We start from the raw sequence: 72089 nt of genomic DNA, 5'->3' as shown, positions 1-72089 counted from the left end.
ACCACAGGCCCGAGCTAAACCCCTCAACAACAAAGATGTCCCCTTGAAGCCAAATCAGCTCCGATACAAAATGTAGGTTTTAACCCTGTACAGAAATTACCTGCATACAAATTCTAAAACACAGAAAACAAAGAATGCGAGATCATAACACATAAAACACATATACACAGATATTTTCCCCTGGATCCCAAAACCGGGACTACCAGCTCGATTTTTCATTATGTTCCTTTCAATGTTACAATATATATTTATACATGCCGAAGCATCCAATACCATGGACCGAAAACCATCGCGTCCAATACCATGGATCAAAAACTATCGCGTCCAAAAAAACATGTGTGAAAATCATGCACAAAACCATAGGTGGATCCGCTCAACCTAACATAGGTTCCAAAACCAAAATTTTCTGGGGCGCTACCCCGGACCCCATAAAGTGGGGTTACGGGTGCCCCTCAAACCCCCTGTGACCTACATGGAAAGAATATAACACAACCCAACACTCTTTGGTTTTATAGCTCTTGCTTTGGCTGTGGCTCTGACTCTGGCTCTGGCTATGTGGCTCAGGCTCTGGTTCTGGCTCTCAGCTCTCGCTTCTGGCACTTGCTTTAGCTCTTGGTTCTGGTTTCTCTAAGCTCTTGCTCTTGGCCTTTGCATGCCTCTGTGAATCGCTTGACCTCCAAGTGACTCCAACAACAATATGCTATAGTCGATTGAGCTCTCTGGCTCTACAAATCTGCCTCCAACCTCTGGTGGCTCTGCCTATTACAGTGAGCATGGCTCTAGCTTCTCTACTTCCAGGTCTTCTTACTGCTTACTCCCTCTCTTTTTTTTCTGTTCTCTATGTTCTTGGCTTAAAGCCAATCTGTCTTCGACTGTTCGCTTCCTCTTCCACCCTTTAGTTCACCTGCTATTGTTTGCTTGGAGTTCCCTATCTCTACGTCATCATCAATGGCTCACAGGGAGTGGCCACTGGTCCTCCTATGAACTGCGCCAACTCTTACTCATCGGTTCAGTTTTCTGGTTACACTGTGAAATGACTCATCCGCCACCTCAGTGGTCAAATCGGACGTCAAACTTTTCTCTGTCGCGGCTTAATCCCTTGTCAAATCTGGTTTATTCATCAGGCGCGATCTCAACCATTAGATCTGGAGCCCCCAAATCCTATGAAATTCACTCATTTCACATGGTTGACTTGCTCGACCGTTAGCAAACGATGAGTGGCGCTTTTCTCTCTCCTTTTCCTGCCATGTGTCGGGCGCTGAATGGAATCGCTCACTTTTCTTCAAATTTGCTTACCGCCCAAGGGTACCCCCGATATATACTGCCGGTTTTGGAGTGCGAGACCTGCCTATCACTTTAGCACTTTTCCCATGGTTCTATGGCTTTGCTTGTAACTGAGTGCTCGGGGCTTTTTCATTTTGAGGGGTTTTTCCCAACGATGCACGATTTGCGCTAATTGTGCATAAGAAACAACCTCCGTTTTCTGATCTGAGCCTCCTATCTGCCATTTTTGCACCATGCCCAGTCCCCATGGGCGAACGGTCAATGAACTTTGACTGAAGGTCCTCGTTGCTCTATGCTAGCTGCAAATTATCGCTTTTTAGAAGTTATTTCTGATAGGCTTTGACATCTGTAGGACTTTAAACTTCGGTATGAGTTTTTACAGAGTTCGGGTAGCTTTAAGAGAGTTTGAGGATCCAATTTCGGATCACGCCTTCCCACTAAAAGAACTTTTGGTCCACCAAAAGACTGATATACTGATTTGAGTAGTAAATGAGAGTAACAACACCCTCTTCTTTCAGCCTCCCTACACTTGCCTTTGCATAGTGCCTCTAAACCAAAATCTGTGACCACTTCCCTTCTTGGATGGGTTAGTTATATTGGGAAGAACTATTTTACTCCTTGACTTCATGTAGAACTTCTGCTGGGAAGTTTACAGAAGGTAGTTTGAACTTCTTTGCCTTGATCCTTGATCCAACATGGCTCAAACAAATGTGAAGTACATCTACTCCACAAAACTTTCATTTGTACCTGTTTGAAAAGTTGCCAACAACAATTGTTAACAACAGCAGGCATACAGACAACAACTGCATGGGCTAACTCCTGCTTCAAAAAAGAAACAAATTTCACATCTTGTGAACCCTTCCATGTCTTATATCTGCATACAAATGATTAGCTAAATAATCAAGCGAATAAAACATGCCTTTACAACAAATGACCCTTCAAGTCAAGCATGTAGGAAAAAGACCTATAGGACTCTTTTCCAAAAGATGAAACACTTCATCCTCATCTCCATTTTAGAGACTAAGTTAATTTCTCCGAAGCCAACATGGTATCACATGCATGTCAAAGCAATCAACCCTGCAAGTTAATTACACATACATGTTCAAAAACAAGGAAATCATCAGTATCCCTGTGTACATGCACATCATTCTCATGCATGCATTTCGTCCTTCAACTTTCGCTTAAGCACACTGTAATTTCGAAGCTGAAATGTACATATTGTTGCAGTAATAGAGTGAGTTTCCACAACTCAACTTATTTCTATTTACCATTTTGGTAAGATCCTACAACTTGCATTTATTCTACAAAGAAATGCAAACAGATGCGTCACCAGACATGCAGCCTTAATTGGATAAGAATTCTAACCATTTCTTACCAATCCATTTCAAAGGTCCCTGCTTTGTCTGCACATCAGCATCAATATGTGAATCATCCTGAACCACATCAATCATGTGATATTTATTTCCATCCTTGCCATTTTCTTTTTCCACCTTCTCCTTCAGCTTTGGTGGAAGGATTGCTGGGTTCAAAGTCCAACACCTTTCAATAATATGCCCTTGCTTATGGTAGTAAGTGCAACACATGTGCATCCTGTTGACAGCATGATTGGCCTTGTCTTGTGGACCTTTGGTTGCTTGCTTCTTTTCCTTCAGAAGTTTCTTGTATGTGGCCATCCTTTTCCAACATCTAGAAACATAATGGTTATCCAACCCACAAAAGGAACATGCAATTCTTTTTCCATGCTTTACAAAATCAAAAGGAATGTTTTTAGAACCAGATTTATACCTGCCTCTTTCACCTTTATTGCCTTCATGAGGAGGTGAAACAAATGAAGAAGTAGCTCCCTTTGGAACACTATCACTTTCTTCAAGGCAGTCAGAGTTTCCACAACCCTCTGGTTCAAGTAAGTGCTTCTGAACACCTGCATCATGCAAATGATGTTCCAAGCTATTACATTCCTTCTGAATACAATCCTCACACTTTTGAGGTAGAGGACCTATAATGAAATCCTTTTTGGTACTGTTTCAATGCCTTCGTGGCAACTTTAGAATTCTCTCCATAAGACTGACCATAGCCAAGACCCAAATACTTAGGCCTTTCCTCAACCATTATTGGCTCAACAATACCTTGTGCATGTTTGCCCAATCCTTTTCCTTTATAGCCCATCTTGGACATTAGCTTGGAACCTATGCCTCTGGTATGTTTTTCAAAAGAAGCTGCTGAAAATGCAACAAGATGATGGAGCTTAGTGAAAAGGAGTCACCTTCAGTAAGTGGGCCTGTAGGCTATTTTTGGTGCAAAGTCTATTTTTAGACATATGGATCATGGTCTATGAGTTGTAGGATGCTATTTGTGGATGATTTGTCATGTTGGTAAAAATAGATGGACTTCTATTTTTAGACATATGGGTGGTTTCTATTTTTAGACTTCCAGGCTAAAAATAGAACAGTCGAATATTATTAGCTCATAATAATATTTGGACTATAAACATTATCTTATCCTCTTGGAGCACTTCAGTTTGAGCTACATATGGGGCACATGTAGCTGTCAAAAGGAAATACACTTTTCTTGTGGGTCAGTTGAGCTATTGCATGCAGGACTTCAGTTAGAACTCATGTGGTTGAGTTTGGTGGAGCTGATTGTGGAGTTGATGGAGTTGTGTTTAGTTTGACTTGGTTAAACTAGTTGTATTTAGTCTAACTGCAAATAGACTAGCAATGAGTGATGTGAATTAATTGTTAATTAATTCACTAATTATTAACTCATAAAGCAACTAAAGAATACATCAGTTAACTCAGTGCATGGACAGTTCAGTGGAGACAGGAGTTAGAGGTTGATATTGCTATCAGTTGTGACTATAGTTATGCATGAGATCTTGCACAATCAGTGGGATTGAGTAATTCCAATGAGGATTGCGTGGTTCAGCCAAGGAAATACGAGTTTTCTTAAGCCATTCATCATTATTCTATGCAGGATTGCGCAGTGGAGGCAGGAAAATAGTGGAGGAGATTTGAGGCATTAGATCTAAGCAAGTTTGTGTGCATCAGGTGGAGATGTACTGAGTACTTGTGAGGAGTATTGTACTATGCATTGTTACATGTTCTCTATCATTATAATATACAGATAGTGTGGGGTTTTCAGATGTATGCTTTCCCTGGGTTACATACTGTGTTAATGTGTGCATGCGATTGATGTTTCATTGCTTTTAATGCCGCAAGATTGATGATAAACGTAGAGGAGGTTATGTATTATGCATGCATTCCGCAATAGTGTATAATCGAGATAATCTCTGTGAATAAGTGTTTAATTATTCAAAATTTCTACATGGTATCAAAGCTTTTGATCATCATATCTACTATTCAGAAAGTGTTTACATCTTATTTCTTCAGGCAGAGTTTGTAATCGAGCCAGGTAGCCTTTGGATTCATCCTTCCTTTGGAAGGTGAGATATCTGGTAAAAGCCTATATATTTAATCTCTGTACGAGAAATAATTTGTTCTCACAAATTCTAGATCAGAGGCGGTTGAGTTTGGAGCTGGTGGAATTCGAATTTGCAGCAATGTTTTCTTGGTGTCAAAGTTGAAATGTCTTTCAACGGATTGCGATTGGAGTATGCTCTTGAAGGCAACTCGAATTATATTGCATGGAAAGACAGGATGGAGGCGGTGTTAGATGACAATGGGTTGAAGGATTTCATAGATGCTGAGGTCCCAAAACCTACTGATGTTGTTGAAACTGTGGCTTGGCAAAAGAAGACAACAAAGTGTCGAAGGATTCTGTTGGAGGGTGTGAAGGATCACATTGTATCCAGCTTGCATGGAAAGGCTTCTCCATACTTGATGTGGAAAGCGCTGACAAATCTATTTCAAAGAAAGAGTGATCAGAGGAAGTTGGCACTCAAGGATAAACTCAGAAACATTAAGTGTGAGAATGGAGACAGTATTCCCAAGTATCTCATGAAGTTCACCCAATGTCGGGATGAGCTGGGAAGTGTGGGGGTGACTGTCGATGATGAGGACTTGGTAAGCTTGGATCTCCATGGTCTTCCGAAGGGTTGGCATTCCTATCAGGACTCTGTCAATGGTCGGGAGAAATTGCTAGGATGGGAGAGACTTTGGTCGGATCTTGTGCAAGAGGAGATCAGGCGGAATACCAGGGATAGATCTTCATCAAAGGCATCTGATGAAGAAGATTGCGCTTTGGCTTCCAAAGCAAAGAAGGGGAAGGAGAAGGTTTCTCTTTCCGAATCCAGTTCTTCCAATGATGGGAAGAAGGTTGAAAAATCGAAAGTGCGATGCTTTCGTTGTCATGAGGTGGGCCATTATGCCACAAATTGTCCACGGAGGAAATCTAAGAAGGGATCTGGGGAAGGATCTGAAGGTGAGGCACTTGCTTCACAATTCAAGTTGGATTTCACACTATTCGTATGCATGGCTTCATCCATGCTGGGAAGTGGTTGGTTTCTTGACAATGGAGCTTCTCTCCACATGACCGGTGAAAAAAGTTTGTTTAGTACTTTGGAGGAGAAAGATCTCCAGATACTCATAGCGATGGGTAATGATGAGAAGTATAGTGTCTCAGGTGTAGGCACGGTTATTTTTCAAAGGGAGCATGGAGCACACCTTACCTTGACTGGTGTCAAGTATGTACCAGGACGGAAGAGAAACTTGGTGTCGATCGTGATGCTGGAAGACAGAGGCTATGATGTAGTCTTCAGTAAGGGAAAGGTTTTTGTTGAGCCTCGAACCTGCACCTTCCCATACACCCTCTCAGCCTTCTTTTTCCACTCATTTTATCCACCAAGTTGATTAAATCATTGTATTTTAGTTTAAAAACGAGCTTTTGACATGGTTTTCTAACTACGCTGATGACTGTTGTTTGGTTTAGAATTTTGTTCAGACAGCTGCGGAAGCTTCTCAGTTTCTGCAGCCAACACAGGTTTCCGCAGTTGACCCAGGTTTCTGCAGCCAGCACAGGATTCTGCAGCCGTTTTGTCAAACACCATGCTACAGGTGTCCTCTCAAGAAATGATCCACATGGGCAAGTTACAGGAGTCAAGGACATGGAACGTGTCCCTCCAGATCATCCAGCACGGCCATAAAAGCCCGCGGTCAAACAAGGGGCAAAGGATAGTCAACGGAAGTTTTCAGCGGTGGCACGGCTCTGCATAGCTCTGTTTTTGAGCACGTGAAGCTACGTGGCACATTCCTTAGCCACGAAGACATCCTGATAGCATGAATCCAACAGCCATACCTCTCAGATTTAATAAACATGATGACAGTTACCTAGATCCGGGCTGAAGAGGATTTACGTGTCTCTAGCAGCGTGGTTAATAGCGTAGATTTAGTTAATATGTTTAGCTTTCTTTCCTTATAAATAATGCGTCCATGAACGCTGTAAAAGTTAATCTTTTTGTAATGTAATCTGAAGCTGTTGTATTTCCCTACTGCACTTTTACGTTGTTGTTTAATATATGAGAAGACTGGTTTAAACTTAAGCTTGTAGTTGTTTGTTGAATCGGTTGAAGTGGCAGAGGGCCCCTACTTACTGAAGCGTTGTACAGTTGTCTTTTAACTCTTGCATTACTTTTTCCTGTTCATGTATATTAGTTGTACAGTTTCCATTTAAATGTTGCGTTTTATTTCATCATGTATATTAGTTGTACATATCAAAGCTTTTTGATTTCTGTTGATTTACATTTTCATTGCTGCTCTTTTATGGTTACAACTGATCAGTGTTTTTGCAGGTTTCCTTAGGCAACCCGGGGCATTTTTTAACCTTTTCTTTTTATCACTATTGGCATACGAGATCATCTTGTATTTGTCGCTGACTCTTGTTTTCTGAAGTTTGATTTCCAGTACTGTCATTTCCTTAAGTTGTACATTTATTTTCTGCTCTTAGATATCATGCTATTCATATGTTAACGGTTCCTTTCTATAATCAAATAACTTTATTAGGAACCAGAATATCACTCATTATAGCTTGATTTTGTTTGCTTTAGATCTCACATTGCTTGACTTGTTCATGACTGTTTCTCACAGGGTAAATTAAGCTGAAAGGCAAAAGGTCAAGAAAGTTAAAGTAGTGTGATTAGTTTCTTTTATGCAGTTTAACTTCTTTTAGATTTCACATTGCTTAACATTTCATGATATCTTTTCACAAGGAAGATTGAGTTGAAGAGTTGAAATAGTGTGGATTAGTTGTTCTTACTTTTAATTGAATTTAGTGTAGATTTCACTTTCATTTTCATTCAGCAACAAAGATACTGGGCCGATGTCATTAGTTCATTGTTTGATGTCTTTATTTCTTTTTAAGAATTGATTTCATTGTAGTTATTTTAAAGCTTTATTTATTTTAAGTTTTGAAAACCACTTAGAGATCACCATAATCATCCATTTTTCACTTGCTTTATCACCTTTTCATCATCTCACATTAGGGAAAGATAAATCCAAAAAAAAAAATTAAAAAAACTAAAAACGACAAAAGACTAAGGAAATGGTTATCTAGTACATATAGTACACTTCACTTCGTCAGTTTACGAACCCCGGGTTGACATTATAAATAGCAATTTAGATCACACTAAATTGACCAAACATTTTGGCGTCGTTGCCGGGGAAGTGAAATTAGGTAGCCAAATTCTTAAAAAAAAAAAAAAAAAAAAAATTCAAGGAAGGAAAATTGATAACCTCTCAAAGTGTGCTCTCCTCTTGCACTTAGTGTGATCTGGAGGATCAGAAAAGAGAAAGTTATTAGTTTAATAGTTTCTTGAGTATGCTCTCTTCTTGCACCTAGAGTGACCTGGAAGATCAGAAAGAGAATTATTAGCCCGACTTGAAGAAAAATAAAAAAAATGACATGCATAGAGCAAGAGATTCTAGGGGAAGGTTTTTAGCTAGAGCCAAGAGTTCGATTTTTACAAGTCCATCAACTTCAAGGAATAGACAAGAGACACATCCATCATCTCCAAATTACACTCCTAGCCCTAGGATTCCTGGAATTCAAGAGGCAGGAGTCGACTCTCCCACACCTTCCATCGAATCTGAATTAGAAAGAGATCCCTTCCTTCCTTCTATAGAAAGACAAATTGTAATTGAAGAAGTAGAATCATCTGAGGAAGAAGAGGGAGAAATTCCTTCTCGTTCACCCTTAGTAGAAGAACCAGAAGACTCTAAAGTCTCCAGGGAAACTACCATGACAGAGGAAGGAGAAACTGGATTTGGTAGAGGTAGAGGTAGAGGAGGAAACAATGGAGGAGGTAGAGGTAACATTGGGGGAAATAGGGATGGAGATAACTCATTCGGATTTCCTATAATCGATGAGGACTCCCGAGCCACAATGAAAAAAATCTCACCATCTGTCCTCCCAAACTTCCATGGGCTAAGGAATGAGGACCCTGAAACATTTCTATTTGAGTTTGAAGTCGTGTGTCGAACTTATGATTATCTGGAAGACTCTCAAAAACTCAAACTGTTTCCTTTAACATTGAAAGGAGCAGCCTTGAAATGGTTCATGGGATTACTCACTCAATCCATTAGGTCTTGGAATGATATGAAACAAACATTTTTGGATAGGTACCTGGACTATTGTATGCCCACCAATCAGAAGGATGAGGTATTCAAAATGGTGCAAAGAGAAGATGAAAACTTGGAGGATTTACTTGAAAGATTTTAATACAACTTGAAAAGAGCAAAAATGAGTAACTTAGATGAGGAGACCTTGAAATCCCTTCTATTAAAATCCATTAGAGATGAATGGATAGATATTTTGAACATGATGGGAAAAGGAGACATATCTCAACTTCCACTTCATGATATAGCAGAGCTATGTGTCCATCTCTCAAGGGGGAAATCTAAAACTCAAAAAGGGCCTAGAGATCCTTCTCTCATCAGAGAAAACAAATCTGCAACTGGATCAGTAAGTAGGGCTGAGATTGGCAACATGCTTGATGAATTCAAAACTGACATCTTAGGGAGTCCTAGTGAGCAACTAGACACCCTTAAGATTCACAATAAGCAGAAAGAAGAAGCTGAGGCTTTGGCCATCTTTTGCCCAAAGTGTAGGAAGAAACATGCTCTAAGGGAATGTCCCTTGGATGCAAAAGTTGTAAAAACATGTGTAATTTGTTCAGAGAATCATGAGACCAAGGATTGTCCTTCAATTCCTGGGCTCAAAGCTGTCTTTCAAGAAGATCCAAATACAATCGAATCTCTCTGTTTTGTTGCAAGGAGACCTTGGCAGGGGCAACAAAATCAAGGGTTTAGCAACTCTATGAACTTTCAACCCCCACCAAATTGGAATCCTTGGCAAAAACCTTGGTCCCAACCTCAAAATCCTTTTCAATCATGGGTACAAGGTATGCAAAATCCTTATGGGAGATTTGCTCAATTTTACCAATATCCCCCATCTTTTCAAAACCAACAAGCTCCACAACTTCCAAATCAAAATCCACAACTATCATTGCCATTTCCACAACAACAACAACCTTCTCAACAGAATCCAAATTCTCAACTCTTGCTTCCATTCCAACAGAAGTCAAATCAACTTCCTTCTCAGCCATTGCCAAACTCCAATAATAAAAACCCTCAAAATGCTTACATGATGGAAGGTCAACAATTTCCTACCTATATGATTGTTCCTCTCAATGAAGTACAACTCAGATCAGGTAAAGTCCTAGATAAGACTTCCATAAGTGCTCAAAATAAAACCATTTTTGAGGAAGATTCTCTTGAAGCCAATAAGGGTTCTGAAGCATCTCTTCAAAACCCAAACACTCAAAAAGAAAAAGAAAAAGAATTAACCCCCACAACTCCCATAGTTGAGCAACCTGCATCTTTATCCACACCTCCTTTTCCTGAAAGATTACAAATTGACAAAGGAGTGGAAAAACAAATTTGGTTGCCTGACTATAATTTTCTAGATGAATTGAAGAATGTCTGTATCAAGATTCCCTTGTTACAAGTCATTAAAGAGATTCCTATTCTAGCAAAAACAATAAAGGAGTTGAGTCTTAAAAGACCAAGAAGGAAACCAAGAGATACAAGAAGAATCCACCTGGTAGGGAAAATTGCAGATATCATGATGGGAAAAATTACTATGCAGAAATATGTAGATCCCGGTAGTCCAATTATCAAAACACATATCAATGGGGTATAAATACCAAATACTTTGATTGATTTAGGGGCTGCTATCAACATCATGAGTAGACAGACTATGGAACAGCTAAAACTTCCTAATCTTCTCTTTACACCTACTTTACTGCAACTTGCAGATCGATCAATTATCAAACCAGATGGTGTATTAGAAGACATTCCAGTCTCCTTAGACTCTTGGGAATATCCAGTCGATTTCATGATTTTAACTCCCAAGAGTAATCTAGGAGGACATCCTCCCATTTTAGGAAGACCTTGGCTAGCCACAGCTGATGCTTTAATAAGTTGTAGGTCTGGGGATATGTATATTTCTGATGGTAATTCGACAAAGAAGTTCAATCTGTATCCTCTAGAAAAAGCAATTACAGAAATAGGAGATAATGAGTGGGTTGATGATGAAGATACTATACAACCTATCTTTACCATTTCTGAGATCAGTGAAGATAGTCAAATTCTGAACACATTAGAAAACTTTGAACCATCTTCAGAATATGACCACACACAATTTCAGTTGGATTCTGACATTGAGTGTCTATCATTTAGACAAATGTCTCTTTTCTCTATGGAAGAATTGGTAGTTCTGCCATTGAGATTTTTCCAGGAAAAACATTGAATATCAACAGAAACTTGGAAAAATCACAACAGGAGGAGCTAACCAAAATCTTGCAAAAACATTCTACTGCATTTGCATGGGAGTATACCGACATGAAAGGTATTGACCCTAAGACTTGCATTCATCACATCTACATTGAGGAAAACAGTAGACCAATCAGACAACCTCAAAGAAGGATGAATCCAAACCTTAGGGAGATAGTGAAAGAAGAGCTCCAAAAGTTACTCAATGTAAACTTCATTTACCCCATTTCAGATAGCCGGTGGGTTTCTCCTTTGGTTATAGTACCTAAAAAGAATGGTAAATGGAGGGTTTGCATTGATTACAGGGAATTGAACAAAGCAACTTTGAAGGATCACTTTCCTTTACCCTTTATTGATCAGGTATTAGATACTTTAGCAGGAAAAAAGTATTTCTCATTTTTGGATGGTTTTAGTGGTTACAATCAGATTCAGGTAGCACCTGAAGATCAGGACCAGACCACATTTACCTATCCATGGGGAACTTTTGCTTACTGAGTACTTCCTTTTGGATTATGTAATGCACCCGCAACATTTCAAAGGGCAGTACTAGGAATCTTTTCTGATCTAATTCATGATTGTGTAGAGGTCTATATGGATGATTTTACAGTTTATGGTAATTCATTTGAAGAAGCATTAGAAAATTTGGAAAAAGTCCTTATAAGATGTAAAGAAACAAATCTTTCATTAAGTCATGAAAAATGTTTTATGATGTTTATTGAAGGGATTGTTTTAGGACATCATATTTCAGGAGATGGGATTAAAGTTGATAGATCAAAAGTTGAAGTCATCTCCAAGTTACCTATTCCAAATTGTCAAAAATATGCTAGAAGTTTTCTTGGATTTACTAGATATTATAGAAGATTTATTGAAAAATTCACCAAAATAGCATCTCCTCTCTTCAAATTACTTACAAAAGACTATGAATTCAATTGGGATCCTGACTGTCAATCTGCATTTGAAACTTTGAAAACAAGAATATCTGAAGCACCCATTTTGAGAGGGCCAAACTGGAAACTTCCTTTCCATATTTCTACAGATGCTTCAGATACAGCTCTAGGAGCTATGTTGGGTCAAAAGGATTTAGTTCCTTGTGCCATTTACTACATCAGTAAAAATTTGACTCCTACTGAGTTAAATTATACTGTGACTGAAAAAGAGTTCTTAGTTGTTGTTCATGCAATCAACAAGTTTAGACACTATATAACAGGCTATGAAACTTTTGTCCATACTGATCATTCTGCAATTAGATATCTCATGAACAAACTTGTTACTAATGGCAGAGTTACAAGATGGCTTTTAATCTTACAAGAATTCAATATTACTGTGTTAGATAGACCAGGGAAACAAAATACAGTAGCTGATTTCTTGTCTAGAATCCAAAATACTAAAGAAGATTCTCCTGTAGAGGATAAGTTTCCAGATGAATATTTGTTTGCAGTAACTACTAAAACTCCTTGGTATGCAGATATTGCTAACTATTTGGTTATGGGGAAGCTACCTCCACACTTATTTCCTAATGAGAAAAGGAAAATTATTCAGGAGAGTTCAAATTATTCATGGATTTCTAATGAATTGTTTAAAACAGGGCTAGATTGTGTGATCAGAAGATGTGTTCGGGAAGATGAAATGCCTGACATCCTTAAGGCATGTCATGATGAACCGTGCGGTGGACACTTTGTTGAAAAGAGGATGACCTATAAAATCCTTTCTTTAGGATATAATGGGCCTTCTCTCTTCAAAGATGCAAAACAATATGTTAGAAGGTGTGACAGCTGCCAAAGAGTTGGGAGACCAACTCTTTCAAATGAAATGCCATTACAGCCACAGGTACTCATCGAACCCTTTGAAAAATGAGCTTTAGATTTCATTGGACCTATTAATCCACCTTCTATACAAAAGAAATATATATTGGTTTGCACTGATTATGTCACTAAATGGGTAGAAGCCAAGGCATTGCCTTCTGCCACTGAAAATTCAATTGTTCAATTTCTTTTTGAGGATATTTTTACTCGTTTTGGTGTCCCAAGAGAAATTGTGACAGATCAGGGAAGTCAATTTACATCTAACTTGATGGAGAAGCTGATGGAAGAATACAAAATCAAGCACATAAAATCTACTCCGTACCATCCACAAGCAAATGGTCAAGTGGAATCTACAAACAAAGTTCTTGAGAGCATCATCACCAAAACTTTTCATCTCCACAGAAGAGATTGGGCAGAAAGGCTTCCTGAAGCCTTATGGGCCTATAGAACTACATGGAGGAACACAATAGGACATTCTCCCTATGAACTTGTTTATGGGAAAGAAGTCTTGCTCCCCATTGAGTTTCAAGTCAAGACTTTCAAGATGGCAGTTCAGTTGGGGATGAATCTATCAGAAGCCCAAAAGCACAGAATGGAGCAGCTGAATGAGCTAGATGAAATAAGACAAGATGCAATTTTAAGGACTGATCTAGTACAGCACCAAAGAACTAAGTGGCATGACAGATATATCAAAGAGAAAAAGTTTCAAAAGGGAGATTGGGCGTTACTGTTTGATTCCAAGTTTAAAGACTTCAAAGGGAAATTTCAGACTCATTGGCTTGGACCATATGAGATTGACAAAGTCTTTAGCAATGGATCAGTTCGAGTCAAGACCATTGATGAGTTTCAAACTCCTCTCATTGTGAATGGCCACCAATTGAATATTTATCATAAGCCACTCTCAAAAGAGGACTTTGTCAAAATGTTTCAAGAAAATTCTGCAATGAGGCTGGTGGAGAGGAATCCTTCTCCTCCATCAGCCTAGTCTTTAAAAAAAAAAAACTTTTGTATAAGCCTGAAAACCAATCATAGATTGGCAGTCTTATACAGAAAATGTAGAGTGAAAATCAGGGGTACCTGACACTCTATATTTTCCAAAAAAAAATCTCTCTTTCTTTCCATCTTCACTCCACCTCACTTGTCATTTCACTTCACCTCCATCTCATTTTCATCTCCATTCCACTTCACTCCACTTCATTTCCATCTCATTCCACTCATTTCATTTCATTCCATCAATAAAAGTCCCTCTCAGGACTATTTTATTTAGTTAGTTCTTCTCTAACTATCTTTGTGCAGTTAAAGGGGTGTTGTCTTAGTTTCCGCAGCTGGAAACCGTTTCCGCAGCTAGAACCAGTTTCCGCAGCCAGAAACGATTTCCGCAGCCAGCATCACTCTGTCTTTATAGCCGGCATCACTCTGTTTTCAAAAAAATCACAGTCAAAGGTTAGTGTCATCATCACCAAGTGCAGCAAAGACATGGGGCATCTTCAAGATCAAAGAACAATAATGGGTCAGAAGCCTTAATCAAGAAATGATAAACTTCCAAAGGTATGATCAAAAATCTCTACCAAATAACAATTCAATGTCATTATTATGCATAGTTATTTAAACCATGGCAAGTTCCACTAAATGCAATGATTTGATACGACAAGCCCCATACCACTCCTCTTCCACGATGTCATTCCATACACACCTTATTCATTTCTAACGGTCCCATGATCATTCTAAATTTATGGACTGCTCTCCCATTTATTGGTCGTACTTTGAGACGTGACCTACTGTACTACGGCTCTCCTTCACCATAATTTCCGCAGTCGTCTGTTGAGACGTGTGCGCAAGTCATCATATTCAAAAGGACTCAGCCGTTATTCTGCTCATTTATCACTTCACTCCCGCATGCATTCGATGTTAAACTCGTTACTGTTGCTTACCCTTTACTCCCTCGGTACTCATACCATTCTCTGTTATCCATTTTCGCTGCATCCATTATAGTTTGCTCCAAACCCTGGCTACAGTCACCACATACATCCTGAACTTCGATTACTGCCACTCCAGTTACCCTAAGAATCCCGTAATCAGCCCATTTTTTTCCTGAACCTTCATACGCAGTAGAATTTTCAGTCGGAATTTAAAGCCGAGAATGGGAAAACTACTAAGAGTTGAACCGGAGGGACCAAAATACCTGGAGGGTTATCCTCAAACGAAGGAGTCATTCAAGAAAGAAAGGTGCCTGAGATTCATTCAAAAGTTCAGGGGCTATAACAAAGAAGTGACTAAAGCCTTTGCACGGTCCTTTAATGGACACGCAGTGGAGATAGGAGACTTAAAATTTACAGTGACCGAGGCCACAATAGCAGCTGCAACAAGTCTCCCACAAGAAGGCGAAAGGTGGTTCAAAAACAGAAGTGTGGACGATCAAGGATGGAGAATCATGCTCCAAAACCCAGGTATGGATACCTTTGTATTTACCAAAGGAATCCCTGTGCATGCAATAAAAGAAGAATGGTCCACTTTGTTATTACTTATCCAGAAATTTATCACATGCGAGGGTCGTTTTGGTACCATGTACATGTATCATGCCAGGCTAATGATGAATTTTATGGAAGGTTATACCCTTAATTTGCCTTATTTTCTGTTATCAAGCTTGAAGAAAATGAGCTCTACTGTTCAAAAACACGTAGGCAGTATTGAACCCCATCTTTACCATCACGGGTTCATAAAAATCCTTATTGAAGATCAGTTGAAAAACACTAAGGATACTTGGGAAAAGTTTTTGACAAGAAACCACTTCCAAGAACTGACTGAAGCCTCTGGAAGCAGTTCCCCAAAAATTCCAAAGAGAAGTAGGAGGAAAGAAAAGAATATTACAGCCCAAGACTCTCCTACAATAGACATTCAGGAAACTATTCAGAAAGAAGAAGAGGAGGGAGCTAAAAACAAGAAACAAAAGAAGGACAAAGGCAAGATAACCATTCAAGAAACCTATCCATCCCCTGAACAATCCATAGAAGAAGATTATCAACCTCTGTCAGAGAGGTTAATAGATCTTCAAGCTGCTGCCATAACCAAGAAAAAGCAAAGAGGAAAACAGACTGCACAAGAGAAGAGTACTAGTTCATACCTAAGAAGGAGCACTAGGCTAAAAGGGAAGGGGAATAAAACCAAAGAAAAACAGTCTCACTTTATTGATTTAGATAAAGAGACACTTGAGAAATCTCCAACTCAGCCAAGCATTGAGCCAAGTCCTCCACGTGAGGAAATCCCTTTTCAGCCGGAAAGAGAAAGCAGTCCTCCTTCACCAGAATTTGAGTTCAGGCCGAGAAAGACACCTGAGGTAGATTCTAATCAGCAAGAAGCATATAACTACCTAGAGTCCTTGGAACAATCAGCTGCAGGACCAAGCACCACCTTGCCACTTGATGCACAAGTACAGTCTTTAAAACAGGAAGTGTTTGAATTGGAAGTCCTAAATAGGCACATCAAACAGGAAAACGAAGCACTCAAAGAGCATAGTAAGGTAGACAATATTGTCCATGATAACACTATGCTCCATTTAGGACTGTGGCAAAAGAAGAACAGGAAGCTGAAGAAAAAGTGTAAAAAGTTGAGCAGGGCATTGATTAATCTTAAGTTCAAATGTCTAGTCAGGAAACCAAGTACCATTTTAGCATCAAGGAGAAAGAGAAGAGGGCTAGATGTTCTTGCAGAAGCCTCAGAGCATATGGGTTGAGGGAAAATAACTAAGTTTTGGTTGCATGAGGACATTCAACACCTTCACAGTGGGGGTATGTTGAGCCTCGAACCTGCACCTTCCCATACACCCTCTCAGCCTTCTTTTTCCACTCATTTTATCCACCAAGTTGATTAAATCATTGTATTTTAGTTTAAAAACGAGCTTTTGACATGGTTTTCTAACTACGCTGATGACTGTTGTTTGGTTTAGAATTTTGTTCAGACAACTGCGGAAGCTTCTCAGTTTCCGCAGCCGACACAGGTTTCCGCAGTTGACCCAGGTTTCGGCAGCCAGCACAGGATTCTGCAGCCGTTTTGTCAAACACCATGCTACAGGTGTCCTCTCAAGAAATGAGCCACATGGGCAAGTTACAGGAGTCAAGGACATGGAACGTGTCCCTCCAGATCATCCAGCACGGCCATAAAAGCCCGCGGTCAAACAAGGGGCAAAGGATAGTCAACGGAAGTGTTCAGCGGTGGCACGGCTCTATGTAGCTCTGTTTTTGAGCACGTGAAGCTACGTGGCACAATCCTTAGCCACGAAGACATCCTGATAGCGTGAATCCAACAGCCATACCTCTCAGATTTAATAAACATGATGACATTTACCTAGATCCGAGCTGAAGAGGATTTACGTGTCTCTGGAAGCGTGGTTAATAGCGTAGATTTAGTTAATCTGTTTAGCTTTCTTTCCTTATAAATAATGCGTCCATGAACGCTGTAAAAGTTAATATTTTTGTAATGTAATCCGAAGCTGTTGTATTTCCCCACTGCACTTTTACGTTGTTGTTTAATATATGAGAAGACTGGTTTAAACTTAAGCTTGTAGTTGTTCGTTGAATCGGTTGAAGTGGCAGAGGGCCCCTGCTTACTGAAGCCTTGTACAGTTGTCTTTTAATTCTTGCATTACTTTTTCCTGTTCATGTATATTAGTTGTACAGTTGTCATTTAAATGCTGCATTTTATTTCATCATGTATATTAGTTGTACATAACAAAGCTTTTTGATTTCTGTTGATTTACATTTTCATTGCTGCTCTTTTATGGTTACAACTGATCAGTGTTTTTGCAGGTTTCCTTAGGCAACCCGGGGCAATTTTTCACCTTTTCTTTTTATCACTATTGGCATACGAGATCATCTTGTCTTTGTAGCTGACTCTTGTTTTCTGAAGTTTGATTTCCAGTACTGTCATTTCCTTAAGTTTTACATTTATTTTCTGCTCTTAGATATCATGCTATTCATCTGTTAACGGTTCCTTTCTATAATCAAATAACTTTATTAGGAACCAGAATATCACTCATTATAGCTTGATTTTGTTTGCTTTAGATCTCACATTGCTTGACTTGTTCATGACTGTTTCTCACAGGGTAAATTAAGTTGAAAGGCAAAAGGTCAAGAAAGTTAAAGTAGTGTGATTAGTTTCTTTTATGCAGTTTAACTTCTTTTAGATTTCACATTGCTTAACATTTCATGATATCTTTTCACAAGGAAGATTGAGTTGAAGAGTTGAAATAGTGTGGATTAGTTGTTCTTACTTTTAATTGAACTTAGTTTGGATTTCACTTTCATTTTCATTCAGCAAGAAAGATATTGGGCCGATGTCATTAGTTCATTGTTTGATGTCTTTATTTCTTTTTAAGAATTGATTTCATTGTAGTTATTTTAAAGCTTTCTTTCTTTTAAGTTTTGAAAACCACTTAGAGATCACCATAATCATCCATATTTCACTTGCTTTATCACCTTTTCATCATCTCACATTAGGGAAAGATAAATCCAAAAACAAATTTAAAAAAACTAAAAACGACAAAAGACTAAGGAAATGGTTATCTAGTACATATAGTACACTTCACTTCGTCAGTTTACGAACCCCGGGTTGACATTATAAATAGAAATTTAGATCACACTAAATTGACCAAACAGTTTTCCTTAAACAAATCATCACTAGAAAGGTGAAGAAGATTGGTTCACGGGTTAAGAACCTGTATACTCTTGAGGTTCAAGATGCATGCAAATCCTTGAGCAACGAGGCAACTGATGGAGACTTGGTGGTTTAGAGGGAGCGTATATTACCTATCAACATGCAGAGCCAAAAGAAGTCTCAGACAATTGTGGAGGAGCCACGATTGGTGCAGCAGCTTCAGGAGGTTGTGGAGTAGCCACAACAAGAGAAGCTGAGAGGAGATCGAGTAGAGACATCTACTCATGCAGATACCTCCAGTAGGGGGAAACTTCGAGCCAGGTGGGCTGAGGGATCACATGCATCCATACCTCCAGGTAGGAGGTGGGGCGATATAGAGTGATAGTCCCAAGGAGGAGGGGCAGGATCCTTGAGGTACCCAACCTCTTGGATGAGACCTTGCTACGGGAGCCCCGATGTGGAGTAGCAGAAACTGACTGATTGGGTAGAGACAGATGCGGATGGAGCGGTAGAGAGAGCGACAGTGTAGGGAATCCCAGGACAGCGCATAGCTAGCAGGCTACAGCAATGCGAGAGGCACAAGTGTTTTGCACAGTGCTAGGTGGCATAGAGAAGTGTGCAATGGTGCGAGATGCATGGAGATGTTGCAGTACTGCAGATGTCAGAGAGGGAGCACTTGTCAGCAGCAGGTAGAGCTTTAGCATCAGAGTATGTTCCTAGCCCAACAGAGTGGTTAGTTGGGAGTGTTTTTGCTCCAAGTGTTGTTGGAGCAAAGTGGACCGGGGCAAATGTGTTGCATGTAGAACATTCCAGAGTTGCAGGATAGGGGTTGCAGATAATCCATATCTTGTTGAGAGGGAGTGTTAAAAATGCAACAAGATGATGGAGCTTAGTGAAAAGGAGCTGCCATCACTAAGTGGGCCCGCAGGCTATTTTTGGCGGAAAGTCTATATTTAGACATATGGATCATGGTCGATGAGTTGCAGGATGCTATTTGTGGATGATTGGTCATGTTGGTAAAAATAGATGGACTTCTATTTTTAGACATATGGGCGGTTTCTATTTTTATACTGCCAAGCTAAAAATAGAACAGTGGAATATTATTAGCTCATAATAATATTTGGACTATAAACATTATCTTATCCTCCTGGAGCACTTCAGTTTGAGCTACAGATGTGGCACATGCAGCTGTCAGAAGGAAATACACTTTTCTTGTGGATCAGTTGAACTATTGCATGCAGGATTTCAGTTAGAACTCATGTGGTTGAGTTTGGTGGAGTTGATTGTGGAGTTGATGGAGTTGTGTTCAGTTTGACCTGGTTAAACTAGCTGTATTTAGTCTAACTGAAAATAGACTAGTGATGAGTGATGTGAATTAATTGTTAATTAATTCACTAATTATTAACTCATAAAGCAACTAAAGAATACATCAGTTAACTCAGTGCATGGACAGTTCAGTGGAGACAGGGGTTAGAGGTTGAGATTGCTATCAGTTGTGACTGTAGTTGTGCATGAGATCTTGCACAATCAGTGGGATTGAGTAATGCCAATGAGGATTGCGTGGTTCAGCCAAGGAAATACGAGTTTGCTTCAGCCATTCATCATTATTCTCGTGGAGGATTGCGCAGTGGAGGTAAGCAAATAGTGGAGGAGATTTGAGGCATCAGATCTGAGCTAGTTTGTGTGTAACAGGTGGACATAGTACTGAGTACTTGTGAGGAGTATTGTACTATGTATTGTTACATGTTCTCTATCATTATAATATACAGATAGTGTGGGGTTTTCAGCTGTATGCTTTCCCCGGGTTACATATTGTTTTAATGTTTGCATGCGATTGATGTTTCATTGTTTTTAATGCTGCAATATTGATGATCAACGTAGAGGAGGTTATGTATTATGCATGCATTCCGCAATAGTGTATAATCGGGATAATCTTTGTGAATAAGTGTTTAATTATTCAAAATTTCTATAGAACTAATATAAGCATTCTTAGAAGAATTTGAAGAAAAACAGGAATGGTTTACCTCTTCTTCAAGCTGATACTTGGCCAAGGCTTCTTTTGCAACAAAGAGTTGTGACTCCAACTCATGCATCCTTCTCAGGTTCATATTTGCAATATGAAGTTGCCTCTCCGTTTCCTACAATTTTCCAATATGCATCTGCTTCTCTTCCTCCACATAATTCAACTACTCTCTAAGTATGCTGCTCTTCCTTCCATCCTCATACATTTCTTTCACCATATCTATCATGGTGGACAATTCTTGCTTCATATCTTCATCAAGGACTCTTGTGAAGAAAGCAGAATTTGAGGACTCACTTGTAGAACTTGTCATTATGCCAATGAACAAAAGAACTTCGAACAAGATTAATAAAGATTTTATCAAAAAACCTTTGCAACAAACATTGTGTGCTTCAAGGATTGCCCTGAGGTCCTTTGGGATAGCAGAATGCCTTCAACCCTCCTTCCTTATACCCTTTCTAGACCAAGATTTCCCTTCGCCTCTGCAAACTCAAGCAATAGTCAGTCTGCAACCAAGCATACAATCGATGAGGCAATCCGTCCTTGACTGTCCAAACACCTTTTAGACAAGCAATCTTTGCCTTGTCAATCAAGCATTCTGATACACCCTTCTTTGAAGGTGGGGTTAATCAATCTGAAGCTCTGATACCACCTGATCTGAAAATTGGGTCCTTAGGTTTCTTTTCTAACTTACAAGAACCTCTCCCATTTCCAAAGCTTTAACTTTTCCCAAGTCTTAATGATTAACCAATGTGGAAATTAGAAATGATTGAAAATAAGGGTGTATGCCTGTATTTGTTTTCATCTGATTACTTACTTTAAAACCTGTTGTTTGTGCTGATATGGGAAAGTACTTAAGCTAATATATAAATGCACATGATAGTAGTTAAAGCAATAATCAAAACAAACACATAAGACAATAATATAATATGGAGTTCACCCTGGCATCTTGGGCTACATCTCCTTGAGCTCTAATTAACTTGATTGGGCTCTCTGGGATTATGGAAATAGTTCTTTTACAAGTGATACACTTAACTCCAATGTTTTATACAGGAACATTGGGCTCAGAACACCATCTTATCCCTTGGCTCTTAGAGCTCTTCGAATTTCTAGCTCTTGCTCTGGCTGTGGCTCTTACTCTGGCTCTGGCTCTGTGGCTCAGGCTCTGGTTTTGGCTCTCAGCTCTCACTTCTGGCACTCGCTCTGGATCTTGGCTCTAGCTTCTCTAAGCTCTCGCTCTCGGCTTTGCATGCCTTTGTGAATCGATCAACCTCCAGGCGACTCCAACAACAATATGTTGTTGTCGATTGAGCTCTCTGGCTCTGTGGTTCTGCCTCCAACCTCTGGTGGCTCTGCCTATTACAGTGAGCTTGGCTCTGGCTTCTCTACTTCCAGGTATACTTACTTCTTACTCCATCTTTTTTTTGTCTATTCTCTCTGTTCTTGGCTTAAATCCAATCTATCTTCGACTGTTCACTTCCTCTTCTGTCCTTCGGTTTGCCTGTTGTTGTTCGCTTGGAGTTCCCTGTCTCTACGTCATCATCAACGGCTCACCAGGAGTGGCCACTTGTCCTCCTACGAACTGCGCCAGCTCTTCCTTGTCGGTTCGGTTTTTCGGTTACACTGTGAATTGATTCATCCGCCACCTCAACGGTCAAATCAGATGTCAAACTTTTCTCTTTCGTGGCTTAATCCCCTGTCAAATCCGGTTTATTCATTGGGAATGATCTCAACCATTAGATCTGGATCCCCCAGATCCTACGACATTCGCTCATTTCACGTGGTTGACTTGCTCGACCGTTAGCGCGGGATGAGCGGCGGTTTTCTCTCTCCTTCGCTTGCCACGCGTTGGGCGCTGAATGGAATCGCTTACTTTTCTTCAAATCCGCTTACCACCCAAGGGTGCCCCCGATATATACCGTTGGTTTTGGAATGTGGGACCCGCTTGTCACTTTAGCGCTTTTCCCATGATTCTCTAGCTTCCCTTGTGACCAAACGCTCGAGGCTTTTCCATTTCGAGGGGTTTTTCCCAGCGATGCGCAATTAGCGCTAATCGCGCATTAGAAACAGCCTCTTTTTTCTGATCTGAGCCTCCTAACTACCATTTTTCTTCCATGCGTAGTCCCCATGGGCCAACAGTCAATGCACTTGGACCGAAGGTTATCGTTGCTCTATGTTGGATGCAAATCATCGTTGTTCAGAGGTTATTTCGGATAGGCTTCGACATCTGTAGGACTTTAAATTTCAGTATGAGTTTTTACAGAGTTCGGGGAGCTTTAAGAGAGTTTGAGGATCCAATTTCAGATCACTTACCTAGACCTTCCTATAAATGCTTTGAACATGTGTAGAAATAAGATATGAAACACTAGAAACACATACTAGGAAACACAAAATTCTGTCAAAATGGAGCCGGAAGGCTTTCATTATAAATCCTATAATAGAAGCTATTACAAAGTGAAGAGCCTTGACATCAAAATCCCACATCTATCATCTCAATTGATGAAGAATTTATACAGTTTATTACAAAATATATTGATTTAAAATATCAACATTTGCTACAAATATCTCAAACTGTTTTACACAAATAGAACTGAAATATAGGACATTCAAAAATAATGAATCTACTTGGCACTATATTTGTGGATTTCTAGTCACAAAGAAGAGCAATTTGAATTTGATAACAACTCTTATTTGATGAGGTGGCCTCCAAGTCATTAATTGTCTTTGAGCTTTTTCCTCCCGGAATTTTGAAAAATAGGGTTATGTAATCCCTTTGTATATCCAAAAAGATAATAGTAGTTAGAAAATTGAGAGAGGTTTTTGTACACGAGGATGTTGGAAACAAAAAAAAAAACATTTTTTGAACAGTCATTTCCACCTACTCAGAAACCGCATTTGAAAACTCTGACTAAAAACAGGGAAATTTGGGAAACTATGGCTGCAAAGCTTCATCCGGATATCCCAAACCATAACAAATGTTAGAAATCTGGGAGAGGTTTTTGTACATGAGGATGTTATCAACAAAAATATATATTTTTTTTTTGAAAATTCATTCTCATCTGTTTGTAAACCATTTTTGAATGTACTATGCTGTATAAAAGACAAAACATAATTTTAATTGATTATGAAACGAACATATGACATGGAGGCGGGAGGAGACATGGAGGTGGGAGATAATGTGGAAACACATGGTTGGTGTAAAGTGATGTGATCGGGGGTAAATAGGAGTTGGTGGGGAGGAGAGGGTTAGGTACTTTTCAGGGGGGGGGGGGGGGTTTGTATATGGTTTCGAGCAGGGGGAGGGGGGGTGCGAATTGATAAGAGGACGCCATGTTGCATGGGACCCATCAAAAGTGATACTGCTTTTCGGATCCCCCCGCTGTTAATGTGAAAATGGGGTGCGAAATGGTTTCCTCACTGTTGATTTGGCATGGAAGATCTTCACTGTGCAAAAGCGCCCTGAATTGTGTGAAAGCGACAAGATGTCTTGTGAATCTTCGATCATAGGTTAAAGAACTGATTTAAAGTTTATTACATCATTTAATCATGTTTAAATGCATGATTAACTAAATCAACTAGCTAATGAAACTTAAATTTACATTTTTGAGGGCGCATTTACTCTTTCAGACCCATTTATTATTTATAAACTACTAAAACCTATTATATAAGCAAATTTAAATTATCAAAACTAATAATGTTACAACATCGGCTCCAATGGGGACTTCCTCCCCCTGTGGGATGCAGAGAACTAGTAGACCAACTACCTTTAGTATTGGGCATGGATTCATACCATAAAACCATCAACCACTGATCTATCATCTTATGTAGAAATATAATCAATCCCCATGGATTAGTGCTGCCATTTGAATACTCTACTTCTGCACACTGCAACTATGAAATGCAACCATATGCCTGCACTAATTCAGATACTCTTTCATACTGAAATCTAAAAAGCTCAAAATTTTTAAAAATTGAAAATATAAGTTGATCTATCATATACTCTTCAAATCATACCACTCATAAACAATGAACACGCTGATCTACTGCATAATGGAAGTTAGAATATCTATTCAATCCCCACACCTCTATCTAACTGAACTGAAAAACTTTACACTGTTAGGTGTAATTTTCTACCCAATGTAACCATGTGCAGAGTGGATTTATTGACAAACCACGTTGCCAGTAGATAAAAATCTGAAGAATATATACAATATGAACATGAAATCCCATAGGAAACTTATACTCACAGGTGTACTTTAAAAGCTACATCCTCTGTAAACATTTTAGATTTCTGACCATGGTTGAGAGGGAGAGATATATACTGCTAATTGCAAGTATCAATGAACCTTGCATAGCAGTAAAGGCAACTAAAATTTTGTAACAATGGGATTGGTTACCTAGTGGAATCACCATATGACAAAGTGGAGTCTCCAGGTGAAAGAAATGCAACCAATAATAAATGCCTACTCCTTCTTCACCAACAAGGAATAGATCTAATATTTATCATAATCCAGGGAAAAATATCTCTTCGTTACTTCCCTCCCTGGAAACGACGCCAAATGTTGTACGTGTTTCCCATAGGCAGTCCTTGGTTGCAAAAACTATGTTAGGAAACCAACTCAACCAGCCTTAGTGGTTACAAGGCTTTGTTTAACATTGTTCACTTGTCACTATACAATAAACTTTGAAGCACAATGGCAAAATTTATGGTTTTAATTGGGGGTGGTTGGCGATCAATGACAACCCCTATCCATGATTAAATGCCTCTCTCATAGGGTCCCTTCATAACGTGTCAAGTTCCAGCCTAACAGAATGACTTAGATTTTCACAGATTATGATAGAATAATGTATGGAGATTCCTAATAACTAAGCAGTTAGACATACTTCTTAAAAACTAGGGAAATTTGCATGTGCATAGAATATTTTTACAGCCCAAAAAAACACATTACAGAGTATTCAAGAAGGGAAAACTGAAACAAATTCTAAAAGGATCTATTTCAGACAGATAGTCCAATAAGCTAATCTCTTTTAATGCCTATTAAAAGGCATAAATAAAAAATCAGTCAAAGAGGAGTTATCTTGAAAAAATAGTCCAATAAGATAATCTCTTTCTAAAGGTTATGATTTTACAGGGGATTTAAGAATATCTTGATACTCAATCCAAACTTACCCAGACCTTCTTATAAATGCTTTGAACATGTGTAGAAATAATATATGAACACTAGAAAGACATACTAGAAAACATAGAATTCTGTAAAACTGGAGCCGAAAGGATTTCATTAGAAATCCTATAATAGAAGCTATTACAAAGTGAAGAGCCTTGGCATCAAAATCCCACACCTATCATCTCAATTGATGAAGTATTTATACAATTTATTATAAAATATCTTGATTTAAAATATCAATATTTGTTACAAATATCTCAAATTGTTTTACACAAATAGAACTGAAATATAGGGCATTCAAAACTAATGAATATACTTGGCACTATCTTTATGGATTTCTTGTGACAAAGAAGAGCAATTCAAATTTGATAGCATCTCTTATTTGATCAGGTGGCCTCCAAGTCACTAATTGTCTTTGAGATTTTTCCTCCCGAAATTCTGAAAAATAGGGTCGTGTAATACCTTTGTATGTCCCAAACCATAATATTTGTGAGAAAAATGAAAGGGGTTTTTGTACATGAGGATGTTGGCAACAAAAAACTCTTTCAAGTTTTGAAAATTAATTTCCACCGGCTCGGAAACAGTATTTGAAAACGTTGACTAAAAACAAGAAAATTCAGGAAACTATGTTTGCAAAGGTTCATCCAAATCTCCCAAACCATAACAACTGTTAGAAATAAGAGAGGTTTTTGTACATGAGGATATTATTAACAAACAAATCTTTTCTTTTCTTTTTTTTTTAAATTCATTCTCATCTGTTTGTAAATCATGTTGGAATTTACTGTGTTGTATAAAAGACAAAACATAGTTTTAACTGATTATGAAATTAACATATGACATGGAGGCAGGAGGAGACATGGAGTTGGGAGATAATGTGGAAACACATGGTTGGTGGAAAGTGATGTGACTCGGGTAAATAGACGTTGGTGGGAAGGATAGAGGTAGTTTTCGGAGGGGGAGGGCGTGTGAACTGATAAGAGGACACCACATCACATGGGGCTGATGAAAAGCGATACCTCTTTTCGGACCCCCACCCCGCCGTTAATGTCAAAAGGGATGAGGGGGTGTGAAATGGTTTCCTCGTTGTTGATCTGGCGGGGAAGATCTTAACCATGCAAAAGCGCCCGAACTTTTGTGAAAGTGACAAGATGTCTTGTCAATCTTCGATCATAGGTTAAAAACTGATTTAAACTTTATTACAACGTTTAATAATGTTTAAATTCATGATTAACTAAATTATCCAGCTAATGAAACTTAAATTTACATTTTTGAGGGCGCATTTACTCTTGCAGACCCATTTATTATTTCTAAACTACTAAAACCTATTATATCAACAAATTTAAATTATCAAAACTAATCATGTTACAACAAGTTCGATGCTCCAAAGAAAGCCTGTAATTGGTTCCATAGCACTACTCAAGGGTTTCCATGGAATTTGGCTATGTGCAATGACATGTAGCCCTCATCGCCAAATCCCCCGTGGCGAGAATGGAGGTTGCTACAAATTCAAGGTTGAGGAGCCTATAATGGTTCTTGGCAGCCCTATAGCTTACAACACCTCCACTAGCTACACTGTGGTGCTTTTTGAAAACCTCCAGGGCATTCGGCCCCATGGCATGACACTATCAATGGTGTCCATCCTAAGGTGTTTCACCAACAACACCAATGAAATGGTGGTACCTTCCATTCAAAATGTAAGGATGAGGAATCCCTTGTTGCAAGGTCATAGGTCATTATATTTAAATTAGGAATAGTTCATCTGCATGAGCATGGTGCCACAGAGTTTGAATCACAAGCTTATAGCCAATATGTGTATATGTACATTTATACATCTAAATGTGTATTCATAGACCCTATTGACAAAGGCATTTCCAATGTAACCATTATCTAGTAATAAAAGAGGATTTTTTTGCCAATCTTATTATGTTTTCAGTTCATATATTTGTATATCTTGGTAAACACCATCAAGGCTTCATTATATGTGTTATTTATTAACATTTTTATCTCAACATAGTAAACTACTGCATTTAGATTAAGGTTCAACTCACTGTCGTAGATTAGTCCTTATTATCACGTGGTTTGTTATAAGGAGTTCCAAGATCAACTGCCTCACCCTATAGCTATTCAATGAAGGACAACAACACTTCAGTGAGCAAAAGAGGCTCACTACTATCCTGCAATTCGACTCTCCTTCTACATAGTTTCAAGCCCCCTCCCTCTCCCCTTTAAAGTATGATTTGTAGTTCTCTCCTTCTTTTTCTGCCAATCAATCTCATGTCTTCCTCTATCCCCTCGAATGAGTCTCCTCTCCTTTGCTTTCTATTGTTATAAAGTTCATTGCCAACACCCTTGTCTCTCATTATTTTTTCCTTTCCTTTTATTGTTTGTTTTGTCTTGTTGTGATTTCCAAGCCAGCATGGGCTTGTCCCTAGTATTGCAACCCAATTAATTTCCAACAATAGTCCCATCTAGTGCATTTAAAGCTAAAAAGACAACATTTAACGACTATCATATAGTTCAAATTTTCCTTCACCAAGAAAGCCGAGTTTCACAAGAAAAATGACCTCCCTATACCTCTTGGAATATGTGTCCCTTACTCAACCCATTTAATCTTTGATAATTCAATTACATGATGAGATTACATGGCAAAATCAAGTCATTCATGGTTGGGCTATTACACAACTTTTCTTGAGTTTGAGGATCCTAGGCTTCTTTTTGTGGTGATGAAGAAGGGGATACTACATACAATGTGTATTTTCTTATCCATATTCTGAATGACTTCCCAATTATATAATATTTGCTTCAATGGTAGTGGGTGTGGAAATAACTGTAGTTGTATGAGACCCAGTCATAATTGAGATTTTGTTTATGCTTTAATGACCGTAATTTGATGCAGATGGTAGATGGAATCCCTTTGGAGAGCTTCAGCCCCACCAAAATTTGATCCTTTCCCATATCCTACTTTCTAGAAAGAGTAATTAGCTTCATAAAAAAACAATGGTATTCCCAATTTCCTTTAGGATTTCTTCAGAGAAAATGATTAAGGTTAGTCTCGCAAGATGATCCCAAATGGGAAGCAATGTTTTTTTTGTTGTTGTTGTCACAATAAATTGCCTATGGTTTGAGGTATAAATCTTGAGATTAGCAAAACCATCTTCCATTCAAAAGTTTCTATGCATCCTCTTTTTTCTTCATAAACCACCCCATCCAATCTTTTTAGCTAATATCAAGAATTTTGGAGTGTAACTAAGATACAATAGAAATTTTTATTCTATCCACCTCTAAAGAACAACCATAGACATCATTTTATTGGAAAAACACCCCACAATCACTTCCTTTACCATACTAAGGATTTTATTTAATTGCATGTCCTTTCCTAGAACCATACAATGTTCCTCAACCTTTATTTTTTATTCATTTTTTCTTATATCATGGTGGGTCATTGACTAGTGGAGGTGAGATAAATGGGAGCCTATGGGTTTGACTACCTCCACGTAGCATGTTGAGAGTGAGAAAGCTACATAGGAAACCGGGAGATGTTCTAGAAGGATGGTGGAAAAATAGAAGGTTTGGTAAGGGAGGGACACATTGTGATTGCCAGAGTAGAAAATCAATAGCATCTAATGATGAGCAAGGAGAGAGGGGATCCAATAGCTGAAAATAGGGATTTATAAAAGGGAAAGAGCATTTTCCAAAGGAATGGGAGCATTTAGAGAAGAACCAAAAATGATTACAAGAGATAGGGTGGTAGGAAAGGGCATTAGATCCTACCCGTCCCTTCTTCTTGCACCTACAAATGTCATTGGTGCTTCTACCATAACAAGCTAGAATTTTTGAAATGTGTGCTAGGTTCCATCCCAAGCTATAGGGTTAGCTGTGAAGATCCCCAAATGTTTTGTCCCTTGAGGTGGTCTTGAGATAATTATACTTCATTCACGAACGTTGTATGAGCCTTCTATATATATTAATTTTCAATATATAAATTCTCTCTCTCTCTCTCTAGCCGTGAGGATCCCCAAATGTTTTGTCCCTTGAGGTGGTCTTGAGATAAGTCTACTTCATTCATGAACATTGTATGAACCGTCTATATATATTAATTTTCAATATATAGATTTTCTATATATAGACTCTCTCTCTCCGTCTCTCTCTCTCACACACACACATAAAACAAGTGAAATAAATAAAATATTACAAAATGGATTAGAATTTAAAAACAAATTTACCACGTATATTAATTTCATGTCTAACAATTGGGGTTACCTAGAGTGGTTGGGTGGAATGATTATTATCTTTCTCACCTAAATTCATAGCTAGTGACATGATGATGAGATTCAACCTCACTCTTACCTTCTAGTTAATGTTGTAGAAAATTTTGAATAATAAACACTTATTCAACAGAGATTATCCCGAGTATACACTATTGTGGAATACATGCATAATACATAACCTCCTCTACATTGATCATCAATTTAGCAGCATCAAAAACAATGAAACATCAATAGCATGCACACATTAACACAGTATGTATCCCAGGGAAAGATTACAGCTGAAAATACCACACTATCTGTATATTAATGATTGAGAACATGTAACATTACATAGTAAAATACTCCTCACAAGTATTCAGCACTATCTCCACCTGTTACACACAAAACTAGCTCAGATCCGAACAAGTCACAGGTTCAAATCTCCTCCGCTACTTTACTTGCCTCTATTGCACACTACCTGCTGAGAATCACTCACCCTGGAAATCACGTGAGCATTATTCTACTGGGCAATTATCATGGGCATACTCAATACATTGCTTGTGCAAGATCTCATGCACAACTATAGTCACAACTGATAGCAATCTCAACCTATAACACCTGTCTCCACTGAACTGTACATGCACTGAGTTAACTGATGTATTCTTCAGTTGCATTATGAGTTAATAATTAGTGAATTAATTTAATTAATTAATTGACATCACTCATCACTAATCTATTTGCACTTAGACTAATTACAACTAGTTTAACCAAGTCAAACTGAACACAACTCCATCAACTCCACATCCAACTCCACATAACTCACATGCATGAGTTCTAACTGATGACATGCATGCAATAGCTTAACTAACTCACAAGAAAAGCATATTTCCTTCTGACAGCTACATGTGCCACATCTATAGCTCAAACTAAAGTTCTCCAAGAGGATAAGATAAAGTTTATAGTCTAAATATTATTATGAGACAATAATATTTGAATTTTCTATTTTTAGCCTGGTAGTCTAAAAATAGACTTTGATCACACCGCTGTGAACCAGAAATAGAAGTCCATCTATTTTTCCCAACATGACCAATCATCCATAAACAGCATCCTGCAACTCATAGACCATAATCCATATGTCTAAAAATAGACATAGTCTAAAAATAGACTTTGCACCATAATTTGTATGCGGGCCCACTTAGTGAAGGCGACTCCTTTCCACTAAGCTCCATCATCTTGTTGCATTCTCAAAACTCCCTCTCAATAAGATATGGATTATCAGCAACCCCTATCCTGCCTCGGTGGTATTCGAATTTTCTCCTGGTGAGCGCCTTCATCAAGATATTAGCATCCTGATCCTCTGTTGGAATGTATGAAAGTAACATGATTCTCCGCTATACACAATCTCTGATATGATGGTACCAGATGTCAATATGCTTAGATCTATCATGAAATACAGGACTAGCCGAGAGCTTAATGCAACTCTGGTTATCATAGTAAATCACAGTAGGATCCAAGTGAGAACCAAACAAACCGACTAGAATCTTCCTCATCCATATAGCCTTGCATGTAGCCAAACTTGTTGCCATATACTCGGCCTCTGCTGAACTGAGTGCCACGGATCTCTGCTTCCTGTTGTACCAATAAACTGTTGTCGACCCGATACTGAAGACCCCTCTTCATGTGCTCTTTCTGTCCGTTGGGCTCCCTGCCCAATCTACATCCGTGAAGCCACATAGCTTCACCTCATCCTCCTGTTTGTACCACAAACCATATCCCGATGTGCCTCTCAAATAACCCAATACATGCTTTCCTGCCTTCCAGAAGAGCTTGGTTGGCTTAACCATAGCTTGTGAAAGCTGGTTAACAGCATATCATATATCGGGTCGTGTATTGACCAGATACATAAGCGACCCCACCAACTGTCGATAAACAATGGCATCCACTTCTTCTGCCGAAGTGGCATCCTCCTTCCTCCAACCTCCAGGAAGAGGAGTATCAACAGGCTTGCAGCCATGCATGTTTAAATTCTCCAGTATCTCCTGAGCATACTTACCCTGAGAAACAAATAGTCCATCACTGCGCTGCCAAATTTCCAATCCCAGGAAATAATGAAGCAGGCCCAAGTCCTTCATCTCAAACTCCTTAGCAAGATCATCCTTGCATGAAAGTATCAACAGCTCATCACCCATTAGAATCAAATCATCTACATAAAGTACAATGATAAGCAACTTACCCTCCACCACAATCTGGTATAGGTTAGGATCTGCCTCACTCTTGGAGAATCCAAGTCCGGTGAAATAGTTGTCTATCTGTGTGTACCAAGCACGTGGTGCTTGTTTCAACCCATACAGTGCTCTCTTGAGCCTACACACATGTGACTCGCTGCTGAAGATCTCAAAACCTTTGGCCTGCTCAATGTACACCTCCTCCTCAATGACTCCATTGAGGAACACATTCTTCACATCCATCTGATGAATGTGCCACCCCATCTGTGCTGAGAGAGCAAGAATCATCCATATGGAAGAATACCTTGCGACAGGTGCAAAGGTCTCCTCATAATCGATCCCCTCTATCTGTGAAAAGCCTCAGGCAACAAATCTTGCCTTGTACTTCTCCACACTCCCGTCAGCTGCCTGCTTAAATTTGTAGATCCATCTCAAACCCACCACTGATTTCCCTTCCGGTCTAGGAACAATCTCCCATGCACTGTTTCTGACAATCGAATCATACTCTTCCACCATGGCATCTACCCATGCGGGATCCTCCACAGCTTCCTCAAAAGAGGATGGATCAGTCACAACACATTTGCTCATAAGAGCCATGTATCTAGTGTACCGATCAGGTGACTGTCTCTGCCTGCGTTGGGCTGTAGGTGGTCCTACAACTTTCTCTACATATTGAGCCAGTCGCTCAGCTTCTGTCAAGCTCTTTCGCCCTCTGATGGTTGGCGTTGCATGAGTGGTCTCTTCCACTCCATGAACCTCGTCCTGTGGTTGATCCACGTCCTAAAGCTCATCCTTAGGAACTAATAGCTCCTCATTTGCATGCAAGTGTGGCTCCATCTCAAGTGAACACTTCATGGCTTTCTCCTCCTGAAATTTTATATCCCGTCACACAACAGTCCTACCACTGTCTGGAAAATACACACGATAGTTGTGGGGCGTATCAGTGTACCCCACAAATATCCCAACCTCTGCGGTCGGCTCCAACTTCTTCCTGGCATCCTTCGTCACATGCATGTAAATTTTAGCACCAAAAATCCTCAAATGAGAAAGATCAGGCTTCTTACCAGAATAAGCCTCCTCGGGTGTACTCATGCCAAGTATCCTGTGAGGACAACGGTTCTGCACATATACTGTTGTATTGCATGCTTCCACCCATAAGTGAAGGGGTAGGCCCTGATCATGCAACATCGCCCGTGCAGCACCCACGATTGTTCTGTTCTTCCGCTCAGCAACCCCGTTCTGCTGTGGGTTATGGGGAGCTATGAGCTCTCTTCGAATCCCTTCTGCACTGCAGAAATCCTTGAACTTGCCAGAGATGTATTCACCACCATTATCGCTCCTAAGAGCCTTCACCTTCTTCCCTGACTCCTTCTCGACCAGTGCTTTGAACTCACAGAACTTTGAGTATGTCTCGTTCTTCTTTTGCATGAAGAAGATCTAGCACTTACGAGAGAAATCATCAACAAAAATCACATAATACCTATGTTTTGTTGTCGAAGCTACTGAGAAAGGTCCACACACATCTGTGTGAATTCTCTCAAGGATCGTCGTGGTGCGACTATCCTTCTCGTGAAAGGTGGCTTTCACAAACTTTCCCAAAGTACACCCCTTGTACTGATCTGACTGCGCAAGAGTGCCTTTAGGAAGCCCTGTAGTGATCTGTTGTAGTATCTTCAAGGCTCCATGGTGAAGGTGCCCCAATCTCCTGTGCCATAGCTCGCCATCATCCCGGCTCACCAATCCTTCTGCCTTGCATGCCATTGCTGGGCATCCATCTACATGCAACTGATAAAGGTTCCTCACTCGCACCCCTATCTTCCGGGTTTCTCCAGTTGTCTTGTTGCGCAGGAAATCCTTTCCCTCGCTGAAAACAACATCATATCCCTTGTCTTCTAACATTTCCACAGACATAAGATTCTTCTTCAATCCTGGAACATGTATCACTTCCTTCAATATGAAGGGTCTACCAGACTCCCTCTCAAAGGAAATGGTACTGATACCGGTCGCACTGTATCTACCATCATCGCCCATCTCGATGTGCACTCCAAGATCTTTTTCCTCCAGATCAGAAAACAAATCTCGATCTCTTATCATGTGAAAAGACGCACCACTGTCCAAGAACCACACTGATCCCATCACACTTGAAACCAAGCATGTGATCAATGAAAAATCAAGCTCAAATTGCGAGGCTAGAGCCTCTCCTGTTGCAGATCCAACAGCTTGCTTGTTCTTCTTCTTTTACGAACAATTAGTGGCATAGTGTCCATGTTGGTGACAATGAAAACACTTCACCTTGGACATATCCTGCTTCTTGCCTTTCGCACCAGACTGAGAAGCTTTCTTGCTCTTCCCCTTCTTTGCTTTGGCAGCCAAAGCGCAATTTTCTTCATCAGTTCCCTTTGATGAAGATCTGTCCCTGGTATTCCGCCTGATCTCCTCCTGCACAAGATCTGACCAAAGTCTCTCCCATCCTAGCAATTTCTCCCGACCATTGACAGAGTCCTGATAGGAATGCCAACTCTTTGGAATACCAAGGAGAGCCAAGCTCACCAAGTCCTCATCATCGATAGTCACCCCCACACTTCCCAGCTCATCTCTGCACTAAGTAAACTTCGTGAGATACTTGGGCATACTATCTCCCTTCTCACATTTGATGTTTCTAAGTTTATCCTTGAGCGCTAGCTTCCTCTGATTGCTCTTGCTTTGGAATATATTTGTCAACGCTTTCCACATCAAGTATGGAGAAGCCTTTCCATGCAGGCTGGACACAATGTGATCCTTTACGCCCTCCAACAGAATCCTTTGACACTTTGTTGTCTTCTTTTGCCAAGCATCAACCTGCGCAACATCAGTAGGCTTTGGGACATTAGCCTCTATGAAATCCTTCAGCCCATTATCATCCAACACTGCCTCCATCCTGTCCTTCCATGCAATATAGTTCGAGCTGCCCTCAAGAGCATACTCCAATCGCAATCCGTTGAAAGACATTGCCACGTTGATACCAAGAAAACACTGCTACACATTCGAATTCCACCAGCTCCAAACTCAACCACCTCTAATCTAAGATTCGTGAGAACAAAGTATTTCTTGTACAGAGATCAATTGTATGGGATTTTACCGGATATCTCACCTTCCAAAGGAAGGATGAATCTAGAGTCTACCTAGCTTGATTACAGATTCTGCCTAAAGAAATAAGATGTAAACACTTTCTGAATAGTAGATCAGATGATCAACAGCTTTGATACCATGTAGAAAATTTTGAATAATAAACACTTATTCAACAGAGATTATCCTGATTATACACTATTGCGGAATACATGCATAATACATCACCTCCTCTACGTTGATCATCAATTTAGTAGCATAAAAAACAATGAAACATCAATAGCATGCACACATTAACACAGTATGTATCCCAGGGAAAGCTTACAGTTGAAAACCCCACACTATCTATATATTAATGATTGAGAACATGTAACTTTACATAGTACAATACTCCTCACAAGTATTCAGCATTATCTCCACCTGTTACACACAAAAGTAGCTCAGATCCGAACAAGTCACAGGTTCAAATCTCCTCCGCTGCTTTGCCTGCCTCTATTGCACACTACCTGCTGAGAATCAATCACCCTGGAAATCACGTGAGCACAGGCTATTCTACTGGGCATATATTGGGCAATTATCATGGGCATACTCAATACATTGCTTGTGCAAGATCTCATGCACAACTATAGTCACAATTGATAGCAATCTCAACCTCTAACACCTGTCTCCACTGAACTGTACATGCACTGAGTTAACTGATGTATTCTTCAGTTGCATTATGAGTTAATAATTAGTGAATTAATTTAATCAATTAATTCGCATCACTCATCACTAGTATATTAGCAGTTAGACTAATTACATCTAGTTTAACCAAGTCAAACTGAACACAACTCCATCAACTCCACATCCAACTCCACAGAACTCACATGCATGAGTTCTAACCGATGTCATGCATGCAGTAGCTCAACTGACTCACAAGAAAAGCGTATTTCCTTCTGACAGCTGCATGTGCCACATCTGTAGCTCAAACTGAAGTGCTCCAAGAGGATAAGATAAAGTTTATAGTCTAAATATTATTATGAGACAATAATATTTGACTTTTCTATTTTTAGCCTGGCAGTCTAAAAATAGACTTTGATCACACCGCTGTGAACCAGAAATAGAATTCCATCTATTTTTCCCAACATGACCAATCATCCATAAACAACATCCTGCAACTCATAGACCATGATCCATATGTCTAAAAATAGACTTTGCGCCATAATTTGCCTGCGGGCCCACTTAGTGAAGGTGACTCCTTTCCACTAAGCTCCATCATCTTGTTGCATTCTCAACAAATGTCATATTTTATATTTATATATAATACTACAAAATAATAAAAGTCATACAAATAAAATATATATACATAGCAATTTATGTTATGTTTTATAATTATCTAAAACAAAAAATATTAAAAGTCAAACAAATAAAATATAAGTAGGATTGATGTTATGTTTTATAGTTATCTAAAAATACAAAATTATAAAAGTCAAACAAATAAAATATATATAATAATAATTATGGTAAATAAAGATAAGAAAAATATTTATATATATATATCTATATATATATATATATATATTAAGAAAAGAAATTTTAAATCATCATGGTTTTAATGAGTGAAGATGAGGAGGGTCAATATTGCAACAAATATTTTAAAAAATTATACTTAATGTGGGTGTACATAAGCTACTATAAAAGAAAGTGTTTTTCATCTTCAATCCTCAACAAAGATGAGAAATTATTCGTGCCCATAATGTTTTAGGAATTTTCTAAATCCCTCTTTCACTATGGAGCTGATGAGAGTTTTTCCTTATTTTGAAAATGTTGGTTTTATTATTTATGCCAGTCAAAACAAACAAATACTTTTGATATTCTAGACAAGGGTTGATCACCTCATATTGTTTACTTTTTTATTTTTATCTTCTAATTTTTATTACACCACAATTTCCCTTTAAGTTTAGATGAAATAATATGCTTAATATTATTGTTACATATTTCTTTATACCACATTGATTAACATCTTTGTGCCAAACTTTCTTGAAGAAAATGTGGTTTTAATTGGATTTTGAGGCAAGATTAGGAAACCTCTTGTGCTTCACATTGTTTACCTTGGTCACGTGCATTAGTTACTATTTCTAGTCATGCTCTTTATGGAGGAAAGAGTGCATATATGATGAGGAAATGATAGAGTACATCACCTTTCGCTTTGAGATTATGGATTACAAAACGCTTTTTGATTTTCTATGTCATTCCTCATGATTCTCTAGAGATGTTGCAACCCAAAACTTTACAACTATATAAGATAATAAGAACTATGAGAGTCTCAAAGATAAGTTTTTTCTTATCCCATAGCTAATGGTATAATAATTTACAATTATTTTCAAGTCCATACTAAGCTTTCCACCCTCTATATATTCTTTTCTCAATGCTACATTTCTAGTTGAGTTTATGATGGAAATTGATTATGAGATAATTGCATAAGTCACTTTATCCAAGTTGTTGTTACAATACATGAAATTTGAGTATGTGATCATTTTTGTTTTAAATATCATAATCTTCATTTTGTTGGTACTAATGATCATACATATATTAGAGTAGAAATCATTGACAATTTTAGTTTCTTGTTATGATGATAGGGACTCCTCGTATTAAGAACAAAATCGTCAACACAAAAAAAGATTATGATGACTATATTAGGTAGAGTTAGGTTGGCACAACCTACTGCTTCCAAAAAACCCTCTAACTTGTTAATGTATATTCCAGAATAGATAGAGGACAAGGGATAACCTTGCCTAACCCATATATTACAATTATATTCTTCACACCAACCCTCAATGTTCCTAAAATTGTCAATTCAACACTTTTTTACAACATTATCATAGAAACTCTTAGGTAGGAAGGAACTTTTAGCTACTCTAGCCAATTTCAAAGGTTAATCTTGGGCACTTTGTCAAAATATTTTCTAATCTTATTTGAAAAACATAAGATATTGGTTTTATTATTGTGTCACTCCTCTATAATGATCCTAAATGTAAAAAGGTTGTCCATAGTTGAATGATAGCTTTTAAATCTCACCTAGAAGTTAGCTCTTTCTCCACGATTTACTAGCCATGTGTTATTCTTCTTTTCCAAAATAATTCCATATAACATGGTCAAAAGGAAGCTAATCATATTGGTTGATCTGAATTGAATCATTATATTTTTTTCATCTATTTAGATGCATTTGGATTGGAAAAAGTGGAGGAATCATCTCACACGACCGTTTTTATCGATGGGACCCAGTTTGGTGAAATGGGGTCTAAAACCTTCCAAGAGCATTTTGAGGCATCAGACAACGTTTTTTGAGGTAAATTTTTTTCACTTTAGCACTGCACATTTTCATGTTATTTTACACACAAATACCTTTCCAACGATTGAAGAAGCATGCCAATCAGAGCTTGTATGCAAAAGTTATGCCACTCAGAAGTTGACCTTCCTATTTTCACACCTATAGTTTGTGAGGATGTCACGCCAGCCCCCATTATTCATGAAAAATAGGCTAGTCATGTGTTTGTGGTGCAAAAGTCTCTCGAAGAGTCTATATTGTAACTCTAGTTAAGAGTTGATGTAGTCAAAATTAACCACTAGTAGGTCTCTGTTATAACTGGGCCACTAGGAGGAAAAGGATTTCCATTCTTTCAAGAGAATTTCATTCCATATCTAAGAAAAGTTAGCTAGGAGAGATAGGAGGTATATCACACAGAGAGGATTTGTGCACTGTAGCAGCCCACGGGCCACAGACATTACTTCTTTATATCTGCAGCCATATTTCTAGATGAAGAAAGAGAGTGAAGTGACCTCACCTTCCAACTGTGTTTTTTCCTGAAAGGGTTTCCTAAAGAGCATATCTTGTGTCTTGTGTGTGTGTGTGTGCTTATTTTGTTGTTCTCTACTTTTCTGCATAATTTCCATTCACATGCATGCACTAATTATAGTTAAATCCACAGATATTAAAGTTTAATAAACTATAATAGTGTATAATTTTTAGAGTTTGAATACAATATTATTAGCTATTATGACGAACTGTCCATTGGAATATCCACAACAGTTTACAGATCAATAGTCTTATAACTAAAGTTATTTATTTTATCATGAGCATTAAAAATAATGTAATGAGGGTTTCATTCCAAATTTCAGGGAAGCCCTGCATGATTAAATATCCAATAGTCATGAGGTAGTGAGGATAGGCCCTCCAATTTTTAAACTTTCTACTTGGTGGTCTTTAATGTCCTTAGTATTTCCTTGTGTAAGTTTCTTAAACCCAAACTTTATGTCTTTTATAGAAAACAAATTCTTCTTTTGTGTAAAGGGTTTGAAAGTTGTCTATGAAATTTATGCATTCTTATATATATGTTTGGTAGGAATTCCAATCCCTCAAATGAATCATAAATTACCTTCTTTATTTGAATGAACTACTTTCAAAATTTCTCAAGATCTAGCTTAATAAGTATAAAAGTTTTGGCTCTTGCTTCTTATTTGCCAAGGTAGGACTCTAACAATTAATTTTCGTCTTGAGCAATATTAGCGTAGCATTGACCAATGCAATTTATAATGTTTAACTTTGAAAAAAAATATTTATTTTTTAATATTAATAAAAAACTCTTTTTCAAACATTTGATTGGACCATAACTTGAAGGTCATTTGCACAATATAATTTCATGTGGATAACTTGTCACATATTTTATTCCATAATTTATGGATATTGTTGCAATACTCATGCATGTCTTTAGATATTTGTGTAATGATTTTTTATTTAAATAACATATTTACTATCAGTTACTTCCTGCCATAATTTAAGTAACCCTTTGCAAAAAAATGGATATGAATAAGATGTAAATAAATATACCCACCATCATTTATGTTTTTCTCGACACTTAACGTGTAAAACGATAAATGTGTAGACTCAATGATGCATTTCACATCTGAATTTAGTTCTTTCCAAAGAAAGGCTATAAGATTTGATTTGCCGTGTAAAATGATAAATGTGTAAACTTAATGATCCATTTCACATCTCAATTTAGTTCTTTCCAAAGAAAGGCTATAAGATTTGATTTGCTTATCGACCACTGTTAAATTACCATGACCAATGTAGGTTATAAGTTTTTAGGGACTAAGCTTCCCCACAACACTTATTGTTATAGTACACATTCTTCTTTTAATTAGGGGTTATAATAATGTATTTCCCATGACTTTTAGGAATTATTATAAGCATTCCTAATGGAGTTTTTTTAGTGATCTTACATTCCTCTTCATCCAAAGAATTAGTTATTCTATTTTTTTATTATGTCTTTATTTTTGGAATATGGTCTCTACAATTTTAATTCAATTATTAATAATTATTAAGTGAATGGTAGGGATTTAACTCCTACATAATATTCTAAAATACTATTAGTAGTAATGATAGATCAAAGGTTGAGATTCACCTCAAAAGTAGTTATTCCCTTTCTACCTTTTTAATAAAATTAATTAATTAAAGTCCTTCAATAAAATTAATTAATTAGAGTCCCAAGAGTTAGCTCAATTGGTCTAATCCCCCTTATCAAAGCACCTTGGCAATGGGAAGTCATGGGGTAAATTCTCATTGTTGGGCAATTAAGGCAAACTTCACTTGGTGAAGTTACTTTGGTTTTGGACCTACAATTTTATGAGAACCCATGTATTCATGTGGAATATAGCCTATTCAAGCTCTGAGAGAAATGAAAGGTTTTTTATATTATATATTTTCACTTTCTACTAAAAAGATTTATAATTCTTATATACTTTTAAATATCTCAATATAAAACTTAAATAAGACTCCTCTCATTTGAATCGTATTGAGCTTTTGCTTTTGGATCCATCAAATTGATAATCTTGAATGTTTATATATATATATATATATATATATATATATATAACATTTTTGAAAAAGTAATATTCAGTTACTTCCTAATAATAAGAGATGTGTAATTCATTTATTCTTAATATAAAATTGATATATTACATTTGAAAAATATTAATAATTATCAAAATTTGATGTTGATAATAAATCGAAATGTAACCTTATGTTAATAATAGATAAAATATTTCAATATATAAAGTTAAGTAATATTGACTTGTATTTAAATATATAATAATAGTAAAAAATAAAAAATATTTTAATGTGTATAATGTAGTTCATAAATAAGATATTTCAATTGCTATATCCTAGATTAAGATGGATCTAGGGTAGTTTAATTATTAGTTTTTATAAAAACTATTATGATATGTGTGAATAAATTGCTTTCTATATATATAATCTCTTTTATTGATTTAAAATGTGGAAATATTCTTATATGTAGTTGTAGTTGTAGTTATGTAGTGATTAAATTTAAATAAATAATTAAACTTTTTTAATTTTAAACTTTATTTGAGTATATTGTTTAACTAATCTTACTTATTGCTAAAATTGGAGGAACTAATGGAGATCACAATTAAATTAATGTCTAAACACCAAAAAAAAAAAAAAACCTTTTTCTAAGTAATAACTTTTCTGTGAATTATAATATCTTAAATAATATTCTAAGAGAACAATTTATAATTTAATTTACAAAAAGAAACCAACATATAAAAAAACCACCTATTAATAAATATAGATAAATAACACTCAAAGCCCAAACCAAATCTTTATACCATAGAAAAAGCCATAAGGTAGATTAGATATTTATCATGAGTTGTCAAAAGTTGATGTTGAAACAAGTAAATTGAATATTTTAACTTTATTTCATTTTAATTATTGATTTTAGTTTTTTAATTTAATTTAATTTCTATTTTTATCTAATTTGATTAAGTCAAAATATTTACATAACAAGACAAGATAGGACATGACATTCCAACATCTCTTCCATATTGGAATGAAAGTAAATTAAAAATAAAAAGTATGTTCTAAATAGAGAAATTATGTGGATTATAATAAAGAAAATGAATAGAAATAAAAGAATATATGAGTAAGATGCTTGAATCGTATACTTTTCAAAAAATTTGTAAACCTTAAAACTTTTATTTGGTCCTATGTATACTCTATTTAGCATTCAAAAATACAATTTAAACAATGAAAAATAATACATCGTATTTTGCATTCTAAAAAAGTTTGCACGGGATGAAATTTGATCCCTCTTAAGATGGATCTATGTTGGTATTTCAATATCATCTATATATACTATACATGGTTAAAAACATATATATATATATATATTGATTTTGACAACTTATGATGTGATTAATCCGAAAGACATTATTAAAATCATCAAAATCAGTATGGATCTCAAAAGTCTAAAATCAAGCATATATATTATGTATATGCATCTTGAACCATCTAACTGTTAAGAGCATGTGTTTCCTTTTAAAAGATTACATATTTAAATTTAGAGAAAAATAATGTATGTATGTTTTAAATAATCATAGAAAAATACAATTTAATTAATTGATATTCCAACATTAAAATATCTTAACAAAAAGATATTTACTTTTATTTTCAAATTATACCTATCAAATAATAAACCATTGTAAAAAACAAATATTTAATTTTGTAAAAGGAAAAATATAATTAATAAACATCAAATTGGTATATAATTTTTTTAATATTACTATTTATAAATCATAAAAAATATTTTTATTAATATATATATATATATATTACATTAAGAAGAGTTTTTCCCTTAGAAATCACATCCGTGATGATGAATTACACTAAATAGTTCGTGGGAAAAAAATTATCTTATGTGATTTCTAGAGAAAACACTCTTCTTAATAAAATAATGTTTTTTATTTGATGACTTTCTAATATAAAAAATATGTTTTTATATTAAAAATTTCTGGAGTAAGAATTATATATAAAAACCTATCTTTATATATCAAAAAATCATAAAATAAAAAAAACATTATTTTATTAAGAAGAGTGTTTTTAAATTCAAAAACATCATTTTATATTACATAATATATATTTTTGGTATTTTCAATTTTAATAAACCATATAATACTAAATTATATTAGATATTTTTTATATAACATATTAATATTAGATATTTTTTATGGTCGAATTCCATTCATATACCACCAGCCATTTTATATAAAATTCCTTATTAAATCATACAGAAACGGGGCAACATGACCTTCCTGCATCATGCCTCTCATTGGAGTCCCTACACTCTCTTCCCACCAGTGTGTTCCTGGCCTTCCCCTCACGGTCGAGATGTTGAGAGTATTAATCTTGCTCTCTCTATTGACCATGCGAATTTTCAGAGACTTAACGAGACTTGAAATTCTATCAATTAAAAAATACTTGCAGTCATAACAAGCACGCAGAACATTCAAAGCATCAAATGACTTTCTCTTCTCTCTTTTAAGGCGCTTCCATGAGAAAATACACCTGAAATTTTGCTAAGGTGTATATGGAGCAGTCTTCTGCTGTGCTATACCACACTTCTTACAAAATTCTTCAAATTCCTTGCTGCAAAATTCTCCACCATTATCTGTCCTCAGCACCTTTATCTTCTTCTCTGTCTGATTTTCCACCAGAGCCTTAAATTCTTTAAACCTGTCAAAGACTTCAGATTTCTTCTTAAGAAAATATATCCATGCATTCCTTGAGAAGTCATCTATGAATGATACATAGTACACAGACTTACCCAGTGATGGAACCTTCACAGGTCCAAACACAACACTGTGCACAAGCTCTAATATCTGTTTCGTCCTCTTACCACCAGAGGGGAAACTCACCCGATTCTGCTTCACATATACACAATTTTCATAGAAATCAAAATCCAGAGAGCTATTATTCATACCTTCTACCATACCTTTACCATGAAGTATTCGAAGGCCCTTCTCTCCAATATGTCCAAGCCTTTGATGCCACAACATGGTCTTCTCTCCAGAGACCACTAGATTCTCTGCTCCATTTTCAGGAACCATAGAACTATTTCACCCACCAACAACAGTGCTACCTTGCAGCTTGTACAGAGTTCCAATCCGAACTCCCTGCATTAATATCAGTGCTCCTCGAACCATCTTGCAGGTATCTTTCTCGAACATCATCTTTACACCTGCATCATCCAACTTACTTACAGAAATTAGATTTCTGGCCAATGCAGGAATATGTAGAACACCTGGAAGTGTTCTAACCCTTCCACCTTGCAACTTCAACTTTACTTTTCCTCGACCAATGATTCTAGCCTTCCTATCATCTCCTAAGAAGATATCACCACCATCGTATTTCTCATACTCGCATAACCACTCTCTATGGGGAGTGAAGTGAAAGGATGCACCCGAGTCAATCAACCATGCCTCATGATCTACATGTGTACTTGAAGAAGCCAAGTACACATCCCCACCTTCATCTGAGGTGGTTTTCGCCTCTGCAAAAGGAGCATCATCAGATCCCTTTCCTTTATCAGGAGCTTTAGATTTACAATCCCTTCTGAAGTGCCCTTCCTTTCCGCATTTCCAGCACACCACCTTTGTAGGTTTTCCTGGAGATTTAGATCTCCCTCTAGATTTAGATCTCCAACTCGATGACTTATTTTTGTTTCTGTTCTGGGACCGTCCTCGTACAGACAAGGCATCACCATTCTGGTTGTCCATATTTTTCTGTCTCATGTCCTCCATCAGCAAGGCTTAGACTATTTCATCAAACTGCAAAGCAATTGCATTGCTACCTATTGCAATAACCAGACTATCCCACGAATTTGGTAGAGAACACAACAGACTGATGCATTTATCTTCATCTGAAATTTTAATATCAAAAGATAATAACTGACTTACCACAGTATTAAACACATTCAGATGCTCTGTCACCGAGTCTCCATCTTTCATCCTCAGGTTATACAGCTTTTTCTGCAGGAACAGTTTATTCACTAGAGACTTAGATTGGTACAAAGTCCCTAACTTGACCCACAAAGCCTTTGTCGTAACTTCCCCTGATACATTCAGCAATACTGAATCCGAGACACACAATCGTATTGTGCTCTTTGCCTTCCGATCCAACTTCTTCCATTCTTCATTGGTCACTCCTGATGGTTTAGTACCCGGGTCTACCGCGATCCACTGATATTTATCCACCAACAGATCCTCCATCTTGAGTTTCCACAACTCAAAATTCTGACCATTGAACTTCTCAATCCATGTCTTTCCACTGCTCGCCATCTTCTTTCACCACCAGAATCGATCTCGCAGATCTCCCACTGAACAAGGTCTACCACAGGCCCGAGCGAAACCCCTCAGCAACAAAGGCGTCCCCTTGAAGCCAAAACAGCTCCAATACCAAATGTAGGTTTTAACCCTGTACAGAAAATACCTGCATACGAATTCTTAAACAAAGAAAATAAACAATGCGAGAGCATAACCCATAAAACACATATACACAGAGATTTTTCCCTGGATCCCAAAATCGGGACTACCAGCTTGATTTTTCATTACTTTCCTTTCAATGTTACAATACATATTTATACATACCGAAGCATCCAATGCCATGGACCGAAAAACCATCGCCCAATACCATGGACCGAAAACCATCGCGTCCAAAAAACATGTGCGAAAATCATGCACAAAACCATAGGTGGGTCCGACCAACCTAACATATGGTCCAAAACCAAAATTCTTGGGGCGCTGCCCCGGACCCCATAAAGTGGGGTTACGGGTGCCCTTCAAACCCCCTATTAACTACGTGGAAAGAATATAACACAACCCAACAAGAAGATCAACAAGAGGCCGGAAAACCGATATGGAAAAAAAGGAGCAGGAGACTTACAAAGAGAAACTTCAGGGCAGTCAACCAACCTTGGAGAAAATGCTAGCCTCAAAGCCTAAGATATTGAAAAATCTTCCCCAAGGCTCCAAGGGAGCCCACCAGAAGCATAAATAATGAAGGTAATCTCCTGGAATTACAGAGGGATGGGGAGAAAAGCTAAAGAAGAAGCCATCAAAAGTCTAATCAGGACAGAAACCCCAGATCTACTTCTCGTCCAAGAGACAAAGCTGGAAGACATAGTCTTCCTTCAAATAAGCAAGAAAATTTGGAATAAAAGTGAAGCAAGAGCAATCTCCGCCTGGGGTGCCTCAAGAGGGATAGGCACTCTTTGGAATGCCAATAAATTTATAGTCCTATTCGAGGCCAGGAATATCCATTGGTTGCTGTTGAAAATGCAGAACCTGGATAATAAGGAAACGTTCTGTCTATTCAATGTTTACTCTCCAGTCAATGTTGGGGAAAAAAGACTATTGGGACTCTATAAGACATCAAGTAGATTTGACAAACCTGGAAAATATAATAATTGTTGGCGACCTCAACCTTACCCTGCACCCATCAGAAAAAATGGGAGGTAGCATAGTTAGAGATCTGGCTAGAGAATGGGTGGAGGACATAGTGCAAGACTGGGATTTGTTGGACATCAAACCCTCTTCAGGTAAGTACTCTTGGTCTAATAAAAGAGTGGGTCCTGGACACATTGCTGCCAGGTTAGATAGGTTTATCATTCAAAGTTCCTATCTGCTGCTAGGATTAGAGCCCATAATGCATATTCTTGCCAACAGCATCTCTGATCATAAGCCCATAAAGCTAGATCTCTTAGCTCATCATGATCTGGGCCCCATCCCATTTAGATTCAACCCTCTTTGGGTAAAGGAGCCTGATTTCATGCAAACTGTCAAGGAATGTTGGAACCAACCAGTTAAAGGATCGCCATTCTATATTTGGGAGGAAAAGCTCAGAATGGTGAAAGGAGCTCTAAAAATATGGTCCAAAACGCTGTCCAATCCGGCCACAATAAGGAAAACCATTAAAGTTGCTCTTGTTTCTCATCAAAATGGTATGGAAAACGCAATGCCCACAAAGGATTTATTAGAACAAGAAACCCAGCTACAACAGCGATACCACAAAGCCTGCTTAGCTGAAGAAGAGTATTGGAGATTGAAATCCCGGAACCTCTGGCTTAAAGCAGGGGATAGGAACACTGCTTATTTTCACAAACAAGCCCAGGCAAGGAAATGTTTCAACACCATCTCAGAGATTAAAGAAGAGGGAGATATCCATAAGGATTTTGATCACATAAAGAGAGCAGCGTTTACCCATTTCTAGAACTTATATAGTGAAGACAAGGATCCAAGCCACTATCCTGATTTGTTAGAAAATATACCCTCTGTAATTTCTCAGCGAAGTAATGAATCTCTTGAGGCCAAAGTCACTAAAGATGAGGTGAAAAAGGCTCTCTTCGACATGGACCCGGATAAGGCCCCTGGGCCGGATGGTTTCTCTGCTAGATTCCTCCAAGCTTGTTGGCCGATTATTGAAAAAGATCTACTCAAAATGGTACAAAAATCCCAAAATATTCAGAAAATCGGAGGCAGTACTAATTCTGCGTTTTTAGCACTCATACCCAAGGAAAAAGGTGCCAATAACTTCAACAGATTTCGACCGATCTCTCTATGTAATACAGGGTACAAATTAATCACCAAAGTAATTGCAAACAGATTGAAGTTTATCCTCCCCAAAATAATTCCAGAGAATCAAGGAGGCTTCATCCATGGTAGGAAAATCGTGGGCAACTTTTTACTGGTACAGGAGGAAATTCACTCAAGTCTACTTTGAAAAGAGCAAGGTATGGTGATCAAACTTGATTTAGCAAATGCTTTTGATCAAGTAAATCATAGTTTCCTTTTAAATGTTATGTGTAAGTTTGGCTTTGGAGCAAATTTCATTAATTGGATCCGGGCATGCATCTCGGAGCCATGGATAGCTCCTCTTGTTAATGGAAGAGCCACAGACTTTTTTAAAGCCTCGAGAGGACTCGCGCAGGGGTGCCCTCTATCCCCCCTACTCTTTGTCATCCAAGCCTTAGCCCTTAGCTTCTTGCTAGACAAAAAGTTGCATGAACAAGAAATCAATGGTCTGTGTATTGCAAGAGGGACCAAAAATATTAACCATGCCTTGTTTGCGGATGACACTTTGTTGTTGGGTCCTGCCTCTATTCCATCTGCCACAAAGTTCAAAGAGGTCCTAGATGAGTTTAGTGAAGCTTCAGGTAGTGTTGTTAACAAGAGCAAATGCCATATTTTCAGTTGGAATACTATGCCTAGACTATTATTTGCCATCTCCAGATTTTTGGGCTTTGAAGCTTCCACCTCCTGGTCTTCTTTTAAATACTTGGGCCTTCCAATATCTCACAAGAGACCAACTAGCAAAGAATGGCTCCCACAGTTAGAAAAATTCAAGGCAAAGATTCAAGCCTGGGGATATTCCTGGTTGAATACTGTAGGCAAAACAGTCTTAATTAAATCTGTTCTCAACAGCTTGCCTCTATTCCAATTTGCTGGGCTCCTCGCTCTGGCATCCATTCTAAACAAAATGGAGGAATACATAAGGAGGTTCTTCTGGAAGGGAGGGAAACAAAATGAAAAAAAGATCCCTCTTATCAGCTGGGATATCATCTCCAAGCCGCTGTGGGAAGGTGGCCTAAACTTCAAAAATATTCGTCAACAGAACGTGGCAATGGCTGCAAAAATCATTTGGAGGATCATTGCACCCAATCCTGGCTAGGCCCAAAAGGTGCTCTGGAAAAAATATTTCAGAGGTCCAAGATCCAGATGCTTAGAAAATGTGATTCATCTGCCAAACTCGACATTCCTCAAAATTTATGACAGAGTTGCATCTCTCATCACCGCCCACTCTTACTGGATACCAGGCAACGGGAAAAAAATCAATATCTGGTCGGACAGAATCATGAACAAGGAGCCAATAGAAGTCAGAGCCTCCATTAATTCGCTGCGTTGTTGGATGGACAGAGAAGGAATGCAAACTTTGTGGGATATCTCATGATGGAACGATTCGATATGGGCAGGCTGGAAACGTTTAAAGGTGTCGGATAACCTGAACACTGAGTGGATCATGCTGCTCGACTCCAACCATAGATTGGGACCCACGCATTCGAGGAAGAGAGACGAGATGGGTTGGGGGCCAAAAGCCAGAGGATACACAGTCTCACTGGGGTATGCTAAATTGATCGAGAGACCATACGTTCCTCTGGATCCAGCTCCTTGGCAAGGCGTCTGGCGCCTGCCCTCATGGCCCAAGGTTGATTTCTTTGCCTGGGTTTACTGTCACGGCAAAATCTTAACTTATGATAACTTGCAGAAGAAAGGATTCCACGGTCCATCCATCTGTTCACTGTGCAATGAAAACACTGAGACAATAGGCCACCTAATTCTAGAATGCAGCTTCTCCAGGCAGATTTGGTCCTTCTTTACTCATGATCTGGACCCTAACTTCACTATCCCTTGCTCCACTTCTGAAATTTTCTCTGAATGGACAAATAGATTTCCAGGTCCTCCTCCTAAAAATCTGATTATCAAAGCAGCATGGGTTGTCCTCCCAAAGATCATCTGTTGGCAGTTATGGATAGAGCGTAACAGAAGAATTTTTAGAAATACAAAACAGAGCCACAAAGTCTTAGAAGCCAAGATTAAATGTCACATAAAGGAGTGCTTGACTGATATAAAAGACGACTCCAACCTCAGTCAACAGGACATAGCATGGGGATCAACGCTAGAACTTCAATTTCATCCAGCAGTCAAAAAAGCCCCCACTATCAAAGAATGGAAAATAAGGAAACCTGAGAATGACTTTCAAGATTGGCTTAAATCGCAAGCAAGGCACTTCCTTTTCTTTGATGGAGCAGCAAAGGGAAATCCGGGCAAAGCTGGTGCAGGAGGTGTTGTTCTAAATCAAATTGGGGAAAAAATTCACTCCTATGCTTGGGGACTAGGTTACACTACCAGCATTCAAGCTGAGGCCTTGGCCCTCTTCCAAGGACTCAAGACCCTTAAAGAACTGGACATAAATGAAGCAATTGTTATAGGCGACTCTCAAGTCATTATAAACGCAATGGTTTCCAATATTCCAGTATCGGACCTCAATCTAGCAAGGCTGATTACTAGGATCAAAGGTATGGAAAACAACTTTCAGGACTTGAAGTACTATCACGTGTTGAGAACTCATAACAAAAAGGCGGACAACGAAGCCAATAAAGCTGCCCTTCTCTCTACTGGGGTCAAGCTGAAAGAGGAAGAAGAATCATGGGAACCCATTCCATAAATAGATTGCTGCCATGTTCTACTGTCTGTTATTAAACCAATTTGTTTGTATTTTCAAGTGGGGGAAAATCTCTGAAATTAACTCAGTGGGTGTCTATCCAAGGAAGAAACTTGTAAGCTTCAGTTGCATCCTTAGCAAAGGAATGCATCAGGACAAAGAAGCTCATAATGTAATCAGATTTTGGCATTCAGCCCAAGATTAATATAAAAGCTCCATAAAAAAAAAAAAAAAAAATAGATAAAATATTTCAATATATAAAGTTAAGTAATATTGACTTATATTTAAATATATAATAATAGTAAAAAATAAAAATATTTTAATGTGTATAATGTAGTTCATAAATAAGATATTTCAATTAGTATATCTTAAATTAAGATGGATCTAGGGTCGTTTAATTATTAGTTTTTATAAAAACTATTATGATTTGTGTGCATACATTGCTTTCTTTTATATATATATATATATATATATATATATATATATATATATATATATAATTTTTAAATCTCTTTTATTGATTTAAAATGTGGAAATATTCTTATATGTAGTTGTGTAGTGATTAAATTTAAATAATTAATTAAACTTTTTAAATTTTAAACTTTATTTTAGTATATTGTTTAACTAATCTTACTTATTGCTAATATTGGAGGAACTAATGGAGATCACAATTAAATTAATGTCTAAACACAAAAAAGAAATAAACTTTTTCTAAGTAATAATTTTTCTATGAATTATAATATCTTAAATAATATTCTAAGAGAACAATTCATAATTTAATTTACAAAAAAAAAACAACATATAAAAAAACCACCTATCAATTTCTAACTTGGTATCAAGTAAATATCTCTTTGAATTTTACAGAACTCATTTTTAGCGGGACAAATATAGATAAATAACACTCAAAGCCCCAACCAAATCTTTATACCATGGAAAAAACCATAAGGTAGATTAGATATTTATCATGAGTTGTCAAAATTTGAAGTCCAAACAAGTTAACTTTATTTCATTTTAATTATTGATTTTAGTTATTTTATTTTATTTTATTTTTTAATTTTAATTTAATTTAATTTCTATTTTTATCTAATTTGATTAAGTCAAAATATTTACATGACATGACAAGATAGGACACGACATTCCAACATCTCTTCCATACTAAAAAGGAAGTAAATTAAAAATAAAAAGTATGTTCTAAATAGAGAAATAATGTCGATTATAATTAAAAAAAAATGAATAGAAATAAAAAAATATATGAGTAAGATGCTTGAATCTTATACTTTTCAAAAATATTGCAAACCTTAAAACTTTTATTTGGTCATATGTATACTCTATTTAGCATGAAAAAATACAATTTAAACAATGAAAAATAATACATTGTATTTTGCATTCTAAAAAAGTTTCCACGTGAAGAAATTTGATCGCTCTTAAGATGGATCTATGTTGGTATTTCAGTATCAACTATATATGATGATGATGATGATGGTTAACATCCACTGAGACCAAACTTTGGTCTATGGGACCTAAAGCAACGAATTATTAGTTTGATTTAAGGTTTTATTCCTATGCTCAAAAAGCTTGGAGAGAAGCCTCCCGAGCTCACTGTAATTTTGACAATGTAAAAGGCCAGGAAGGTTAGTATTGCAACAAAGATTTTGAAACTGAGATCTAATGTGGTTGTACATGGGGCACTCTAATATGAAGTGATTTTCATCCTTGATGTTTGTATTCTCACAGAGATGGCAGAACCTTTCCATCCATGGTGTTTTAGGAACTGTCAATGACCCGTTTCATATGGAGCTCATGAGAGTTCGTTCTAATCTTGGCTATATTAATTTTCTTCTTCGAGCTAGTTAAAACAGAGAGATACTTTTGATATTCTAGGGTGGGGTTGATGACCTCCTTATAATATCTTAATTTTCTTTTAGCTGCTAAATCTTTCTCACACCACATTTTTTCTTTGAACTTAGAAGGATGATGACTATCCCAACTAAGATCATGCCAGCACATCCTGCTTCCTCTAAACAACCTTCTAGCTTGTCGATATAAATGCCAAATAGGGTAGGGGAGAGGGGGAAACCTTGTTTAACTTCGATATTACACTTAATGTAGAAATTCCCATTGTAGATCACGAGATAATGCAATATACTAAAGCAAACTACTTGATCTACTTCTACAAACAAACTTGCGGAAGCTTAATCGATTATGAGCAAGATCAAATAGAACACATATAACAGAGAATGAGAAATCATCATACATGAACACAAAAGAATACTCTGGGGAAAGCCTCAGCTAAAAATCCTGATCTCTGTATTATCATACAAGTGGAAATATGTCTGGATTACACAAATTTTTAGCTCACAAGCTATCCAGCTCTCAGTACAATCCCTCAATACAGCTCACAGACTGAATAGACACAACATATGTCTTCCTCCAATCCTCCAAGCCTCTTATTTCCTTGCGTAGTTTCTCCTGGGGTCCAATGCTGCCACCTGTGTGAATTGGCCTCACACACAACTCATCAAAATTCAGAAATAATTGCGCAATCCTCAAGGAATGAATTCCTTCTGCATGCAAGAGATATCCTCAATGGAATATTCCTGCAACTGATACTACATTGTTCCATCATTTGGTGTCAAATCAGTCTCTGACTAAACTGACATGCATGAGTTATTTATGAGAGAATATTCAGTTATCTGAAGTGCAGCAGTTACATGCATGCATGCATTAACTAACTGAACTTACAATCAGTTCCTCAAACTGTTGGAACTAATCTAAGTGGACTTAACTCAGTTAACTGACCTAACTAATTAGAACTCAAAGTACAACTCATCCTGATCTCCTTAATCAAGGGATAACTTCCTCAATCAAAGGGAAACTGTTGCATGTCTTCACATAGACTTCATGCTTGATTTTCTACAACTAATTAATTCAAGATGAATTAATTAATTATTTTACAAATAGCTGCTAACATCAAATTCAAATTTTAATTCTCAATTTTAGTTTACGGACTAACTAAAATTGGAATGTATCCCGAAATGCTATTTATAGTAGTGCTATTTTTAGCATTTCTTGTTGCTATTTTCAACACTTAATATCTTTCGACCACTCCTCATTGCTCTTTAACTTGGCAATTACATTCTCGTTGTAATTCTGGTATAACCTTATAGTGGCATCTCTCCACTCAAAATGAACCTTTAGCTCTCCTAATCTATATTATACATGGTTAAGAACATATATATATATATATATATATATATATATATTGATTTTGACAACTTATGATGTGATTAATCCGAAAGACATCAAAATCAGTATCGATCTCAAAAGTCTAAAATGAAGCGCATATATCATGTATATGCATCTTGAGCCATCTAACTGTTAAGAGCATGTGTTTCCTTTTAAAAGATTACATATTTAAATTTAGAGAAAAAAATGTATGTATGTTTTAAATAATCATAGAAAAATACAATTTAATTAATTGATGTTCCAACATTAAAATATCTTAACAAAAAGATATTTACTTTTATTTTCAAATTATAAGCCATTGTAAAAAACAAATATTTAAATTTTGTAAAAGGAAAAATATAATTAATAAACATCAAATTGGTATATAATTTTTTTAATATTACTATTTACAAATCATAGAAAATATTTTTATTAAAATATATATGTTTCTCAATTCAACTTTTTGTGGCTTTATATTATATTAAGAAGAGTTTTTTCCTTAGAAATCATATCTTCATTTTCATTTCATCGTGATAATAAATTACACTAAATGGTTTGTGGGAAAAAAATTATCTTATGTGATTTCTAGAGAAAACACTTTTCTTAATAAAATAATGTTTTTTATCTGATGACTTTCTAATATAAAAAATATGTTTTTTATATTAGAAATTTCTGGAGTAAGAATTATATATAAAAACATATCTTTATATCAAAGAATCATAAAATAAAAAAACATTATTTTATTAAAAAGAGTGTTTTTAAATTCAAAAACATCATTTTATATTAAATAATATATATTTTTAATATTTTCATTTTTAATAGAAAATATAATACTAAATTATATTAGATACTTTTTATATGACATTGATATTAGATATTTTTGATGGTCGAATTCCATTCATATACCACGCAACCATTTTATATAAAATTCCTCATTAAATCATACAGAAACGGGGCAACACGACCTTCCTGCATCATGCCTCTCATGGGAGTCCCTACACTCTCTTCCCACCAGCGTGTTCCTGGCCTTCCCCTCGCTGACGAGATGCTGAGAGTATTAATCTTGCTCTCTCTATTGAGCATGCGAATTTTCAGAGACTTAACGAGACTTGAAAGTCTATCAATTAAAAAATACTTGCAGTCATAACAAGCACGCAGAACATTTAAGCATCAAATGACTTTCTCTTCTCTCTTTTAAGGCGCTTCCATGAGCAAATACACCTGAAATTAGAAGCTTAACAACAGATTCATGGATTTTATTAAAGCAAAAAATAGGTAATATCCTCATAAAATTTTGCTACACTAGGAAAAACCTTGTTATATCCTCCTCATAATACTTCAAACTATTAAATTTCTATACGTGTAGTTTATCCCACCACGACACTACTAAACATTATTTCGAATAAACCCCATTAATAATGGACATTAATGAATCTGCCATTTCAAGACAGCGCGGAGCAGTGTGGTTTTGTCGAAAAGCAAGTTATACAGTGTAAGCCTGCTGTATGGTGTCGATATCCATACCCTTGAGTCTAACCACAGACTCAACATGTCCTTTCAAGGTGTGCAGCTCCCGAAGCCTGTAAAGAGGGCAGTGTAACCAACAGCAAAAACATATTAGCTGAATTTAATTAGTTTTCATAAACATTATTGTCACATATTTAGGTATTATAGTTTATGTGACTAGAGTATTTTAGAAATTAGCTTAGAAATTAGCTTGAATTAGTTTGCTTAATTTCAAAATATTTTTGAAATTTGTAATTTAAGTATGAATGAATTAATATAGTTTGAGTAAGATTAATAGTGAAGAGTATATGTTTTTTCTTAAAAATTTATAGGTTCAGAATCAAAAAAGTAAACTAGAATTTATAATTAAATGACTGCTCAAAGCATTCCTCTGTATACCAATTTGGTGTGGTGTTTGACGTGATTGTGATCTTAACATTTGATTGTAACCTTAACATTACATAATAGCTCTATACACCAATTTGGTGTTTGTATACCAATTTGGTGTTTGACGTGATTGTGACGTTAACATTTGATTGTGACCTTAACATTAGATAATAGCTCTATACACCAATTTGGTGTTTGGCTTGATTGTGACCTTAACCTTAAATAATAATAATATATAGATTTGTGTTTAACCAATAATATATTTACCTAGCAATTTCAGCACGTCTCTTGGCTTGTTCTGCAATTTCAGACAGTTCAGAAAAGTTTTTCCTCTCGAACATTTTAGAGTGAGAATCAGTTTGCAGGCCATGTAAGGTGCGCTGAGTATGAGCCCATTGTGCTTCGCGCTCGTCCTTGCCATAGTCTTTTTTGGTTGTGAAAGCGACCTGCAGATAATTATTAGAAGATAGAGTATCAGCATCTCCGCATAGATTTGTTTTGCAATACTATTGTTTTCCTAATTATTTGGCCGCTTAATTACCTTGTTGTCCAGCATAGTATTCCAAGCTTTTCCACTCAAAATATAGCGGATTGCAAACTTGAAGAGGTCTAAGGGCAAATAAGTAACTATGCTGTATAACCAAATAACGCCTGCCCATCCCCATCCGATGCCCTTGATTCCTGCAAATCCCCAGTTTGCATACACTGCAATGAATGTAGCAATCTGCATCCAATAAACACAACCGATCATCTTCATAAAGTTGGAGCTTGGTCACTCATGTTTGCTCACTGATGTTCGATTATTCACAAATAGGTAAATTCATGAAAATATGTCGAAAGGTTAGTTACCAATTGAGCTATTATAAAGGCAATGACAAGCAGAAGGCCAGGTCTCTCTAAAAATGACCAGCTGCGGGACCGAGTCACAAAGATGAGGGCCTGGCTCACAATACTGACTTGCAAGTACAGTGCAGCCATGTATTCATCGTTTGTTCCTAAGGGTCTCACACCAAACTTCTCCTGCAAATTGGTTGTTCATAATTCTATTGAGAATCCTTTGAGAAGAAATTAATCAATGCTTTGCATCTTGAAGCAGTTATTATATATAGAGTGATTAGGGTGGTGTTTTTGAAAAATCTAAACTAGTGAGAAAAAGTCAATCCTACCGTGAAAAATAGATGGTCGTACATCACCCAGAAAAATATGACTGTCATGGTAGCGAGGTAAGTGCCCAAAACAACACCTGTTGCAAATATTTCCTTCAACTTCCAACTGTCAGGCAGTGGAGATGGCTTAACACGGTCCTTGGATATTGTCATGATTGTGCCTGAACATAACATGAAAAAATATATATGCTTGCATGAGAATTTGTATTTTTGAGATGAATCAGGTTTGTAATCATTTCGAGCGTTTTCAAGTTGAAGGGTTTGCAAAATACCATCATTAAGAATAGCAATGATCAGAACCATAAAAGCAGAGCAATCAAATTTCCATATGAGGGTGATCAGCAAGAAGCCAAGCTGTACTCATGACAGAAACATGTTAGTAGATCTTTTATTATACTTTAGTGTAATCAAATATATTGGCCAGAATTCTATTTCCACCACAGCTCTCTACTTACCACAATACGGATTGTGATAGATACAGCATATATCTGCAGCAACAACACGACCACCATGTTTTAGTTTTTAGAGTAGATGTATTTTGAGTTTATCCACCTATTCAAAACCCTAATGGTCACTTAAGAACTGGGGTGAATATGAAAATTGGGTGGAGAAATCCAATGATACTTTGACATTATTAAGTTCAATCTGGGATTTCAACTCAATACTTGTCGGATGGACCAGTTCATTATCAAGCTCACAACGGATTATATTGAAGCCAACAGACTACAGACTAAATAACTAACATGTGATCTTATATAAACACCTCTTTTTTCAGCGATCAAATAAGCTGATAGGAGGGGAGGGTTTGAGGATGAAAATCATTTTGAGAAATTAAAATTATTTCAAAAACGTTTAACCTAAATACAATAGCGCAATTTTGGTGATTGTATTGTAGGCTGATCTTTCTTCTTCTATCCAATAAATTAGCTACCCAATATATGCCCCGGTTAATTTAACCAAAAAAAAGCAGAGCTGCTTAAAAAATGCATTGTGATTAATCTTACCGTGATATGCCCCGGTTAATTTAACCAAAAAAAAGCAGAGCTGCTTAAAAAAAAGCATTGTGATTAATCTTACCGTGTAATTTTTCATTCTTTGGAAAATGCAACGACTGGTAATGACAGCATGGATAATGACACTAAGCCCTGGTTCCGTAAGTACAATGTCTGAGGCACTTCTTGCGGCATCCGTGGCATCAGCAACTGCAATTCCGATATCTGCCTTCTTCAAAGCCGGGGCGTCGTTAACTCCATCCCCAGTCATTCCACATACGTATTTCATCTCTTGAAGCCGCTTCACGATCTCGTATTTGTGCTCTGAGAAGATGTGAATAAATCAGTAAATGTTTTGTTACAGAATAGTTAAATTAGAGTTTTAAATTGTTTAGAGTGTAAAATTTGAAAAAATGTTTAAATTTCTTTTAAAGTGTAAAAAATGGAAAAAAAAATTAAGAAATATTTGATTTTTTTTGATCTTTTGAAAGATTCCATGGACACATGGAATTTATAGCCACAGATTAAACTTGCAATTCCAACAAATCTTTACTAAAGACAAAATTAATATAAAATTATCCAGAAAAAGTCAAAATGTAAAATAATAAAACTATAACTATGAGAATTTAGCTTCTTTTCAATCATAATTACCAAGCTAGTTCAAATTCAAATAACTTTTAATTTGTTAAAACTGAGATAGTATACATCTTAACTTGAATATATAAACCTTCTTTTTTTCTAGCAATGACAATGGCATATTCTGATTATTTTTTCCTAATTTATTTTAAATTTTGAAATATTTCTAATAACTCTAAACCAGATAGAAGCCTTCGAAATACAATTCACCCCAAAAGAAATAAAAATCCACTTATTTTTCCCTCCAAAAACTTAAATCTAAAAAGACTAAAAAATATAACATGGCTTTTTACCATCAAAATTATTTGTCCAAATTCTTATTTAATAAATAAATATATATTTGGAAAATCACCATTCTAAACTTATTTATCTATTTACACTGTATCCAAAAAATATATATATTTAAAAAATAAGTAATAATCTATTTTTACATTTTATTTTTTTAGCTTTCCAATATTCCAAAATCCTACAAAATCCTACAATTTTTTATTTTCCAACCGTCCAAAAAGCATTTTTTAATTTTCTAGCACGCCAAAACAAGAGTCAAATTGGAAACTTTTCTATTTTCCTTATTTTCTTTTTTAAATACACATAATTTTCAATATGTTAAGACCTGCACAGTAATCCGGAGCAAAGTGATCCCTTCATAATGCCAAAGCATATCTTTCATTTCCAACTAGAAAGTCAAGCGAGGTCTCCTACCTGGTTTCATTTCCAGTTAAAAAGTCAAGCGAGGTCACCTAACCTGCCTGGCCTTCTAACTTCTTAAAAAACACTCTTATATTAAAGTATTCTCTTATGTTAAAATAGTATTCTTTACGGAGGGGCTCAAACGAAGAAAACTGTGAACGAACCGAATCAACTTTCCACGAATCACTTGAATCAAATGGACGAATTTCCGAACTTTTTTTTTCGATTCTGACTAATTTGATAACTATGTTTTGAATTACTCTATATAATATATAGGTTTTTTAACTTATTAGAATGATTATTAATATTTTATAATTAGTTTTATCAACATTAATCATTCATATATATATACTTTTAATATAATTGAAATTATATATTTATTTTAAATAATATCTATATCTATATCTATAAATTTTAAAAAATACCAAATCTATACCTCTTGGCGCAATAATCAATAACTAAGGGTGAAAAACTTGTAATTTAGCTGCTTGTGAATTGAAATTTAAATGCTGAGCACCTGGAAATACTCCGGCAAATCCATCAGCTTTCACGATCAGCTCATCGACGGGAATTGCTTCAAGATTGGGATCCTTGTGATGTCCAAGCAAAGAAGAAGATGGGTACATATTCGCACCCATGCCCAGTCTTCGCCCCGTCTCTTTCGCAATGGCTAGCTGGTCACCTAATTGACATAGCAATAACGATAAGGTTTCCACGTGGATCTTTGCGATTGGATAGAACTCATAAAAACTTTTATTAGTAGTGTTACCTGTGATCATCTTGACATTGACACCAAGGTCAAGAGCCCGGCGAATAGTTTCTGCACTGTCATGGCGAGGTGGGTCGAATAAAGATAATAAACCAACAAATTGCCACGGACCTCCCGGACTTTCCTTTCTCTTCTCGGGAACTTGCTGCAATGTGTTTAGGATCGTGTTGAATGGTTTTGTTATATTAGTAATGTTTATCTGATGAACAATGAAAAGCTTAAATAAAGTGTAAGCTGGGTTTGAGTTGCATTCATTGAATGGAATACCTGTCTGGCCACAGCGAGGGATCGAAGTCCACGTTCTGCAAACTTATCAATAACTGAGTGTACCTTATTTCTCAAATCTATGGTGCAGTTGCAGAGTTCAAGGATCTGTGGTCACATATAGTTACAAGCCAAAACACATTAATATATCAAAATCGTAATAGTACAATGTCTTTTTCAGCACATTAATATATCAAAATCGTAATAGTACAATGTCTTTTTTAGCACATGACGTGCATGATGTAATGGTTGGGGCGGATGAAGTACAATGTCTTTTTCAGCACATTAATATATCAAAATCGTAATAGTACAATGTCTTTTTTAGCACATGACGTGCATGATGTAATGGTTGGGGCGGATGGTTTTCACACCCCCACCCAAGTTCAAATCATGTGGGGTTGCAAAAAAAACTGATTTTTCCAGAGGAAAAAAAATGTCTTTTTCAGTTAATTGGAGTTAAATTTGGTATCAATAACCTTACTCTGGTTTTCTCTAGCCTTAGTTGACCACGTAGTTACAAACCAAAACACATTAATATATCAAATATATATATAGTATAATGTCTTTTTCTGTTAATTGTTGTATTAACAAACTTACTCTAGTTTTCTCTAGCCCTAGTTGACCACATAGTTACAAACCAAAACACATTAATATATCAATATTAATATCGATATACTAATATGTCGTTTTCAGTTCATCAGAGTTAAATCTGGTACCACAAACCTTACCCTTTCTGGTTTCATTGTTTCTGATTTCGTTTCTTGTTTCTGATAATAACCCCTAAGCTTAAAGACAGGTAGATGTCTTTCCTTGGAAAAAAAATGTCAATATGTTTTGCTAAATTTCCTAAATACCAACGTGATTGCAGCTGAAATTTATAGACAAATGCTATGCACATGTGTTTTCTATAAAATGATTTTAGGTATTCATATAGAAATCATGATGATGAATCACCTGCTCCGGTGCTCCTTTACTAGCCCTATGCCAATTTTCGTTAGAGTCAACATAAGTAAGGGCCGTCCGCTTATCTACAGGATTGAATGGCAAGAAATGAACTTCGGTAATGCCTGCTCGAGCCTGCAAGTTGAATGGCATAAACCGTCAATTTAGGATGAGACACAAAAAGCTGGACATAAACATTCTGGTGAATCAGTAAATCCAGAGTCTAGTAAATTACCTCCTTAGGATCTGCTAGCGTGCCTACAATGGCTCCATCAATTGCATCTTGGTTCTCTACCCTAGAAGCCCTAGCCGCCAGCAATAATACGGTGTCCTTTTCTATGCCCGTGGTGAATACCTTGTTCATTTATAACCAATCACAGAAAACTGGAGATTTTCAGACATATAGTTGCTTTGGGGCTGTTTGAACATTGAAACATTCTTGTGAAATTGAAACATTATTATGAAAAGGAATCAGAATAATTCAGAGAATTAAGAAAACGAGGAATATGATCATAATGGCCTTAGCTGCATCCCTGAAAAAAAATCACCTCAATAAGATTCTTATCAACGCTCAACTTGTTGAGAGTGAGTGTCCCTGTTTTATCACTGCAAAGAATATTCATGGCAGCCATTTCCTCTATGGCAGTCATTCTCTTTGTAATAGCCCCCTGTGTGTGCATCACAATGGCATAGCAATAGTGACAAGATGGGTTATGAGAAGAACTGGACAGGTGCAATATATGATTGTTTGAAACTATGCTTTTCAATAGTTAAAAATGAGGCCAGTCTCCTAACCTGCATAGAGAGCTTGTGAGAGCCAATGGCCATAGTTACAGACAATACAGTGGGCATCGCAATAGGAATTCCACCAATCAAAAGCACCAAGAGGTTGTTAATTCCATCTCTGTACAGTCGATGTTGAATAGGGTACATGACAACGATTTCTATGGCAATTCCAATTGCAATTGAACATATACAGAAGTTACCAATTGCAGTAAGAACCTGCAACATAACATCCACCACAACTGAATTCAGCTCAGTGAAGAATAGATGAAACCAAGTCATATTCAGCTAACATTATGTCATATGGATGGGTATACAGAATACAAACCTTTTGGAAATGACCCACTTGGTTTGTGCTATCCACCAAATGAGCTGCCTTTCCGAAGAAGGTGTGAACTCCAGTAGCAATAACCACGGCTTCAATTTCTCCTTGTTTACAAGTAGAACCTGAGTAAACTTCATCTCCGGGATTCTTAGTCACTGGAAGAGACTCTCCTGTTAGAGCTGACTGATCGATCTTTAAAGGATCTCCTTCAAGCAGGCGAGCATCCGCAGGAACGATATCTCCCAATTTAATACTGACTATATCACCAGGAACAAGAATACTAGCGTCCATTTCCTGCCATTTACCATCCCTGAGAACCTGCACATGACCAACAGTGCAGGCTTTTTAGGCTCTGTGGTCACATGGGATTTCATTTGCAACTGTGAATAATATTCACTAAAGATCTATTCATTTAATAAATGGTGAGGGTGGTTTCTCCAAATGCTAAATATTATTATTATTATTATCCAATTTTAAAATGATTGTTAATTTAGATATTAAATTGCTGTATAAGACTGTTATATATAATTATCTTGAATTTGGCTCTTGTAATGTGAATATTATTATTATTTACAAAAAGTCAACTCATAAATGGCTATTATGGTTTCTCTTCTTTAACACTAAACAATCTCATTATTATTATTATCCATTTTAATTATTATTATTATCCATTTTTAAAATCACTACCCATCTAAACATTAAATTAAATTAGTATATTAAACTGCTATTACCTTGGTTTTAGGAGCCAAACGAGCCATAAGAGCTGCAGCTGCATTGCCAGCGTTGTTCTCTTCAATGAAACTAATGGTAGAGTTGATCACAAGCAGCACCATAATTCCAAGGAAATCTTGCCAGTCAGGAGGTTTGCCCTACAATACCATATCATACACAGTTCTTATTAATACTTCTAAACCATTGCATAACAGTCAACTTTAAAATAGGGCAGATTATACCTGTCCATTTGCCAGTGCAATGGCCATTATTGCAGCAGCTTCCATCACCCATGACAAAGGATTCCACATGAAACCCAGAAACTTGAGGATTTTACTTTCCTGAAAATTTCCAGAAGCAGGTCAGTAAGGTCAGTATATTTTAAATAAGCAATCGCCTATTACCGCAGAAGAGGTTGCAGAATTAGTTACATACGAAGATGATCATATTGGTTTCTAATTTCTCACCTTTATCTCTTCGAGTTTGTTTGGTCCGAAGATTCTGAGACGATTCTCTCCTTCCTGCGTGGACAGTCCATCTTCGTCGCATTTCAGCTGCTGGAACACCTCACATATAGGTATTTTCTCCTAATTTCACAGGCAACAAACATGTGTTACTCCCAAATAAGTGGGCTATTACCAACAAAACAAAGCTAAGAAAGCGGCCCTAGGCATTAAGTTTGAAATAAATTATACACACAATTTATCATGCTTATGATTTGCAAGGATCAATTTAGACCTTCCTGCACACAAACCTAACTGAAAAAGCAAATTGTCATATAATAATTACAAATTTGAGCTTAGAATCACAAAAGCCCAGAATCATATATTGGCAATTCAAGCTTGGGCCTTACAAGATCCACGGTTTCATCCCTGATGCCATCAAGACCGAGAGATCCCATGTTCTCCATGGCTCAGGTTAATTAGTTGCTCTCCTGAAACTCCAAGGACTGAGCAAAATCCTGACTGCACCAAACAACGTATCAGCTGAGCATTTGGTATGGCTGAATACTACATGCAAATGGAAACGGATCACACCGATATTCAAGTGATATAGAAACTTTCTGAATATCTATATATATTGCCTTGGGTGAGATCTCGAAGACGGAATAGCCTTTAAGGCAGAACACTCTGGGCAATCAATGCCATCAGGCGAGACCAGGGGACAACGTCACCTGACCTTTATTTTATTCATTTATCTATTTTCTTGTATGTGGTAATGCTTTTGGCCATCAGTGACTTGCTATATCCATGAAATAAATATTGTTTCAGATAGATTTACTTAAAAGAGGTATTTTCTCATGGGTTTGATAGCAAAAGTGCTTAATTATATAGACACTACCAATTAAATTAACTTTAATTTTAATTTTCAAATAAAATATTTAGCAATATAGAGTCAACAAGTAGATTAACCCTAATTCTAACGCCCAAATAAATCACTTTTTAATCATTTAATAGAAATGGTACTTAAAAATTACTTAAATACAAAAACTTAACCAATTAATTGAAATTTTTTATATTAATCTCCACTATTTTCATGAAAGGTACTTAGGATATTCCTGTGCACCATAAAGGCAACTTATCTCTATTCATGATGTGTAGTATTTTTAAAGCATTTGATTATTAAAATGTCCTGCATGCCAATTTACAGCATACTGTGCCCTATTATTATTTTCTCCAGCAATATAATATCTATCATATTATGGAGGTGGGTTGGTATAATATCTATCATATTATGGAGGTGGGTTGGTATAATCTTGACCAGAGTTAGCTTATTAGGTATAATTTCGACGGTAAAGACTAATCATTAATAGGTATAATTATGACCATTATATCTGGTATTACCTTTGGACCCTTAGATTTAAGCTATTATAATTAAATAAATTCACAAGTTATTTAGTGTTACTAATTTCTAACAATAATAATAAATTAATATTATTTGTTTATATTTAAATAAATTGGGGAATAATAATAAATATAGATTACTTAGTATATATGTAGATATAATGACCACTATATTTAATCAATAAGAATTATTATATTATTCAATTAACGAATAATAATAAATTATATACTTCTATTAATATTAAAATTAAGGGTTTGACTATGACCATCAAGTCAAAATTAGCCGTTGCTTTATAGCCGTTGGAGTCTCTGCACACCCTATTTAATCAAGCCAAACCAGATCAGTTCTTCAACTTGTCCTGACGATGAACCAACGATAAATGATTGATTATGTGATTTTGCCGAAGATTATCTAAACTAATCAACTTGTCATAGGGTATTAAATGATCAGATACAAATTAAAAATAAAAATGATATGTTATTTTGTTATAGAACATGCATGTACCAGACATTTAATGCCCTATATAATCTGGTTAGCCTGGGGCTAAGTTCGACCAGAGTTCGCTTACGTGTTTGTACGGGCATCTCGAAAGCACTGACGAACCAGAAACCATCGTCGTTGGCAAATCAGATGCGTACAAAACATACCAGAATAATAGATCATTTCCCCATTATCTTATATCATTGTTTTACTTATTTATTCAACAGGCCAATCCTCCTCATAGTTGGCCACCCTATAGTGCACTAGGCATGCAAGAATAATACACTATTTACAAACGATAGCTTGCATCATTAAATTACTTATTTATTCAATAGATAATCCTGTTTATGGTTGGCCATCCATTAAAAAAATATTGTAAGTATCATGCTTTGCACTTACGTAAGAATATCCTTGGACTATACATTCAGAAGACACAAAATCCTCGTCAAGGCTATGGTTCATGCAGTGAGACATCCACATAAGACATTATTTTGCTCGTGTATATTTTATTTTAGTTGTGTATTTTTTAAGTCCCTTTTGTCAATATTATTATCATTATTGGGCTGAGTTCTCATAACTGGAATTTATATATTCAGAACTTTTGGCTCCGCATTCCCTTTGTCTGTCATTATTGAGTACATATTTTATCCAAATTGCTATCACTGATTAGATGAAAGGGAAATGCGATGTCCAAGGAAACTTGTTTCTTTTTATGAATTGAGAGAGCGTATAAGAAGTTTATTCTTAAAACTATTAAAACTACTTGATTTTACATGTATTGCAATAAAACAAAGTATATGTGTTTTTATTTGAATGGTTGGGTTTTAATCAAATTTTCACATACGTTGGGTTGTATGTACTGTGTTAGAGAAGTGTTTGTATGCATTTTAAAACTGTATTCTTAAATGTTTATGCACGTTCCTTTGTATAAAAGTAAATTCATTTTAAGATTTAAATCAAGTTTAGTGAAACTAAGGGGTTGAAGTTTTAAGTAAAAAAAAATTTGACCTAAGTGTCATGGTAAATGGATTAAAATAATTGGTCCTTAGGTCTTAAAGATAGTTTTTTGGGCTTAATCACTATTAATATCCTATTTAACCCATAACAAGTCTTTTCTAAGGTCTATTTGGCATCTAAGTTGTACACCAATGCTATTATGAGATTTCACACATCAACAATAGTTCACAAGGTCCTTGTAAGCCCTTAACCATGATTAGGGAAGGAGACCAAGTGTGTTAGGATATTTTTTAATTGCCTTGGATTCAAGAACCATAGCTAGTTTTCTCCCACTAAAAATGAGTCTTATGACATAAACATGGTCACGGAACAATGACCTTATGCCCTAATTGAACTTTTTTGATCTCAAGGCCATGAATACCATATTAAACCCATGACATGAGCCCTATATTAGGAGCATTTAGCATCCAAGTTGAATATGTGCGCCATTACAAAACCCTAAGCATCATGGATGGGTTCCATAATCAACGAAGGGAAATAAGAGCCTCCATTGGTAAGAGATACTTCTTAGGCTCAACCACCTTCGTTGATTTCTTGAACCAACACATCAAAACTATGCCGGGTATCATTGATCTCCAATTGACTAGATTAGTTGTGAGCCAAGAATAAGTCTCAAAGTATAACTAAGCTTAGTGGAGGACAATAATATCTTTGTACCCTAAATGAAGCTTCTCATGATGAAGTGCCATGAACAAAATCCACAACCTATGAAGCTTCTCAATTTATATAGTGCCATGAGTAAATCCTTGAACCATATAGGATTCTTATATCGTGTCTTCAATGATCCAGGTGGATATTGGTGACTACCTGCCTATTCCAATGGCTCAAAGCATGGTTCTTTATCTTGACCTTTTTTTTATAGTTTTTTGGGTCCTAACATTTAGAGGTCATTTTGAAGCCCTAAATGTCTTTTTTTTTATGTGGTAGGTGCATAGGCTTTAGCCTAAGCCCAGTCGTAATGTTTACTTCTGAGCTAGACCTTTCCAACCAGCTATCAAACACGCCAAAGAAATATTGTATGAAAAATTTACGACCCCAAGAATTTGGTACTAACCCCATTAGGGCCAAAAACCTTTTTGTGTTTCATTTCTTAGGGTTAGGTTTTTGGGTGTTTAGGGTTTTTTCATTGTCACTTTACATTAAAAAGGGCCTTTGTGCCTCACTGTAATGGGCTATGGAAAATGCATGTAGCCATCTCATCTCTACTCATAGATAGGTTACTACCATTCTAGTGAGTTTGTTTCATTCCATATTTTTTACACTTCCAACGCATTCCACTTATTAATAGAAGTAAAATTTTATTGTATCACTGTGTTTTTGTTATAAATATGTATTTCATTTCATTCCCTTCATAAATCCAAATCATTGGTATCATGGTGGTATGCTCTCTATGTGTTTTTTTGTGCATGTCCCCAACGAGGTCGTGGTATACAGAGTTGAGACTTGATCTACTTGAGCCTTTGCAAGACCATTGTTATAACTCTATTTCCCACTTCACTATAGTAAGAGATACCCTAGTTCAACTTATCTATGTTCCTGACTAGAATGAATCCCCTTTCGCCCATGTTTTTACTTATATGGGTCTTATAAGTTATTAGATGTTATCGGGCTAAAACTACATATTTAAGTAATTTACCATAATTATCTTGTTACAATTTCATAATTATGAAATAATAACTATTCATAATTGAGAAAAAAACTCAGAATTGAGAAGAAGGTTCTTAGAGAGTTAGAGAAAGCTCATAATTAAGCATACAACTTGTGCAGGACTTGTAATTGTTTTGTTCACATGCCATCAAGTCTACCAATGACTTGATGCCACCCAATTCTCATGCCTTCAAGTATCATGCTCAATTATGAGTTTTTCCCAACTCGCTAAGAACCTTACTCTTAATTATGAAATAATTACTAGTTCATAATTATCAAATTGTGACAAAATAATTATGAGAAATTACTTAATTATGCAATTTTAGCCCTATAAAATCTAATAGCTTCCTTATAAGACCCATGTAAGTAATACCAATGGTGGAAGGGGATGCATTCTAGCCAACAACTGGGGCAAGTTGAATTAGGATCTCTCCCACTATAGTGGAGTGGCAAATAAGGTTATAACAACCATCCTCACCAACCCTGATGGCCTCTCATGGCAAAAGAAAAGAAAGATGAGGGAGAGGGAAACCCTATTAAATTGTTGCTCAAGGAATCCCTTGTGTAACAAAGGAATAAGATGATGGATAATTTTGTCCATATCCTTCAATAATTGCTAGCAGCTAACACATCTTCGTCAAGTAGCCACTTTGGAGGCACCTCCCCCTTTAATGTATAAGTTAGCTTTGATATCCCTATATTTGAAGGCTAGATACATCTAGATTCCATAGACAAATGATTAAATCTACTAGAAGGATATTTTTCTATGCACAATTTTTCCAATAAAGAAAATATTACCTTTTCACTCTTCAAGGCTATCCCCCCCTATCAAGGATTCATGGGAGACCTACATTGAGAAAAAGCTCATAGAGGAATGCACAATGTTTTGGTTGTACCCACTTGAGGATCTTTTAGGGGCATTATTACAGAAAATTATTACCCTATTGGAAACTATGATGACAAGTACACAAGACACAACACATTGTGGTGCAGACAGGGACCAAATAGCACTAGAGTTCACAACTATATTCGATACCATGCACACTAATCTAAGTATCAAAGACTCCAAGAAACATCTAGTGCATAAGTACCAAAATGGTTTGTAGATACATCCAAATAGAAATGGAGTTTCTCGACATCTCCTCACTAGGCGCAAGGTACTATGATATCAAAATCTAGAAGCAATTTAAATAAAAGAAGCAAGAGTTTGGATCTGTGAATTCCACACAGAAAAAGTATGGAAAGGTAGCCCCAACTCACATAAGAAATGACAAAGCAAGGATGGACCACCCTAAGGCAACTCGTTTACACTAGAAATAAAGAAGGGTAATGGGAATAAGAAGAAAGACACGTGGAAGTGGTGCAAGTTTTGTATCATCCTTTCGCATAACACCGAGGATTGTCACTCAAATCAATTGTTGGTGGTGTTGGGTGTGGAGCCTAATTATCTTCCCGATTCAAAGGTATTTTTTTTAGTCGGGTGTTGGAATCCCTTGTAATCCCTATGGGTACCCCTTTGAGTAGTAGCACATTAGACAAACCTGTGCACAGACTATCTTCCACGTACCCTTTGGTATATCAGAATCCCCCTAGGCTCACCTAAAACCTCGACTTATATAGATCGTCGGCTATCTTGCTGCTACAGGATACTGAGAACAACACTTGGGGAGATTACTCGCACGTATGATAAGGTAGTCGGGTAGTATGGCTAAGGGTACAGTTGATCCTCCTTAGTTAGTTCCCTGAAAGATTGGGTGGAGTACTACTGTTGGACCCTTATGTATATTGCATCTATAGCACCTAACACTCCTTGAGACCATAGTTTCCTCGTCCCTCTGAAGATTGCCCATTATCTTCTTTTCCAAATCAGATCTAGCAGTTGGGGTTTTTTCGCTACCGCAACAATCAGATCCACCAGTTGAGGGTCTACTGCTAGGGTCCCACCCTAACCCCCTTATTTATGTAATGGGATCACGTCATAGTCAAGAGTCAATAAAGCCCATATTAATAATTGTAAGTGGTTAATCCACAATTAATGACGGAACCACAGTTAGTTGCAAATGGGTCGTAGTATTAGATAGATGGTATTAATAAAACCCATGGTATTGGCCCGTGGTATTGCATGTATGAGTCATATATAAAGGATAGAGACTCCCTGCGAGGAGCATCGTGTCTTATTTTGTAATCGAGCTCTGCTCTATTAGAGGTTGCCCCCTCGAAGAGGCAAGTGAACATTACTCTCTGAATAATAAAATCATTGCTATTCTGTGTTTTGGGTATATTTTCTTCGCATATTCTATATTTGGGTATCATTTTGCAGGTTAAGAGCATAACAAGTGGTATCAGAGCTCAATGGACTCTTGGGCCAATCACAGTGGATTTCCAGGAGTTATATATGAGTTTTAAGCAGAACAACTACACACATACCCTCCGTGGACTCCAGGCGGGAGCCCCCTCTATCATCAGCTCACATAGGATGGAAAATTTGTTAAAAAAGGGCAATCCTGGAGTTGTAGCTCAATTTAATGCCATCCAGGCAGTCGAAACCAAGCCTCTGCCAATTCATCCTGAGATGCAACAGATTTTAAATAACCATCTGCCGGTCTTTGACAAGCCTCATGAGCTTCCACCCTCGCGAGGGGAAAATGATCATAGCATCACCTTGGTTCCAGGGGCCCAACCCCCAAATGTGCGCCCCTACAGATATCCGTTCACCCAAAAGAATGAAATAGAAAAAATCACCAAGGAACTTTTGGAAGCAGGTGGCATTCGTCCCAGCACTAGTCCTTATTCATCCCCAATGGTCAAGGTGCTCAAGAAAGATGGGGAGTGGCGGATGTGTCCCGACTTCAGGGCCCTCAATAAGTTGACAGTCAAAGATAAATTTCCCATCCCGGTGGTTGATGATTTGCTGGATGAACTCAATGGGGCTCAATTCTTCACTAAGTTGGATCTTTGCTCAAGCTACCACCAAATTCACATGAAGGAAGTCGACATCCCCAAGACTGATTTCCGAACTCATGAAGGCCATTATGAATTCCTGGTCATGCCATTTGGTCTTTGTAATGCCCCCTTTACTTTTCAGAGCCTTATGAACCACATTCTCAAACCATATCTCAGGAAATTTGTCCTTGTCTTCTTCGATGACATCCTCATCTATAGTTGCACTTGGGCCGCACATCTTCAGCATGTAGATCTACTCTTGCAACTGCTCTGCAAGCATAAATTATTTGTCAAGATGTCCAAGTGTTCGTTTGGCATGGCAGAAGTAGAGTATTTGGGCCACATTGTGGGGCGTGAAGGTGTCAAGGTGGACCCCAAAAAGATCCAAGCAATGCAGGAATGGCCTCAACCTAAGACCTTGAAGAGCTTGAGAGGATTTTTGGGTCTCACAGGATATTATCGTAAATTTGTCCGCAACTATGGTCTCATAGCGAAGCCCCTCACCCAACTCCTAAAGAAAAATTCATTCTTCTAGAATGAGGAAGCACAACAGGCCTTTAAAGCTCTAAAAAATGTCATGTGTTCCACTCCAGTCTTAGCACTACCTGACTTCACCAAATATTTTGTCATTGAATGTGATGCTTCGAGTACAAGTATTGGGGTGGTCTTAATGCAGGAAGGGCGACCGTTGGCCTTCACAAGCCAACAACTTAGTGGGAGGAATCTGGGCCAATCTACCTACGAGAAGGAAATGATGGCCATCTTACATGCAGTCAAGCCCTGGAGACCTTACTTATTTGGGCGAAGTTTCCAAATCCACACAGATCATCACAGTCTTAAATATTTTTTGGAGCAACGCCTATCCTCCCCACAACAAAATAAATGGCTAGCCAAAATGTTGGGATATGACTATGAGATCATTTACAAGAAAGGGAAAGACAATAGTGTAGCAGATGCATTATCTCGCCAATTTGAGGAGGAAAGTACTCTGCTAGCAATTTCCCTCCCCATTCCAGAATGGATTGAAGAGGCTCGCAGGGAATGGTTTTCACACCCCGGGCTCTCCCAACTCATTTCTCAATTGCAGGTAGATCCAAATTCCACCAAGGGCTACTCGTGGTAGGATGATATTCTTCGCTACAAGGACAGAGTCGTAATATCACCAACATCCACCATCAAAAGTCGCATTTTGGCAGAATTGCACTCATCTCCCATTGCAGGACATTCGGGCTTTCAAAAGACGTATGCTCGCACCAGAAGATCATTTTTTTGGACAGGCATGAAAAAGGACATCCTTACTTTCGTAGTAGAATGCGATGTCTGTCAACGCCACAAAGGGGAAACCGTCAACACACCTAGCACAT

General features: G+C 37.0%; 2 protein-coding genes across 2 annotated transcripts; one reads left to right on the top strand and one right to left on the bottom strand.

The window, feature by feature from the left end:
• Positions 1-46626: 46626 nt before the first annotated feature.
• Positions 46627-47388, top strand: LOC149256064 (uncharacterized). The gene has a single exon (XM_089455193.1). The coding sequence runs from the start codon at positions 46627-46629 to the stop codon at positions 47386-47388; it is 762 nt and encodes a 253-aa protein (XP_089311319.1).
• Positions 47389-54875: 7487 nt separating this feature from the next.
• On the bottom strand, positions 54876-63872 carry LOC149256063 (plasma membrane ATPase-like). Its single transcript, XM_089457378.1, has 20 exons — positions 63647-63872; positions 63261-63380; positions 63036-63134; positions 62814-62951; positions 62086-62400; positions 61770-61976; positions 61523-61642; positions 61210-61329; positions 60987-61109; positions 60036-60140; positions 59769-59913; positions 59517-59681; positions 57759-57997; positions 57137-57169; positions 56954-57035; positions 56682-56842; positions 56365-56535; positions 56057-56239; positions 55783-55961; positions 54876-55202 (listed from the first exon to the last, which is right to left on the bottom strand). The coding sequence occupies exons 1-20, from the start codon at positions 63701-63703 to the stop codon at positions 55106-55108; spliced, it is 2859 nt and encodes a 952-aa protein (XP_089313504.1). The 5' UTR covers positions 63704-63872; the 3' UTR covers positions 54876-55105.
• Positions 63873-72089: the final 8217 nt, after the last annotated feature.

This window comes from Pinus tabuliformis, chromosome 7 (genome assembly GCF_031772625.1).
Source record: "Pinus tabuliformis cultivar Carrire ecotype Pingquan chromosome 7, CPIR1, whole genome shotgun sequence".
Classification (NCBI taxonomy): Eukaryota; Viridiplantae; Streptophyta; class Pinopsida; order Pinales; family Pinaceae; genus Pinus; species Pinus tabuliformis.
The sequence above is the reverse complement of the archived record's forward strand: the minus strand, read 5'-3'. Positions and strand labels throughout refer to the sequence as shown.

What these genes read in the sequence shown, in the direction of transcription:
- LOC149256064 (XM_089455193.1), top strand. Translation starts at nt 46,627, where the DNA reads ATGGGAGGTAGCATAGTTAGAGATCTGGCTAGAGAATGGGTGGAGGAC.
- LOC149256063 (XM_089457378.1), bottom strand. Translation starts at nt 63,703, where the DNA reads ATGGAGAACATGGGATCTCTCGGTCTTGATGGCATCAGGGATGAAACC. An exon ending in GGGATGAAACCGTGGATCTT is followed by an intron (nt 63,381 to 63,646) that starts GTAAGGCCCAAG and finishes CTGTGAAATTAG; the next exon opens with GAGAAAATACCTATATGTGA. An exon ending in ATACTATGCTGGACAACAAG is followed by an intron (nt 55,962 to 56,056) that starts GTAATTAAGCGG and finishes AATTATCTGCAG; the next exon opens with GTCGCTTTCACAACCAAAAA.